General features: G+C 41.5%; 2 protein-coding genes across 2 annotated transcripts in view; one reads left to right on the forward strand and one right to left on the reverse strand.

Moving 5' to 3' along the window:
* Nucleotides 1-2120, forward strand: part of fech (ferrochelatase) — a 14585-nt gene extending 12465 nt beyond the window's left edge. Inside the window, exon 11 of the mRNA XM_079289747.1 lies at nt 1-2120. This exon is cut by the window's left edge and continues 1700 nt beyond it. The gene's annotated coding sequence lies outside the window, so the exon portion shown is untranslated.
* Nucleotides 2121-22152: 20032 nt separating this feature from the next.
* On the reverse strand, nt 22153-57229 carry onecut2 (one cut homeobox 2; the record flags this gene model as incomplete). Its single annotated transcript, XM_079288845.1, has 3 exons — nt 22153-22442; nt 27616-27690; nt 56020-57229. The coding sequence occupies 3 exons, from the start codon at nt 57227-57229 to the stop codon at nt 22153-22155; spliced, it is 1575 nt and encodes a 524-aa protein (XP_079144971.1).
* Nucleotides 57230-60948: the final 3719 nt, after the last annotated feature.

The raw sequence follows: 60948 nt of genomic DNA on the forward strand, positions 1-60948 counted from the left end.
AGAGAAGTAGCACAGATATAAGAGTTTAGTTTCAATGTAGATCGACTCTGACTTGGGTCTTCCGAGACCTTCAACACAGTCTTCTTTTCATCCACTCGCACTTCCCTGATCGAAGTGCAGCAACTTAATATGAAAAAACTAATCACATTAGTTCATAGGTTGAACTAAATACTTTAAAAAAAAATGTTGTTCTGCCATCAGGTGCTACAGCTCCGTTAAATGTCTTGAAGCTAACAAGTTTGATCCCCTTCGGGATGAGACTCATAAAGTCTACACTTTATGAGGGTCGTAACTTGACCTCTGGCCCTTTTTCCCCTTTACTGGTTTCGTCCTCCGATGCCATGACGATGTGCCTTTAACACTGGCTATTTAGGAATGCTGGACTTCATGGTTATATTTTCGTGTGCTTAACCAAAATGCTGACGGGAAGAATCCACCCCGAAATCTGAATTGACATATCCGTGCTGTGAACTTTGCCATCGGCGGCTCTCTGTCCGCTCGTCACTTGCAGTTGCATAAAAGAAGATATCCAAGATAGATTCCTGCAGGGATGATGTTCTTTTGCAGGTTAACCTGCAGTAAGCAGCGCCCCGGTTCCCCCAGTGGGATCCACGGGTTTTTGGGATTATTGCGGAAAATAAGTGGCAAACGTTTACGATACTTGCACGTTCTGTTCAGAGATATTCTTCACAAATGAACGCCACGTATCAACACGACGAGGCTGTGAAGGTGAACTAGTCGGCGTAAAAATGCAGTTCAATGTCCCAGACGAACCTCTGGAGCCACTTGATAACAACCGCCTTCTGTACGATGCGTAATGGCTTCAAGTTTGACAAGAAGTTTAAGTGCTTTTCTACAATATAAAATACGTCAGCCAACACCCTTCTTAAGCTTATGTTGACCACATGCCTCTTACTTCCGGGATCTAACAACAAACCCCATTAAAAAAAGCCAGGGACTTGGAGGCGGGACACATCTCCGGGTCTGTAGATTGATTCAAACATTTGAGAAACTGTATACCTGGTGTCACATGGGATAGAAATGCTACAAATATGTAACTTGATTTTAAAAAGTAGCTGATATAGGCTACTTATACGTCGGCATTGAGTAAAAGGCTGACAATGGGGGTGGCCATTTTGGAATAATGCACAAACACTCCCAGGTCTGAATATATTCCTGTTCCTCCAGTTCTCCTCCGAATGTGCGCAAATACATCTGCAAAAATAACGCTCGCTAGTTAGTTAGCTTGCTAACTTGTGTAGGTTGTGTTTGGCTTTTGCAGGAGCTCGTCACACTCGGATCAGCCTTTCCAGTCAGTACAGACCGCGTACATTGGTGCTTCTGGATGTGGTTGCCATTGATGTTTCAACTCATATTCTCACTCAATATAAACAGTGTTTCCTTGTGCTTTCAGTGCTCTTCCACACGTTTGAAGGGGATGGTTTTGTCTTGGAGGAATGCTTTACCCAGAGTTCTTTGTTTTATGTCTCTGCATGCGTAACTGAAGGTATTCTAATGGTGGTATTAGCAAAGCTTAGCTCAACTACTGGATAGTTAGTGTGTTCAAGTGGCAACTCTGTTTAAAGGAGCATTTGTCTCGAGCTGCCACCTGATCCCACAGGCATTAAGCTAAGCTGAGCTAACCTCGCTGTGACACGATGCAGTCAAACTGCATGTAGGTGAGGCAACGGTAAAACTCAACCGTCACTTTAATACAACTATATACCATACTATACTATATCGTCCAAGTTGTGCAGGGATGGCAAAATGTCCAGGTCAGGAACACATGCTAATGTCTGACGGGCGGGTTTTCTCTCCACCAACACGTTTTCATATTTATTTTTAATTATCTTCTGTGTGTCTGTTTTTGAAGAATCTGTGTGCTCCGTGTCTGTCGCTACAAGTGCAATTTGCAGAGTTTGCGTTGTGTATGTAATAAAGACGCTACAGGTTTGTTCCAGCTCGAGCATACTTTTTTGTTTGGAATTATTTATTTTTGTCTTTTTGATTGTGTTCCAGACCACACAAATCATCTCGTCTCCGCTGTTACAACACGTTTTTTTAATATGTATATTTGAGACACGTAGTATTAGCAGTGCGATTACACATAATGGCTAGTCTTCCTCAAAAATAAAAAAAACTGGTGTAAGTGTTTGTGTTTTTTTGTGTTAAGCCCCTACACACAAGAAATGCAATGTTTGGCTTTTCATAGGATGATGGTTGATCGTGAGAGTAATATTTGGGGGGGGGGGGATCAGAGTAGACCAGGACGGTTCGTTCTTTTTTTTTTGGGAGGGGCCCGGAGTAAACCCAATACTCTCTTGTGAGATTGGATATCTGGTTTGGGCTGGGCACGCCTCAGGGTTCCCCAGGAAGAGCTGGAACACGCTGCTGGGAGGGACATCTGGAATCCCCCGCTAAACCCCAAGCGTGAGTGGATGGATGGATTGACCACGTTTTTAACATTGACTGCCAACATAAGTGACCTTTTAGTTGAGGTCTGGCAAAGTATCCTCATACAACCTTTCGTATGATATCTCATGAAAAGTTACTTGTTTTTCGTGCTTTCTACACGTGTCAAGTTTTGCTCGTCACATGCATACAGTCTTTTCAAAATAAACTTCTGTGATCACAGGAAACAGCTAAGTTAGGTTTTGGAAAAAGATCGTGATTACTTAGGTTGAGGGAAGATTGACGTTTGGGTTGAAAAAAACTACAGAAGTGCCGTAACTGAAGTACACAAGTTCCGTGACAAACAAATGTACGTAGGTTTCTCGTTTCACATTAAGAACGAACTGCGGTCTTTTGGCTGAAAGACCACAGTCGGACCCATCAACCTCCCCTGGTTTGTTTTAATCATCGACACAAACCGTAGCACACCAGCACGTCAAATTTACTGTCATACATATCTTGTAAAATATATCCACATTTAAGGATGGGTGGATTGGTACAAAAGCTGGTATCGACCTTCATGGTTCCCAGACCACGAGGCCCTCTGACTCTGGTGATCCACAGACTTTTCCACTGGTGCCACACTGAGGTTGAGATCACTAGTGAGTTTTTACCACAACGCTCTTGTCTGTTTCTCCCCTCTATTTATGTTCTCTACACCCTCACCTGTTTCTCCCCCCTTTCATCGCATGATTTTCCCACCTCTTCTCCTCCCTCTCCCTCCTCCTGCATCTATTTTTTTCCTCCCCCCCAAACACCCTCCTTTTCTACTTCCTCCCTCTTATCCTTTCCAATCTTCAGTTGTCCCCCTTCTCTTGCTCGCTCTCCAACCTCCTCCCTGTCTTGCCGTCCTCACCCCCGTTTTCCCTATTTTCCCAATCTTTTTGTCACCCCCCCCCCCCTCCCCATTCATTCCTATCTCCTTCTCTCCACCTCAACCTCTCCTCCTCCCCTTCCCGCCATCTTTTTTTCTTCTTCAGTGCCCCTGCGGTGTTGCAATCACCTCTGCTGCTGTTGATTAAGCTGAGAGAGATTGGCTGTCCACGACCCAATAACCCCTGAGGGTGCTGGGCTGGGCACCCCCTCTCCTCCTCCCCTTTTCTTCCCCCCTGTATCTGAGCCAGCTGCAATCTCTCCTTTTCATTTTAATTTCTTCTTCTTTTTTTTCCTCCGCACCTTCCCTTTCCTCACATCCACCTCCCTGACCACCTTATTCTTTCATCTGTTCCCGTTCCTCTTGTATCCTTGTCTCCTCTCTCTCTCAACCTGGTTTCCTCTCCTCTCTTCGTCTCATGTTTTTGCCTCTTTCCTTACCTCTCATCTTTTTGTCTCCCCTCACATCTCCCATCATCTCTGCTCTCACCATTTCTTGTTTCTCATCCTCTAGTCTCCTCTTTTCATTCTCTCATTCTTTCCTCCCCCCTCTCGTTTCCTCTGACCTCTCGTCTCTTCCATTTATTTTCTCCTCTCACCTTTTGTTTTCTCTCTTCTGTACTCACATTTCCTCCCCCCTCTGGTCTCCTGTCTTAGAGCTCCTCCCCCATCACACACCTGTACATTTGTTGTGTGGCAAAATACTAAATCAACTTGCTGGCTTTTCCCCTTGTTTTCACCCACATTAAACGTGTCATTTCCCTTCACTCTTTATTTTTCCCTAAATTATGTCCAGGTTTTATGGCATTCTATTATCTGAAATGGCTTAAAAAATGCATATAGCTGCAGTAAATATGTCTAAAACATCAGCCTGAGGAAGGATGTCCTCGGACCCCCCCTTAGGTTTGGACTGAGCCCCGAATGCTTACGACTGGCTCCGCCCCTGGTCCTCATGTCAATTGTCAGGTTTTAGTGGCTCTGTTCTGCTGCGATTCAGCACTTCATTCAATACCCATCATGTTAATGTGTGTGTCCCGCTGTGTGCGCTGATCGTGGCTCACACTGCGGTTACCGCTAATTACCCAACACCCACGGCGCTCTTTAAGCACTGTTGCTGTTGTTAACTCCGTTAGCTGCAAGCCTCCGACTCAGACATCTCCACGTTCATAGCGGTGTGTGCGGCTGTGATAGTGGACCAATCACACGTTGCATTGGATTAACTGACGCTTGCGTTGATTGGCTGAGAGGAAAACCGGACAAATTATAATTTGTTTTTCTAGATCTGGGCACGAAAACAATAATTTGCAGGTATTGTTTGATTGGAAAAGTTTCAATGCTACTTGATACTAGGTTCTTTTGGTTGGTATCTAGTACCTTTAAAGGCCCTAGCCTTCACAGATGATTTTAGACGACAGAACCTATAAGAAGACTCGGGGACGTCCTCATCCACTTTTTTTCTCCTCACTCTCCTCCTCCTGCTCTTCTGTATTGCAACTCTTTTCTCTCCATTGCCCTTCGTTCTGACTTCCACCCCTCTCTTTCTCCCTCTCTTTTCAACATCCAAACTGTTCTCCTTTCATTTTGAAATCTTTACTCCATCCTCTCTGTCTGGCGGCCGGTCAGCTCAATGGGGGAAGGGCTCTTCAGGACAAAAAGGTGTATGTGTGTGTGTGTGTGTGTGTGTGTGTGTGTGTGTGTGTGTGTGTGTGTGTGTGTGTGTGTGTGTGTGTGTGTGTGTGTGTGTGTGTGTGTGTGTGTGTGTGTGTGGTTGGGTGTGTTGTGGTGACTGCAGGCTGCTAGTAATTGAAAATCCGGGACGCCAGCGACTGCAACCCCCGTGACCTCGTATTGAGAGAACAACCATTGATTTCTACACAGAAGGAGAGCGACAGAGCGAAGGCTAAAGAAAAGGAGAAATTAGAAGAAAATAAAATGGGAGAACAGAGAGGAGGAAGAATAGAAGGCAAGAGGGCAGGGAAGAAGGATGGTGAGGTACGAAACTGAAGCAAAGCATTCAAGGTAAACTAGGAAGTATGAAAGACAGGGAGAGAAAGAAGGGTGGAGACAAAGGAAGGAATCGAGGAGGCAGACCAACAGAGAGGAGACAAAGTACTGAAAATGTTCAATTTAAAAACTGCAGGAGGAGAAAAAAGGAGGAGAGATGATAGATGAGGAGGGAGAGAGAGAAGGATGAGTGGGCAGTAATTAAACAGTTGAATTTGAAAAACAATTCAGGATAGGAAAGAGAAAGGAAAGATCAGGGCATATATGCTAACTCAGCAAAAAAAAAAGAAAACGGGAGGGCGCTGGAGAGAACACTTTCACGAGGATGTGAGGGGGAAAGGTGGGAAGGAGGAATCAGGAAGTGTGGTATCAAACATGTCAACATGCATGGGACAAGAAAGCAGAAAATGAACATTTCAAACACGTTCATGCTCAAATCATCTGACAGAGTGAGACATCTCTACAGTCAGTGATTGTAGGTTGGCCTATTGGAAGCTAGTTTGACAGCTAGCTTTAGCGAGACAGGTTAAATTGGTGATCATCACCGATTTGAGCTTTGTCTCTTTGGCTGTAAGTGAGACACTTTGAAGCTTGTTGCCAGCTCAGCCAACGTGAGTTTCTCTGTGTCCCCGCTAGACTTGACTAAGAAAATGTCAGATACGCGCGGGTCTAATCATAGCGAAGCCAACCACAATCCAATCGTGAATAACTCAGGCTTGGATAACAGCAGATTAATTGCACGACTTCTACGGCAGATCTGGACAGCTCGGAAATTGCGTTCGTACCTAAGATAAAATACAAAACACAAGAAGATTGGTGAATGCAGCAAGTTCTCCAAAATCACTTGTACGGGCCACTAAAGAACCAATCTGTTCATACGGGTGATTCTTGCATGAGGCCCAATGATCTGGCGACGGAGTGTAAAGGGAACTAAAGTAGATTAACTAAACATCTCAACAACCATTGCCATAATATTTACCATGTTAGAGAAAGATTTAGTTTGTCCCAATCAGGCGACAACCTCCGGTTCTGCCGAGTGAAGCCGATGCTGAAGTGTCTAAAAACTTGCATTCTCTCTACTGACCAGCAGGTTGCAAAAAGAAGACAGATTGTACAGCAGACTATGAGGAAATGACTCTACTACTCTCTTGATTTATTACCTCAGTAAACATTGTAAACATGAGTTTATGGTCTCAATCTCTAGTTTCAAATGATGGTCCATTTTGTCAAATAGACCATAAAGCGGAGTATGCTTTAGGGCGGGGCAAGCTGTGATTGGCAGGTCGCTACCAAATATGGTAACTTCCGTTCATTGGTTGCAAAAAAGCCGACATGGCGACGGCCGTAATCCAAGATGGCAACGTCAAAACCGCAGAACTCGAGGCTTTATAACGGCACTCCACAAACCAATGGATGACGTCACCATGACTACTTCTTAAATACAGTCTATGGTCCCATTACAAGATATATCCCATTATATATATATATATCAAATAACGGTTTCATTTTTCAGTATGCAAGCCAGCCTTTGACAGCAGTGGTGGCCAGAGTCAGCATTATTGTCAAGATAAAATTTCCAATGAATGGTTCCACGTCTCCAGTGTTTGAGGTGGTGCGTGTGGACAGGACACGAAGGGTGCCAGGATATTTCAAGGCTAAAGTGACACACCCACACACACACAAACACACACACACACACACACACACACACAACAACAACAACATTGGCCAAAATGAGCACAAGATTGAATCGACTCTTATCAGATTGGGTAAAAAAAACAGAACATTGTGAGCTTCACAAAGACAGGATTTGTTGCAGGTCTGCGGTACTGGATTAGCTTGTTCATATCTCTGCAGAGTTTGTATGCGTGCACTCAGAGCAATGAGGAAGATATCTGTTTAACACAGTCACTACCCCCCCCCCCCCCCTGCAGAACTCACTTGCGTTAATGAGGACCAACATTTTACAAACGTTTAAAGTGAGTCACACTTTGGTTTCCCACCCTTTGTCCTCCTTATCAGGCATCTGACCCATGGGTAAAGGAAAGACAATGTCACCAGATTAACAGCTAGAGTGGGCCGCTGTTTCCCTGGCAACGGTGCGAGGAAGAGGAGCAGGAGGATGGGACGGAGTGATTAAAAGCGCAGAGGGGGAGGTTAAAGGAGAGAAGTGACGAGGTGGATTGATGAGAGGAGATGGACGCTGGGATGATTACACACAGAGCGAGAAGAGAAAGAATGAAGGGAGCAAGAGATGTAGAAAGAGACAGAGGGTGAGAGAGTCGTTGTAGACAGACGGGACAAACTAGATGGATTGATGGATAGATTGGTTTAAAAGAAAAGAGGGAAAATGAGCAGGTGAGAACTGAGAAGAGAGACTGACTGGACTTATAAAAGAAAATTTAACTTTAAACATCTCTGCAGCAAATGTAGAGAAGAAGCAGAGACCAAACAAGTATGTTGCCCTTGTCTATTTGTGTTGTGGATTTCATTTTATTAAATTTCAACTAAACAAGAGGGAACAAAAGATCATCTAAACTGAGCTCAAAGCACTTGCACCAACGGCGACAACCCTGGGACGACCAAGAGGTCGAAATAGATGAAGTCATAATGGTTCAGACAAACCAACATCGATTGTTGGGTTGGAGACAGGATGTGAATTGTGTTCTCTGGTGTCAAAGTCTGACACTTTTAGGAGGGTGGTCAGAGTAGATGGCAGGCACACAAAGGACAGTATCTTGACACCAGAGACAGAGGTTCTTACCCTGACTCCCCAACCCGTTCTCACTCTGGGTACCCATTGGCGTCATTTGGGCAACAAAACGACTTGGTTAGGTTTAGTAAAAGACAGAGGTTTGGGTTAAAACAAGTGAGTTTGTTACGTTACTTCGGTTAGCTGCCTAAGTTATGTAAGTTCAGTACGTTGCGTAACTTAAATAAGCCGACTTTTGGTTTCACAATGGACACGAATACCGTCCTCCTGGGTGTAAGTCCTGTTTGTTTGACCCATCCATCCAACCGGTCCACCTCTATACATGGACTTTGTTGCTCTTTATACTACGTCACCTGACCTCCGGCGCAGTTGCTCTGAGCATCTGATATTGCCGCGGATGGCTTCACACTGGAGTACCTTGAAAGCCTGATGCGTCAAATACAATCCCCGGAAGGAACCTTGTACGTTCATATCAGACACGGTGACAAAATGTCGGTATTTGACGCCCTTGGAATGAGACCGGGCTGGACTCCCCCAGGTAGGTCGAGGCAAAATGAGCGCTGTGGTTGAGGTGAGGGAAAGGTCATGGTTTTTGTTTTCAATGTTAATAAACACGTTGTGGACCACGGTCTTTCCCTTAGTTTGAATATCCTTTTAATTTTAGTTGTGAAAATTGTAATAAAAAAGCAATATGGACACCTACAAAACCTCTGGAGTTTGGGTGTAGCCAGTAGAAAAGGCCAAGACTTTTCCGTGCGCTGCTCATTGTTTACAGCTTTCGAAACTGCAGTAAAATGAGCCGCCGAGTGCAAAACCGAGGTACTGCCAGCCGCTGTCTGACTTCCGTTGCTCCTGAAGAAGTATTATTATGGTAAGGATTGCCCCTCCTTGCTCACATTACTGCAGTCTTGGAGGGGGAGTGAGCCGAGGGGTATTCAGTTGGTTTCTATCTGCAACCGCACCGCTAGAAGACACCGAATCCTACACACATTGTCTCTTTAACATCAGGTCTCCCCCTTATATTGGTGGCACTGCTGATGGCAGAATAGGAAATGACGAACAATGTCGAGACCTGCATATGAAAACATTCTACAGGGCCACAAATGTCAACATCCCAACAAGACTCCCAAAGGACTCAGACTGTGTTCAAGACGAGGCTCGGGGCAGCGATGGACGTAGCCATGCTAGCCAAATAGTTCTAGAGGGCTATTCTGCTGTGTTTACTTTAATACAGTAACTAGTACTGTGTGTACAGTTTTCAGGTACTTCTACTTTGGTTGAGTGTTTTCGTTTCATATCATTGTATATTTCTTGTCCACCACATTCCAGATGGAAATGTCCTTTTTTATTCTCTATTAAAATCCCCAAATGTGAAATCTAAGCGTGTGAACCCGCGATTGTGTTTCAGGATATTTCTAGTAGAGGAAGAAATAACAGGAGGATGAGTTGTAGATGGATAAGACCATCGTGATTTCTTTATTGATTTTTTTTCTGCTTTTATACATAGAGTGGAACAACAGTAATTCTCCCAATAGCTCCTTCATGTTTGATCATCGTTTTATTCCACACCACAACTTTTCAGTCACCTCTCTTTTTCTCTTCTAACCAAATGTCTAAAATAAAAATGCATCATTTGATTTTTGATTACTGTATGACAACCATGTAAGAAAATGGTAAAAAAAAATGAAAAGAAAAAAGCAAAGAAAAGGAGAAGAAAGGGTCAGTAAACAAAGGTCAAGCTTAGTGTTTGGGGTGGAAACTGCTTGAATAAGTAATCCGATACAGTTGAGGGGTAGCGTGTTGGATGCCTATAGAAACTTCATAAGTGCACTGATTGTAATTTTGTTCAAATACTGATGGATCTGCCACTTTGACCTTTGACACCTCACTGTTGGTGTTGCAGGAATCAAAACTTTGTTTTGTTCTAACTGTAACTGCATATCATATTTCATTGAATCTGATTTGTTCAGTAACGAAAGTCCTGGAACATTATATTGATGATAATGTACAGGAATTGCTTTACAGCAAAGAAAAAAACCTACAAAATTATGCAATTTAATAGCCCATTTCTTTCATTTTCAAAATACATTCCAATCATAAAAAACCCAACAAGGTTTCAAGTTGCTTTGAAGCTAATCAGGAATGGAAGACGAGCAGGACTGGAAGGGCTCTAAAATGTACTTTGGTTTTCCCTCAACTAACACCGCATGAACACTAAACATTTATTTTGGCCTTTCAAACTCGTGGAGTTGATATTTACCTTTGAAACTGTTGATTTCTTTGTTTTTCGCCTTTACTCTCAATTTGTTCATTGGGCCATTTGTTCTCTCACTCTCATTCAAAGTGTCCTACTACTAGCAAACAGCACCTAAGTGTCCATCGTATTAGGGGCATAGGGTAGTCGGGCAGTTGGTTTAAAATCGATTGCTAATATTTTGATAAGCCACCGGACAGATCAGATATATGAACATGAATTCATAAAATCCCTCAAAAAGTTGTGTTTGTTTGTTTGGGAGCCGGTATGGACAGGAGATAACCTGGCTAAAGCTTGGACTGGCTAAATGAAAGTACAACAGAGCAGAGCCAAGCTGCCGCCGCCTTGCGCACAAGATTGCTGTCAGTCGGCGGCTAACAACATCTTTCCTTTCTCACATTTTCAGTTAAGTCAACAGCTGGTGTCTAAATGTACCCGTAAACTGTCGGTAGCTCGCGGTGCACCTCACGGTGACGATGATTCTCTGTGTAGACGCTGACGCCTCGCCCTCTGAATCCAATTTAAACAGTTTGCAAGATTTATATCAGCAGGTCAAACGTCACACTGATGCCGGATGCAACCCGAAGTTCCATGTGCATAGCATACACTGTGGGAAATGAAATGAGAGGATGATAATAATAAGGTTAATGATAAGTATCACAATGCATTACACGGCTAGCTAATCGTAAATACACTCATGCATAAAATCTGGGCTATAGCACTGCTGTATGGGTAATGTAACGGCGATGCTAGCCTTAGAACAGGAGACAAAGGACACCAAAACTAGAGTTAAAATAACGAACAAATGATGCATGAAAATCAACTGAAACGTGGCTAGATCTTAAACAAAACCGATGGATCAAAGAAGCCTGTATTATTCTGGGCGTCATTCCAACAATGTTCCCAATCCCAAAAGATTCCATATGAGGGGACGATGGCCCCTTCAAAACAACCAAGAGACCCCCCCCCCCCCCCCCCAAAAAAAATAAGATTTGAAATTATAAATCCCTCAATCCTCGGCAGATGGGAAGGAGAGAAATAACAGTAATACATCAACAAGAAAGAGAGCATCGAAGAAGACAAGCAATTTTCATTTTTGGTTTTAGCGCACCTTTTTAACGATTACAAAAACAACTTAAAAATGTGTAAAGCTTTTTTCCCCACATTTGTTTGGTTTTTAAAGTTACAGTCACCATCAAAAAAATAAAAAGGAAGAAGAGCAAGTGAATAATTTATGACATACGCTATTATTACATCATCCTAACACTAGTGTCTATGTATATCTGCAACAGTTTGGTAAAGAGAGCGCGGTCTGCGCACAACTCGCACAAGTTTGCCTCCGTGGTTTTTTCATCATTTAAAGCTTTGCGACCGTTTGAAGAAAGAGAAGGAAGAGGGGAGGAGCTGGGTTCAAGGAGCTATTTGTTTTTAAATGCAGTTGGTTTCTGTGCGGACAAAGATGATGAGGTGAGCCTGAGACATTAGCTTATTCCAGATCTCAAGAGAACAACTTTTGTTTTGCCTATCCTGTGATCCAAAGAAAATATACTTATGTTGAAATCATAAAAAAAAGTGTTGTCATCATCAGGTATAATTATCAAGACATTACATATGCTTTTGGGATACCATCTTATATTATATTGCGTTGAAAAGTAAATATTTTGTAAAAGTCTTTTTTAGGTGTAGGTTTTATTCGTATTAATCCATTTATTTTTTGCCAAACGTCAATTTCTGCATTTTACTTTCTTTTTTTTCAGCCAATGTAGCTGCAGTTTTATCATCTCAAGTCTGTGTAAAAACACGAGGGAAATCAGATCGGACTCGGTGTCTCCTTTGGACAGCTGTGAGAAGATGACCAGCTGAAAAAAAAAGATCAAAAACCAGCTTGGAAATAAAAAGAGAGACATAAAAAGGGAAGGGATAGTGAAAGAGTCGAACAGAACGGGAAGCCTGTTGGTAATCGCTCCGGATTTCTTTGCATTGATTGCATGGCAAAGTACCAGAGAGCAGAGAACCGAGAGGTCTAGACGTCGCTTTGGTTCAAGCAAGGCACTCATACAAGGTTATCTCATACTTTGAAACAAAAGCGCTCCCTACGTCTTTGTTTTGACCCGGTTTTGGAAAAGTCTGACAACTGACTGGAGAACAGACTTTAACCCCAACAAGCCACAAATTTGCTCTTGCGCCATTTGATTTTTAAGCCAAATGCTTGTAAAGGTATTTATACAGCGGGTGCTTTTTTGTTTTGGGTATGATTGAATCTGCAATCTTTCTCTTGAATCTTTTACAGCCAGGCGTGTCTGCTAAGTATAAGGTCCATAGAGTATCTTCAGTATAATATATCTCCAGGTTTTTCTTTTTGTCATTTTTGTGGAGATGCTGATTATTTGCACTGCAACAACGGATGACAATCGTCGTGGCCCTCCCTGATCTCTACTGTGCTGGTTACCCTTTGGAATGACATATCAAAGTCATATTTGGATTTTTAGCCACGCTCCTCTTCCAATTTGATTTGACTTTACAGACAGTTATATGGAACACGAGTAGTTTATCAGGCTTGCCACCAATCAAACGGAAAAGTTCAGCCATGAACTCACAGGGTCAGAGCAGCGCTGGATCACTGTGGTTGCTACGCAGCACAGAGCTGGTACCAATCAGCTGTCTAATTGCTGTAGCGAGATGAGTACAGACAGAACAAAAAGAGAGGAGCATGTTGTTGGGAATAAAGCCCAGTGACAGCTTCTTGTTTATGAAGAAACGGGATGTGGGTGTCTGGATCAGAACACCAAGAGATTCTTCTTCTCAAACTTTTTGTTTTCTTTTTTGATTTTTGCAAATCAAAGTCTCAGGACGTCATTGCGCTTCGAACAAAGCACTTGTCAGATGGTGTAACAACATCTGGGACCCTGTCTTCGATGGCAGGATTGGGTAGTTCGATCCTCTATGACAGCAGACTTTTCTTGCCATTGTGTGACCATTAGCAACAGGTACGAACACTTTTGTTTTTTGCTACGTAGTTCGTTTGAAGCATACCGAGGCCTTAAAACTGTGGAGGAGGCAGGAGAACAATGGACAAAGCAGAACCCGCCGGGTCCATATTTGATCCATCCATCGTATTGTTGTTTCTCATATTGCTGAATTTGAAATTGAAACTCTGCTCGAAGGCTCATTAGCCAGAAACAAATGTAGATTTGAGTATTTATGCTTATGCACTCCCTGATATCCAGCATCCAGCCGGACCCCACGCTACACCTGCCTCTCACCCTTTCACAGGCATTTCTTTTTGAAGAGACGAGACGGTGCAAGGCCAAGAGAGGAGGGAGAAGAGAGAAAGAAAGAGGGCAGGGAGAGAAAAGGAGAATGTAGAAAAGAGGACGACGTGAGGCGTCACCATTAAGAGGTGAGAGCGCAAACGCACGGAGCTGAGCGCAGACCGCACTGAAGAGGACAAAAAATCTTTGGTTTCTTTGGTTTCATCAACACGATTAAAAGGACAAATGGAAAGTCAGTGAGGTAGCCTCTCTGGTTCTCACTATTGAAATAGAAAGGTATTTTTTTTTCTTTTTACACACACAAAGTCATTCTTGGAAGCAGCTATAGCTTTAAGGGACTCCTCAGTTTTTCCTTCCTCAACGAGTGAAACAAGTCGGTGTGTTTGCATTCACGCAGTCACACAAACACACACACATCGATGTTCGGGGAACAAATGGGAAACACAGCAGGTATTTTTCCTGTCGAGGTGGTGTGTGTCAACATCGCGTTCTGTTTACAGTAACCTGGATAAGCTCTTATACCGACACAGAGTAGAAAAAGTTGGGAATGAGTATTGTTTTTATGGAATGTTGGAGAGGATATTCTTACCATTACTAATCGCTTGGGGAGCTTGACATAATTATCTGGTGATCATCAAAATGTTGTCAAAAACAGCTTGTTGAGTCACAAAGTGTACACCAGACACAAACGAGCAATTAAACACCCTGTCTTAGCTTGAATACACCCCCTTCACAAAATGCTCTGGAAAAAGGAAAATACTTATTTGTTGCAATAAACGCAAAAAAAAGAAACCAGGATTGATAGAAAGTGTAATAAAGTGACAGTACTTGTAATTTAATAACTCTAACTAGTGAATTTAGTGTTAAGCTACGGTTTAAAGTTTGTGGTGCGCACCATGGACCACCGTGGCAACCTTCGCTTCTGAGAAGTGAAGCCAATACTGAAGTGCCTTAAACTTGCATTCTTTCTAATGGCCATCAGGGGGCGACTCCTCTGGTTGTAAAAAGATGTCTGATTGTATAGAAGTCTGTGAGAAAATTACCTCAGTAAACATTGTAAACATGAGTTTATGGTCTCAATCTCTAGTTTCAAGTCTTCTTCAATACAGCATGATGTTCATTTAGTAATTTATGGTCCATTTAGAGTCAAACAGACCATAAAGCAGGGGATGCTTTAGGGCGGGGCTACCTTGTGATTAACAGGTCGCTACCACGGCCCAAAATACAAGAAAATGCTGAATTCCAGACTTAAAAAACCGCAGTCCACATAAAAGTTTTTGCTACCCATGTCCTCTTTAGCCCTCCAAAGAGCATTTTTGACATTGTTAAATTTAGTTAGCAGATGTTTGAGACCTCGCATGGAACTGAAATCTGTTTGATTCTAAAATGCAGTAATCTTTCTTTTCGGGGAATAAAATGGTGCTTTTATGTGTATACTGTATACCATTTTTACGATGTCGATGTAAGAATAAGACCTTAACCAGGGTAGAGCTGCGTGGATGTAAACACACACCGTTTGTTGGCCTCTCAAGGATTCCGGTTATCTTTGGTGAGTCAGTTTATGTCAACGCGTGACCATTACTTCACCTGATCAGGTGTCACTAGAACATCAGTCTGAAATTCATTGCTTGTTCAACAATAGTCAGCAGGAGGCAAAGAAATTAAAAGCAAAACAACCAATAAATTAGCCGTACAAATCCCAAGGTGGAAAAGAAAAACAGATGCAGTGCTCATTATTCGGTAGGCTATTTGTTAGATAGAGATTGTTTTCATTTTCAAAAAAAAAAGAAAAATCACGACCAGGACAAAAAAACAAAACTAGATTGTTTAAAAAGTGAGAGCAAGTGTTGACATTCAGAAGTACGCAAGTCTAATCTGACATTCCTACATTGTTCTGTCATTAAGTCTAAACATTCATAAAACAACATTTCATTTGCTTTTTAAAGTAAAGCCAACTAAGAATAAATTAACAGGCCTGGCACAAGCACTGCATCTTTGATGCAACTAACATTCTTAAATACTCATAAATATCCATACAAAAATCAATTACATCTAATTAAATAACATTAAATTATTCAGTACAAAACTAGCGTGTTCTAAAACACCTCATAAATAAATACAGCATTGAACAGAAATAAAAGGGAACATACAATGTAAACTTTGGCAAAGCTAATCATTAAGGGAAAAAGGGTTCAGAGGGAGATTTGGCAACAAATATGTTCGCTTAAATTAATTCACAATTAAAAAGAAAACAAATTACATAAAATAAAAAATCGCATATTGCAAAAACATAGGAAGGAACATAGTCGTAATAGTAGACACATAGGTATTGGCAAATAATTGTAAGTACTTAAAAACAAACAATGAAAACCTCTTTGGGACAGTTTTTTTGGTTTCATACCCATTTTTTGTTCTTTTTTTGGTTTGGCAGGTTTTTGCCTGTGTTACATCCAGACAGAACTGCAAGTGGGAATGGAAAATGGCCGCCACCCCCCTGGGCCACAAGCCACGCCCCTCCATTGGGCGTAGTCAGCAGGATTGGAGGGTCAGGTGGGCGGAGGATTTCTTTGGACTAGAAGCTTTACATACAGAAAGAGAGAGAGAGAAAACAAAGGATAAAGCTATTTGACCGATATTTTAGCAGTTTCTCTCAGCGGGCGAAGTGTTTTTTGGTTTTGTTTCATTTATTGTCGTTGTATGGAGCAGCAGCATAGTTCCTCCCCCCTAAAGAACACGCTAACGTGGGTTTGTTAGCAATGGACAGTTAGTATGTCCAATTATCACTCTCTCTGAGGCTCCTCCTCCAGCATGGCAATGTGGGCTATAACTAACTGTGGTGTAATGATATTTCAACAATTTGCTGTCCTCTTAAGAACTTTTCCACCCAAGCTAGCAGTGCTTTTGTTTGGTAGCCAAAACTCAACTAACATCCGCTGGATTGTCCCCAGTAATTTGGGTCTGTTGCCACATCTCTTCATTTTGAAACTTAGAATTGGAATTCAGTGGGTTGTTTTCAAACTTTTCAAACTCAAAGTATCTCAAATAAGAAAAGTGAGGAAGCCTGATTTCTATTCTATACCCCTGTGAAACTCAGGGTTCAGAATGGCTGACATTTTGTTTTTCAGGTAGTTCCTTTTTTCACTTTGTATTTATAATTGCAGATTAAAAGATGAAGGTCATCATTTGTAAATGGCCCAATTTTTTCCTTTTCTGGTTCCTACTAGGCTTGGGTTGAAAAGGTAAAAAATCAGAGGCGGTGGGTTGAACAACACTGTGAGTGACATTGATTGATCGAGATTACAGATTCAGGAGCTGTCCGGGACTGTCAAAATGAGTATGGGAAAAAGAAAAAGATTGGTGTGTGCTACTGTTTTGTACAGCAGAAAATCTTTGGTATGTACTGTACGTTTCACATAGCATAACATTGTCACTCTCTCCGCAGTAGGAAGTGTGCCGGACAACAGCCAGCTCAACATGAAAAAGTGGCCTATTTGAATCCCCAGACTGGGGAAAATGGAAGCTTTTCAGTAACAGTCAACAAGCTCGTTGGTGGGATTTTATTTTCTCTCGATGCTGACGCACCAAGCTGCTTGTGTCAAACCGCATGGACGTGGAGCAGGGGGGAAAAATAAACCGTCCCTGTGCTGTTGTCTGGCAGCTTTTGTTTCTACTGCTGGAGATTGTTGGAGGTAGACTTTGTCCTGTGGAGCAGGTAATGACTTGTGGTGGAAAAAAAACAAGAACACACAAACAGCAACAGCAGCCGTCTTAGAAACTCCCGAGACGTGTTTCTCTTTTTTCGAGCATCAACAGTTTGTGGTAATGTTTGGTCGCTGCCGTGCGTGTGAAGGATTTATAACTATAATGGCTGCATGTGTTGATGCCATGCTGGAGGAATGACCAATCAAAACACCAGATGTTTTCATTTCAGCTTTGTAAGATACAATACAGACCCATATGAGTGTCTGCCGTGGGGAAAATGAAGCTCGCTATTAGCTGGCAGAATGCTAGCTATCCTGAAAGAAACTGTGATTGAGCGTCCTGGCTCCCTTTCTCAACTTGTAAGCATAGAATGATGCAAAACTGCTACAGGCCTTAAAAAGTTAAAGTACAGACAAGCTTGATTAGCCTACATGCTAACCACGACAGTTTTGCGTGCAACAGATATAGTAAAATAATAATTAGTGAGTGAAAAGTCCAGAGGGTCCTTTTTGGGGGGAGGAGGATTTGCGACTGGAGTTAACGGTGAATCTTTGGTTTGTTAGCTGATGAGGTTTCTGTTGTTCTTTTAACCATTTTTTTACTTTGAAAAACTGCATAGGCACACGTTAAAGACACTCTTCAACCGTGAGAGACACATTAATGTTCTGCCGTTTTTTGGGGGTCGGAGGGAAGAAAATGGTCGACGGCGTCCTCCGTTGGTTCCTTCCCTCCTTCCCGTGTGGTTTTACCCTTTTCAGTCCCCAACTTGCTTCCCCTTAAAGATGGCCTGATGCAACATCAGGCAGAACAAAGCTACTTCTCCGATCCCGTGATGTCATCCTTTCTCCTGTCCTTCTTCTCGTCGTTGACGATATCCTCCATTCTGGACATTGTCGCCACCACTCTTTTTTTTTTGTGTTTTTTTGTGTTTTTTTTTTTTTTTTTTTTGGTAATAATTCTCTTCCATCTTCAGTTTTTCCATTTGTTGGAACAGTTAGGTGCAGAAAAAGGTTTTCTTTGGTTTAGATTTGTCAATAAATAGAAAAAGTCTCAAGTGTCCATTTTTTTAAATTTTAAATCGTTCTTAAAGCCTTTAGCTTGTCTCTAACCAGGCCGGGACTCAGCCTGGGGTCTTCTAAGGAGCAGGGGCTGCTGACTGACGCCTTTCCTTTGGTTTTGTTTCGATTTTTGGTTCGATAGCTTGAGTGAAAGATGATTGATGAGGTGATTGCGGATGGTAAGGCTGTTGAACTGGAGTAGGAGGTGGCGGCGGTTGAGGTTTTTTGGGTGCGCTAGTATTTACATCATGTGTCAAGGCTGTACAGTGTGACGGATCAAAGTAAAATGAATGGGTGTTGTGGGATTTGGTAGCGATGGATGCTTGATGAGGTTTGTACGGACACGAAGAGAGTCAGAGAGACAGACAGACAAATGTTGTCTCTGTGTCTCAGTCCATCTGTCTTTTTTTACCAAGCATCCAACTCTACTATGCTGCAAACAAGTTCCATCTTAGATCCATCTCAGATTTTTCTTAGAGGCAACGGTTGTGTGGTAAGGGTCAGGTTTTCACCACTACCAACAAGGAAGAAATTGATTTCACAAGCGGAAAAAAAATCCATTTTCAAACATCTTCAATAATTTGAAGTTTGAAGATGTTACTTTATTAGCGTTTGCAGCGATAATACCGATCTTCCAGCCTGCTGACCTTCTGGAAGAGACGGACCTGCCAGGCATCATCTTTAGATTGTCCTCTTTAACTCTTACAAAGGCCCTGATTCGCCTGGACAGTTCGTCTTCCGTGGGTTCAGACGGTTTACTGGTTCTGCTGTTGTATCACTTGATGTGTTAAGAGTTTGCGGTTTGTTCTTCGAGCTATCTGTGATGGCAGCTGGAGGCTTCCAGAAAGCATCTTAGTTACAGCTGGATTTACACCAAAAGGTCAAATTGTAAGGCTCTGAGCAAGTTTCACCCAAGAACCCCTTCAGCAATGACAAACCAACAGTCAAAGATTTGTCAAATATGCACTCTGGACATGGACACTGGAAGATTGTGTCAAATCTACAGTGTGTTGCATAAGGTAAGAATTTCGGTCGTGATCGTGGTAAAAACTAGACGGCCTTTCTGTAAAAAGGGCCGGGCGCTTCAAAGAAACTCTCTGTCCTACATCGGAATAATCATCCCACAATTTTGTAACGCTCTGAGAAAGACAATCAATCCTGTTTTACACAGTGATTGACCAGGTGTGCTGTGGTGTGACAGTAGCCGGGGTTAGACTCAACTACTTCCATCACTTTTTGTGTGTGGTCCAACACCACGAATGCCTTCGAGGACAGATTGTCGCCATTTGTATGGCTCGTTGGACCTTGCCTGTTGTTATGATTGGGCGAATGGGGCCATTTGGAAAAGGTGGAAACAGTTTGGTCTCTAGATGTAGTCGGGCAACATGTTTGAAGCATACCTTGGCCTTAAGTGTCAAACTACCTCTTTTTTTAGTGCTGTCCGTGCTTATTTCACAAAACTTTGTCAGAAATGGCTCAAGAAACCAATATGTGTGCAACCGTGTCTTGTCGCTTCTGCTGGTTTGCTAAAAGCCCAGGAGCTCTTGCCGCTAAGCACTCTTTTGGTTAAACATGGGCTATAAACATAACTTTATGCTTTAATGCTTTGTAGGGGATTGATGACTTTCTGGTTGTTTTGTGTCCAAACACACTGCATTTATATGTGAACAGGGACTTTAGCCATTTTATCTTACACCCATCTAAACGAGGAGAAGTCACAAGTAAAGCCTTTTGTGTTTGTGTAAATCCAGGCTGGATTTGGCGATTTCTATCTCTGAAAGAGAGCTACAGCTGTAGAGAAAATGGAGTCTAGGCATTAAAAAATGTGCCTTCAAATCTACCTCCATTTTACCACATTTTGGACCAGAGATGTGGCTCAAATTGTTTAAAAATATCAGTGACAGCTCAAGCAGCACCAGTTTTAGCGTTTTCATTGGTGTCTTTGTTGTAATTGTTGCTAAGATGCTAGCCTGGAAACCGCTGCGCTGATGGATGAGTTACCATGGTAATACAAATTATGGGTGGGTGAAGCCAGGGTAAACTTTGGTTCGCTTTGGTTTAGCTGACAACGTTTCGGTCAGGGTGGGGATTCCGGGGGAACGTTTGGGAAATGACTCTTCAAAGTTGTGTGTCTTTGTGTGAAGCAGGTGTATTTGCTTGTCTGCAACAGAGTGTGTCTGCGCGCATGTTTGTACATTACAGTGTGTAACCACAGAATGCCGAATGGATTTCAGCCACTGTTTAGAAAAAATGGGATCCTGAGTTTTGTAAGATGTGAAGACCACTCGGCTTAGCAGAGAGCCCCGGTTCTATTGCAAAGAAAATGTGCTTCAAGATTGTGCTCACATACGTTGTTTATATTCATATATAATACCCCAAAACTCCACTGAATGCTAAGTATGCTGAGAGAGAAAGCTTGTGTGTCGGTGAACGGTCGTGTATCTGTGTTTGTGCTTGCATATTTTGCCATTTCCTAACTTTAACAATCCTCAATGCCCCCCCTTAAAGAGTCCAATTAATACTTCTTTTTGGGGGGTCAAATTGAAGAGTTTCGTCTCCAAAAAAGACAGAAATCTCATCATTTTGTAGAAAAAGAAAAGAAAAAGAAAAGTTGGTTATGAAGTCATAATTTAAGAAAATAAGAATCCATCTACAACCTGGATCATTTATATATATTCCAGAGATCAACTTCGGGTACGTATTTTCCTTTTAAAAATGGACATAGAACATTTTGGAAGTAAACTCTTCAGCTCTGATCTCAGAAAACAGACTTTGATTTTTCTGTTAGTGTTTGTGAGCCTGACGGTTCAAACCAGGGACTGCACAGCCAAATGAACACAGTTGTTGGACTGTTTTTTCCTCCATCGCTCAGCCATTAATTGACACATGCATAAACTGACAAGCTGAACCTACTGATTTAGATGAATAAATCATTGAATGTTTGACTAGATCATTTGAACATAACAACCACTAGCTTTTCCCAAGCATACTGAGCACACTCAGTCCAAGCCAGGAAGTGGGCCTCATGCGAAGACTATTTTTATGGTTTCTTATGACTGAGAAAATGTTCCCTATACATCTTTGGTTTAGTTAAAAATAACAACAGTAATCCACAGTCCAACTTCACCCTAAGCTGCACAAACTGACTTCCTTTTGTTGAATCACGCTTCAGCTACAGCGATCTGAATTTGACTGTGCGATCTCTGAAACCAGACTTCTGAACGTGAAAGTCTTCAACTCTGCCCAAAACAGATGCATCATTGCCATCTTTGGCACATTTGAAGGTTGAATACAATTCCATAGAGAATTTTTCATAAAGCTTCTATTGGTTTCTTGTTTGGTCGGTTGGCTCCTAGCTTATATATATTGCATAATAGAAAACATACGTTGTCTTCTAGTCTTTGGTATTTGGGCTAGTGTATCAGCTTATTGTCCTAAAGGAGACATCAGCAGTGAAAGTCTTTGATTTAAAAGTTGTTTCCCCACCCAATGAGGTTTCTATGTTTTATAGGTGAGTTTACCCTTCGGCTTTGTTATGGATTCACGATGATTTCGCAAAAAGGCGGTTAGGCTACAAACAATTCGTCGCAGTGAGCAGCCCCTCTCAGTTTGTCACCCTTTGACGAAAGCAGAACGGACAAACAAATAAAAAATATGTAAAAAGTTTGGTTTTTCCTCCTCGCTTCGACCGGACGAAACCTCGACCCGCGCCCCTCAACCCGCGCCCCTCAACCCCACCATCCCTCCCCGTTTCTCCGCCCCCGCCAGAGACCCACCCCCCCCCCCCCGCGCTCCCCTCCCCCTCCCCCTCCTCGCATTCTATTATCACGCTTTGGTACAAGTGCTGGACGCCGAGGAATGGGCGCCGGGGCTGCCGCCGTCGTCTGTCCATTTGTCCAGGCTCCGGCGGCGGGCATTCATGAAGAAGTTGCTGACGGTGGTGAGTTCGAGGCCCAGCTGCTGCGAGATGGTGAGCTGCATCTCCTTGGACGGCCGCTTGTTCTCCTTAAAGATGGCCAGCAGGGTGCGCCGCTGCAGGTCGGTGAAGACCAGCCGCGACTTCTTCGGCGTGTTGTTGCGGTCCTTCCCCGTGTCCTGCTCCTTCCGTTTGCAGGCTGCGGGGGGGGGGGGGGGGGGGGGGGGAGACGATGAGAGAGGAGAGCAGAGGAGAGGTGGTGGGGTGATGGGAGGAAGAGACAGAAGATAAAAGTATTAGTGTTGTTTGTAGTAGTTGAACAACAGTTAAATATTGGATGATATGAAACACAAACTGATGGTCTTGTTGACAGAAGTTCATGTTCCTGTACATCTGATGTCTTATTCTCCCACTGAGTCATCACTACATTTAATCAATACAGCTCAGGCGTTCAACTCATAAGAATCATATGAGAAGTAGAATGCAATGGGAAAGTTTGAGATGTAGCGGTGAAGTTTAATGATGGATGTTTAGTTATTTAGCACGTTTTCACGCTTAATCCATTTGGTTCATTTCAGACGAACTCTGGTGCGTTTTTCTTTTCTTCTTTCTTTTTTTACTGACCAGCAGGGGGTGACTCCTCAAGTTGCAAAAAGAAGTCTGATAGAAATCTATGAGAAACTGACTATTTCTCTTTTGATTTATTACCTCAGTAAACATTGTAAACATGAGTTTATGGTCTCAATCTCTAGTTTCAAATGATGCTCCATTTAGAGTCAAATAGACCATAAAGCAGGGTGTGCTTTAGGGCGGGCTTACTGTGATTGACAGGTACCTGCTGCTACCAGCAGATCGTTACATCACTCCTCTGTATTCGAAATATGGTCACCTCCATTAATCAATTACAAAAAACAACAACATGGCTACGGCGAAATCGCCCAACTCGAGGCTTTAACACGTCAGTCTACAAACCAATGGGCGACCTCACGGTGACTACGTCCACTTCTTGTATACAGTCTGTAGGCTGGGTGTGAAAGCTGTCAATCGAACTCTGACGCGGACTCTGCAAGCAGACCAAGACTGCCTACAACTGTGGGTCTACCCCCACCTCGAAGTAAACTCTGGTGCAGTTTGGGTGTGGTGTGTTTTTGTTGGATAAATACTCTAAGTCCATCAGAAAGAGGGGCGCTCTGGTCCCAGCGGTTAAGGCGCAGACCATGAACTATAGCGCATGTTGCTCCACATTTCTCTTTCCTTGTGTCCAACCGTCTCTGCTGTCGGCTGTCCAATAAAGCAGTGGTTCCCAACTTTTTTCTTCAAGCCCAAAAAAATGACAAATCCATGAACAAAATCCTGAATCCTCAATTTAAATTTAAATCTGTTAGTCTGTTTCTATTAAACCAACTTTCTTTAATGAATATAACTCGTCTATTTCCTCGACATAAACAAAGTGATGGCGTCTTGACGGATTTTACTTTTAGACTCCACAACGCTCCGGAGTTATTGAAAATGTTTGGATCTCACGAGTGGGAAACCATCCTAGTCGTAGGTTGGGAACCACCACAATAAAGGTTAAAGAAAAGAGTAAAAAACACAGGTGTGTTGTGTATTTTAGCAGTTCCTCATTAATCGTATCCCCACATCATTTTATAGATGCATCTTTTTCATCCTGTTTTCCACCAGTTTGATATAATTTATGAGGCTCAGTAGCTAACGGCGCAAACTATGGCAAAAAGTGCTGACAGAGCTAACAGTGTTTACATCATGGGGACCCGAAGGGTGGCCGCTACGCTTGGCGCTATCAGCTATAACATCGCAAATAGCTGTTTGCTGCAATATTAAATGATCAGAATGTTAAATGCAGCTCCTTTAATGCTCACTCTTAAGCGCTTGCTTTCAGTCCATGGTCGAGGACGTTAGATCAATCTGTGATTCTAAATTGCCTGTAGGTGTCGATGTGAGCGTGAATGGTTGTCCCTGAAAAGGATAAGCGATTACAGATAGTGGATGGATGGCTACTCAAATTAGCTTTATTCTATTCTATTTTCAGTTGTGAGTAACGATAATAATAACGATAATAATTATTAATAATAATTATAATAGACCGACTGACCGACGTCAGGCCATATCGCGTGCTGTCAGCAGGTGGCGTTGTGTAGCTAGCAGCAGGAGCCATGACTAAACAGCTAAACAACAACAAAAAGCACGACCGGGCCGTGTCCCAACATCGGTCGCGAGATGTTTGTTTGCTCTGCTATCGTCTTGCTAAACCCATGCTAGTCTTGCTAACATTGGAATGCACCGCCGGCGTCTATTGGGACACCACAGAGGAACCAGCCCATTTCTCCGAAATTATTACATTTATCTTTTTTTCAACAGATTTCGACTTTTGGACTGTGGAGCTATTGAAAGTGTTTGGATCACAATCCTATACAGTCACAGCTGTAATCTAATTCTACAAGTCGTATAACACTTGTTATCAAAAATAATAGACATACAGAAAAGCACTAAAATGTTGATTTAGAATTGGAATGTTTGATGCTTCGAACAATTCACTATATAGCCCGAGATATTACCTTGTTATATTCACTTTTATATCGACAGCTTTTATTCATCTGAGAGGCTCATTGACATAAGATAAGAATGTGGACACACAGGTGTTTTTCACATCATGGTGATGTCATTAGTGCTTTGTTATATTTTTTACATGTGGTCGCTTAGAATTTTTACTGCCACCATGTACTTGTAGTCAAACTAAATATTTATGAAAAATGTGTGAAATAAACGAATCCTACATAAATATTGAAATACATGTACAAAGTGGAGGGACTTTTATTTGTTAATTACGGCAGTATATGGCTGGTAATTTAAAATATGAATTTATTCATGCTCTCCTAGAGTTTTCTATAACCATGAGCTTGAAGGAAAAAAACAGAACAGACTATAATAACATAATATAATTGCAATAATCGTAATAAAACACCTTTTATAATGTGTTTGCTGTTGTATCTCAGTCAGTCACTGAGGAGGAGGTCTGGGTGCGTTTGATTTGATTACCTCTCTGAATTAAGTCAGTACGAATGAGGTTAAGTGGTCAAACACAAACACACACACACACACACACACACACACACACACACACACAGCATTGAGCGACCTGACGACAGATGCAAATGAAAGATGGCCAGCATCTTGTTTCTCTGCTGCTCTCTATCTCGTAATAACTGGTTGAGTGTCTTCATAGCCTTCGTGATCAATACACATATCTAATGTTTACACTGAGTGAAACATTCAAACCGCAGACCCCATGTTTTTTTTTTTTCATGGCTGGACATATTCTACATGTGTTTAGACACGTTTCCCCCCGAATTTCTTAAGTTTAGCATTGTGGCTAGTTGCTGGGCTGGGATGGATCAATTGAAAATGTCACTGTTGTTCATTATACAGGTGGCAACTCTCCTTCTGCTCTCCGAGTAAATAGGTGAAATGTCATAAAGACTTCATGTTTTACTCCACACTCTCAGGAGTTGTAATACAATGTGTCACTGACAGGTGGTGCTATTGATCTCTGCATATGAGGAGCCACACACACACTGGATTTAAAGCATATAGTCAGTGTCTGAGTGTGTGTTTGTGTGTGAGAATTACTCACATTGTGGGTACATACATCTGTTTACTTGCCTTCCTTTTGGCGACATGCACGTCTCCCGTTATGTACAGTTTAGGATGAGGACGTGGTTTATGTTTTGTTTTTTAGAAGTTTAGGGTTAGGATTAGACAAGTGCCGGTAGTGGTTATGGTTGTGGTTCGAGTAAGTCTCCAGGAAATGATTGTAAGTCAATGTAATATCCTCTAAAGTAATGGAAACATGACTGTGTGCGTGTGCGTGTGTGTGTGTGTGTGTGTGAGAGAGACAGACAGACATCGAAAGAGACACGTCTGCTTAGAATCAGCAGACGTGCGTATAATGACAACAAATTGTGAATGAAAGGCCAAATTGAAATAATACTGTCATAATAATAATAGCTATTATCAGAATCTGCCTGGTCCTTTAAATGAAGGCTATAAAACATGTTGACGCACATGTTTTGCCAGTGCAACCACTTTTTTTCAACCTGTTTTGATTAAACCCTGTTTCATGTCACCTTTTTTAAATCTCTCGTTATTCCTGATTTTATTTTAGAGCACTTCATTATTATTAATGTTATTATTCCTTGATTTAAAAGTGCTGTTAAACTTATTATTAATATTTATATGGATAGGACATATTCTACAGGGTATATAGAAGAATGTCACCATCAACCCAAAACTGTGTCACAGTTTTTGTTCTTGTTTGTTCAAAGCGTAAACTAGAAAGGATCTTGGACGTTGGACCTGACTATTTACTGGGTGATCTTTGTGATAAAACATCCGACTGTGAGCCAACGTGTGTTTCTAGCAGCTCAACTGATGACTGGTGACACAAATGTGTCCGTCAACCTCTTTTTCTCTCGGAACCCCAAATAGTTTGTCTTTAACTGTGTTAAAACCTTTATTTAAACAAGGACGAACATGAACAGTGTTATTTTCACTACTACTTTTTCTACTGCCAGTACCTACTACACCTGCGTGATTATCACGGCCATTGTACAACTCTTTATGCTAGCCGCTAATATGTTTTTTTTCTTATTACAAGTAGTAATAATAATTTGTGCCAGGTAGTGCCAAAACAATCCACCCACAGGGCTTATATTGTGAAATTTGAAGTGTTTTGACATTTCTGTCCGATGAACTCCTTCTGTTCGATTGATAGGAGGAAAATCCTGTCTTCACCTAATTAATATATATTAATATAAGGATAATACTATAAGAAAACAAGACTTTTCAAAAATAAATCATTTAAAAGACTCCAAAAAAAGATAATAATAAACACAAGGAGGATAAAAATAAGGTTAAAAGTAGATGAAAGCATGAAATGGAGTGGAATGGTAAAACCAGAAGAGACATATTAAATATTACCAAAAACTTTCCTTTAAAAATGTTTTAAGAAGTGATTTACTACTACTACTACAACTACTACTACTACTACTACTACTACTACTACTACTACTACTACTACTACTACTACTACTACTCCTACTGCTACTACTACTGTTACTACTACTACTACTACTAATAATAATAATAATAATAATGACTCATATGTCAAAATATGTCAAGGTATTCTAGGATCAAATAGTTTGACAAATTAATGTTTTTTGTGCATATATACATACAAACATACACTCAAAATAGTGTCTTCACTTACAATAGTTGCAGTTCTATAATTAACGCTACAGAAAAAAAATATGCATATGATTTTTTTGTGCACTTTTGTAGTGTTTGTTTTGCACCTGGCATTTCCTGACTGGACTTGTGTTGATCATCGTGAAGCTCTGGTAGCTGTGAGTAACTGGAGGTACTTCCACCTGACAGAAAAGAGTATACAGGTTTTTATTTTCAGTATTCCTTCCATGCATATTTCATGCATGCATATGAAACACAACGGTCGACAGTTCTGAGCTGACTGTGGCTGCCGTCGCGTTGTTTTCACTTTGATTCACACATTTCATTTCACATTTCCTGGTGGCCCGTCACAAAAAAAGTACGTCTGGTTCCAGATTCATGTAATTAAAATACATTTCGTTCTTTTATATGTATATTACACAACAGCTTCTTTTGGTAAATGAGGAAAAAACTATTTGGTCGAAAAATTGTACAATTAAAAAATGCATTGATTTAATACTAATAAAACCCGGGTTTTGTATCGTCACTTTAGTTTCAAAAACATTTCAAACCATATTTGGCTCTAAATGCAGACCGACCCAAAAAAGGACAAAAAAAACCACACATTTAATTTCCAACCAAATTAAGCCCAGTTTTAATGGCTGAATGCAATTTGAAATCATTCACTTAGTAATTAAGAATTTCCCTCATGTACAGAAGATGATTATGGCCACATGTGAACATATCTTTGAGTCCTGAATAGAGATGCAGGTCCAGGTACTGATATCAGATATCGGTCCTGTACTGACTTAAAATAGCTGGACCAGGTCTCGTGTCGGATACCATTATTTTAATAAATAACATTCATATCTTTGTATTTATTTGTTACATTTTGTTTGACGAAGTCAAGAGAGCAACGTTTAACTCTGTTGCAGCTAGAATTCACTTTAAACTCAAACACATGTTCCCCATGTGGCCCTAATGCTCTTCCGTACACACCTAACATTGCTGGCTTCATCTGTGTGTCTCGGTGATGTCTTTTTTGTCATTTAGTTGTATATCGCATAAATGTTCTGGAGCTACTTTATTTGGACATGGCGGCTGTTTGTTTAAGACATTCCACTGTGCACAAGTGCAGAACAACAAAACAGTGTTTGTTATTCTGTGTTGGGACGAATTCAAGTTGTTCAGACACTGTTTTTTTTGTCTGGATAGTTAAAACATGCAGTTGGCACCAATGAAGACTGAAGATATAGGATGGAAGTACTGGTCTAATCATAAAAGTGTATTTGTTTCGCTGCATTTCTAAAGGGAATCCAAAAATAGCTCACGTGCGAAGAATCTCCTCAACCAACAACAAAAATAAATAAATAAATGTTTTACAAAGGTCAAAAAATAAACAGTGAAATACAGTTTCAAATACTGCAAATAGATTTCCAGTGTACACCTTTCCCTCTCTCTGTCTCTCTCTCTTCAGCTTACTGGAGCTCGATGGAAAGCAGCTCTGCAGCAGTTCACGCCGGACTTAAAATAAATAAATAGTGCAGACGTGTTTACATTTAACAAAAAAGGAGCAATCACACCCACCCATAAACACAGTGTGCCGTCAATGTGCTCAAAGAGCACGCTCGACTGATTCGATCGGGCTGTTTGTTTTTTTTACCCCCCTCTGGTCGAGGTTACAGTGAGGATCAAATACGCAATTATATTATTCAAAAGGGGTTTACCGGTTTGAGGAGGGGCGACAGTAAGGAGGGGGGAGGGGCGGCCATTATTTTAAAGTAAAAGGTTGAGTCAATAGGATCAATAAAGCAGGGCTCCTCTGTCTTTCATCAGCTCTCTCAGTATGTCTCTCTCTCTCTCAGTCTGTCTCTCTCTCTCTCAGTCTGTCTCTCTCTCTCTCTCTCTCTCAGTCTCTCTCTCTCTCGACATAAGTGTGTTGCTGAACGCGATCAGCAGAAAACACCAGAATCTCTTCACCGTGTCTTTTTTTGAATCCTCTCTGTGTGACTCAGCTGTCACAGCCTCCCTCGTTTCTATTATACTCAGTGATTCAAACTACAATCGCAGTCGTCATAGTTATTCCCCTAATATCACATCATCATCATCATCATCATCAGTATAACCTTCTCAACCATATGCCGATTCTCAAATGCTAAGTAGGGCTGTCACAATATCAGATGTTCACAACACAATTATCGTGTTCAATAGAATTCACGATGACGATATTATCACAATAAAAAATTATATTTCATAAAATAATAACAATAACAATTATGTTATTAGCCAAATTCATCTTTAACTTTTTTTAAACTTTTTTTAGTTTGTATCCATTTAGTCTCTTCTTGGCAAATTAATTACACTCCCGATACGAGTGTAGGAAGGTGGAGAATGTCTGTAACTCTATAAAAGGATTTAAGAGACACTGGATTATTTACACAATGGTATCACGTGTGTTATGAACATGATATCCATATTTCATTTTTAAACACCACGATTATCGTCAATACTGGTATAATGCTTCGCCCCCGATTTTGATCCTAATAGCCTTTACACTGGAGGTCCAAGTTCCAAGGTATTGTGTCGACTCTTGTGTCTCAAACAATTTCAAACGATAGCCATCCTCTTTATAAGGGAAAGAAACATTCTATAACAACCTCATCACCGCCATAATCATCTCTACCACAACATGATCATCTCATGGCAGGAATATCATGTTCATCACATTATAATCATCATCTTAGAGGAATTGTACAACATTTTGGGAACTTCATTAATTTGATGATCAATATAGCTCTCATGTCCGTATGCTAAGTTAGGTGGTCAAATCAGGGTGTGGTTAGCCTAGCTTAGCATAAAGACTGGAATCAGAGGTGAAACGGCTAGCCCGGTTCTGTCCAAAATCCCAACACCTCTGAAGCTCATTTCTTTTGTGCTTTCTTAGGGAGGTACTACGTGCTGGAACTATTTCTTGGCAAACAACACCTGTCCCCAGTGACTGTGCACAGCCTTCCTGAAGGCTTCTCCTCACAATGAAGTTGCCAGGTTTGGCACCATTGCGACTGAAGAGAACAAAACCTGTGCTCACTGACTGCATCTGGCAACCTGTGCAGTAGCTGCAGATGCTGCGCAGAAAAAGCGGATGTCCACCTTAGGGCTGGACCCGAATATTTTGACTACTCAGTTATTCATTCGTTGCGTAGATATTCGTTTTTTCAATTTTGGTATTCGTGAAGAGAGAAATGTCTGAGTCCTTTCCGGGTCACGTCATGGAGATGAGCCAAGCCAGATCCCTCAGCATCATCGCTTATGTTTGAGCGTAACACATGCAGGGCTCGGGCTGAGCAGAAACCTCCAGGTGGCAAAGCTGAATTTATTTATTTATGCTAAGCTAGGCTAGGCTAACGACGTCCTGACTCCAGCTCCGTACTTAATGCACAAACAATACATTGATATCTATCTTCTCCTCTCACTCTCAGAAAGAAAGCAAAAAAAACAGTTCTTAAACGGTGAAACTATTCCTTCAACATCATCTGTTTTATTTTATTCTTCTAATCCCAATCCTTTGTAATCTAAGTCATCACTGCTGTAATTATTGTCATCGCAATAACCATTATCACCAGCTTCAAAATCATTGCGTCACTCTTAAATCGGCAGTCACTCTCATCATCATCATTATCATCATCATCCCCAAGTATCCACCAGTCAAAATCATTCTTTCCACATGACAAGAATCAGTCTCATCACAGTTGCAACACAATCATCTCCATTATCACCACTGTCGCATCGGCATCGCAAGCACCATCATTTTCAATTCAAGATGGCCGTATGCTGGCAGAGTTGGTCATGTGAAAGTGTTGTAAATGAGAGACACTGGGGATCGTCCAATCATAGTTTACACTGTTTATCTGCTCTAACATAAGCTGCAATGGTTAGCATGTCAGACACAGTGAAGGCTAACGCTACTTCCAAGGGTTATTAGGGTTATGGTTCCATAAAGCATTTTAACAGCAAACTACATTGGCCGCAAGCAATTGCCCATTCCAAAGGGCCATGCCCCAAACAGGACACTGCACAAGTACTTATAACACTAGGACCAACTAGCTCCACACTGACCAGCAGGGCTGCAATAAGAAGTCTGATTGTATCGAAGTCAATGAGAAAATGACGCTAACTCTCACTTGATGTATTACCTCAGTAAACATTGTAAACATGTTCATTTAGTAAATTATGGTCCAGTTTAGAGTCAAATAGACCAAAAACCAGGGTATGCTGTAGGGCGGGCGTACTGTGATTGACAGGTTGCTGCTGCTTCCAGAGCCGTGTGCGGTGTCTCTATGTCACAGCTCCGCATTCCAAATATGGTCACTTACGTTCGTTGGCTGCAAAAAAAACATGGCGACGGCCGTAAGGTGGTGCCGGCGAAATCGCCGAACTCAAGGCATCAAAATGGCAGTCCACACACCAATGCGATGACTACGTCCGGTTCCTATATACAGTCTGTGGCTGTAACTAACATGACATGGATGCAGCATTTGGCCATTCACAAGGGCAACACCAGACATTTTTAAATTGCTGACAAAATCTGAGATGCGAGCATCCGTTCACACATGTCGAATCAGGCTAAATAAGTGGTGAACTCATCCAATTTAAGACAGACACAGAAATTAACTGCTATTGAGACTTCCATTTTAAAAACACAATCAGCTGTGAACACCCACTGCTGACCAAAAGGTCAGGCCTTTTCCAATATGGCGGCTGAGAGGCATTATTTCACCGTAAAACCTTTTCTCTATTCACTTGAATGGGGTTGAGTCAATTGCTGAGCCACAAGAGCTGGTCAAACACTCACAGCAAGCACACAAGTGTATTATACACAGGTTTTAAGAGTCAAGGGCAGCTAAACATCAATAGAAACATCAAGGTGGTGCTTTATTGAAGCAGCCATTTCAAGTGAATACGTAAAAAAAACCCAGAGAGAACGAACGGAGCAGAGAGGTTAGGCAGTGAAAGTAGAAATGGAGAGGAAAAGATGGATAGTAGCAGAGAATCAAGATGAGAAAGCAATGATGAGGATGTAAGTTCAACTCTCGCATGGACTCCCACCCTATCACATTCCCCGGTGAATATAGTTTATTGACAGTTGATAGTGCAGGGCTCTATCTTGGGCCCAATTGTTTTCAGCAGTTTATGAGACAACACAACATCAATTTCCATAGCTACGCAGACGATACCCAGCTGTATATCTACATATGTCCAAATGATTCCTATCGATAACGTGATTGCATTAATTTGTGAGATAATGGATGAATTTCTTCCAGCTAAAAGATAAAGAATATAATGTATAAATAAATATAAAATAAATACAGGAGACACTTATTACATATTAAGTAGGGGTGTAACGATACGCGTATTCGTATTGAACCGTTCGGTACGAGGCTCACGGTTCGGTACGCATGACGAACCGAATATGTTTGAATAAATAAAATAAAAATAAACTTCTTTTTTAAAAAAAAACCTTTATTTAACCAGGTAGTCCCATTGAGATTAAAAATCTCTTTTGCAAGATGTAAGTAACAATACTACATAACATTAAGGAGCAGTTTTAGTTTTTGATGTTTATGTGTTGCTAAGAAGACACCCCAGAAGATGGGTCACTCAGGTATAGTTCCATCATTGTTCAAAGTCAAAGAATAACTTTATGATGTTAGTTGTAATGAATAAATATATTTTAAAATCAAGTACATTTCTCTGGCATTTATAGTTTTCTACTGTACCGAAACGTACCGAACCGTGGCTCCACTGTATCGTACCCAACCCAACCGTGAAGTTTGTGAACCGTTACACCCCTAATATTAAGACACACTTTTAACAATGCTTTTTCCTGTGTTTAAGATATTTAAATGAATCCTTGTTTAATTGCAAATATATTGCAAACTTAGATTGAATAGCTTATTAGAATTCTTTCACAATTTGCCTTTTGTGTTGCATTTTATAAACTCAAGTTTATTAAAAGTAAAAGTTTAACGAGAGGAAATGAGTGAGCCAGCAAGCTTTGGTTACATTCTACAGGAAGAGAAAGGAGAAAGCGGAGCTCGGCAGAGTCATTAGAGACTCTTTTCATCCTCACTGCAGAGATAGATCACAGCCTGGCAGCTTTACCATGACAGCCTCAGTCTCCACAGCGCGCGTCCTGATGCCGATGGACACTATTTCCCACAATACACGATGCAATGGAAATTGAGGAGCTCCTCACAAAAAAAAAGTGACGTGTGTTGACCTAAATATAGACAACTTGTTTTGAATCCACACGCCACACTCTGAAATTCTAGCAAGCCACCATGACACATAGAAATCCAGCTGTTATTGTTCCACCTCTTTTCCTCTCTGGCCTATTTACCTGCATTCAACCAACACTTGCTGAAACGTGATCGGCAAATACATGCAGAATCGGTTCATAAAGATTAATACGGTACCTAATAGGTATTTAATAAGTATCATGCATATTATACACCAGCTACACAGGATCCTGGAAAGACACTCACACTTGTTTGTGAGTTTATTTCCCTGAAAAATGATGTGAAGCCATCAGTGTGCGCCTCTTTTTCTTTTTTCATTCATATATGTGGCTAAGGACCATGATCACATGGTATGGAGCACAAACAATACATACAATAACAACAAATTGATGCCACACGGCTGAAGTAGAACAAATGCTACTCGATATCCAATACGTATAGCAGACAAATAGCTGTCAGCAAGTCACTCACATTCAAACCCGACCTGGTGATGAAATCATAGAGTCTGACAAACATTCCAAATGTTCATTTAGCAGCCATGAACTCACAGTAACATTGGCCGCTGTCTGACTTTAAAACAGGTGTTTCTTCCTCACCAGGCTCTGTGCAAAACTCGCCACCACTTTACTAAAGATCCAGCGCTAGGACCAGATCACCAGATGCTAACAGCTAACTAGGCACTCTGAGCTAACGGGGAGGTTTCCTTCTCGGGATGTTCGACATTTTTCCTCATTTAGCTCTTTGATGGCCAGACGCAGACGGAAGTAAAAGAGAGCGATGGAGATGAAGAGGCAGAGACTGAGAAAAAACGAGAGATTAAAAGGAGAGAGAAAGCAAGAGAGAGCAGAGAGGATCAATATAGCTGAATATAAACCGAGATGTCTGTCAGGACGCTACAGACTCAGACAGACAGGCTTCATTCTGTAGGAAAAAAAGGGTTTATCGCACAAAGGGCCGCCATCAGCTGGAGAGCTCTGTCTCTCTCTTTATCTCCCATCTCTTATGTCATTCTGTATTGTATTGCTGTCTCGGCTAGTACTATTTCTGCTGTCACAATCTTTCCCTCTCTTGCCTCCTTCGTCTCTCTCCTCAATCCTTTTTCTTGCCTGTTGTTCTTACTCTCATCTGTAATCTGTCTTTTGCATCTTCCTCACGTTCTCTTTCATCGCCCCTCTCCCGTCTCCATTATCTCTCTTTAACTCTCTTCTCCTTCATCTTTCCCGTCTTCCTCCCCATATTCTTTCTTCTGATGCTTCCCTTTTCCTCCTTGCTGTCTCCTTGCCTCTGTGTCTCCTTCCTCTCCTTCATCTTCCCGCCCCTCCTATCTTTCCGTCTCTCCCTTCCCTCCCTCGTTCCCCTTTCTCCACGTCTCTTCTCTTCCTTCTCCCTCTCTGTCTCTCTCGCTCCCTCTCTCTCTCTCTTTCTCTCTCTCTCTCTCTCTCTCTCTCTCTATCTTTTTTTTATTGCACCATTACCACTTAAGCCTTGGTATCCATTACACAGAGGGCATATAAGTGCAGGGTAAGTAGTAAAGTCACCCTTCAACGTACACTTCGCTGCTTGTGTGTGGCGCCACATTTCGACACTCCGTCATGTGCCGGCAGAGCTCAGCGATGTTTTGATGAAGTCATTAATCAGTTGTGACGTGATTACAGCTGTGCGACAGTGACTGTGTGATGCCGTTGTGATGTCACCGGTGTCCCCGGGTCAATAATCAGCAAGGCCTCAGTCTCTGAGTTAATATCAACCATTTTAAGGATGTTGTACAGGGGGAAAAAATCATGTTCTCAATATCTAAAGGATCCAAAAGACAATCTGAGGATGGGACCAGTTGGCCATCAAAAGACCAACCACGAGCACAGCAATTCACTCTGAAGACTTCCGTGTTCCAAAGCATCCAGTGGCGGCTGGTGGAAAATGTTCTAGGTAGGGCCATCCTATCAATTTCAGCAAACATCTTACAAATGTAAGTATCAAACACGCATTATTACTTGGCAGTTAAATATTTAACATGTATTCCAACACGAAAACAATCAGTAAATAACACTTATATAATATAATATAACATGTTCATTTATTGAGATGCCCCTATGGACCTTGTTATAGGAGGTAAAGATCAGGAGAAGTAAACATGAAGTGTAATTATGAATACTGATGTTAAATTAAGCTATGATGAGTTTTCACTGTTAATTTAACATCTCTATTACATGTTGATGCCTCCATGACCAAGTTAAGCAGATGAGACTGAGGACAGCTATGTAGAAGAAAAGATGTTCACTTTGCATAATATGTAGCTTGACAGAGTTCTCATGTGTGTCCTGGTGTTCTCATGTTTCCTTACCTCCTCATCCCTCACTCCCTACCCTGGTGTTCTCATGTTTCCTTACCTCCTCATCCCTCACTCCCTACCCTGGTGTTCTCATGTTTCCTTACCTCCTCATCCCTCACTCCCTACCCTGGTGTTCTCATGTTTCCTTACCTCCTCATCCCTCACTCCCTACCCTGGTGTTCTCATGTTTCCTTACCTCCTCATCCCTCACTCCCTACCCTGGTGTTCTCATGTTTCCTTACCTCCTCATCCCTCACTCCGTAACTGTCCGTGCTGGATCCGTCCCCGTTGTTTTAAAAAGCTAAATAAATGATTAGCATGACGTCATCCAGCTAGCCAAACCTGTCTGGTGTACAGCTAGTACAGAAGCTTCATGTACTGCTTCCCTTTCCCGCGAGTCTGCTGTCTGATTGTGAGGTCAGGCTGATCTGATATCAGCTGTTTGGCTGCAGAATCTCCGACAAAGTTCTCCTCTCAAACGGGTCTTGGAGGAGGAGTGCTCGCGCTGGCGCGGGCGCCTGTAGAGACTTCTCCTGACGAGAACGCGCAGCGAGGGGGGCCTGATCGTTCTGGCCCACGCTGAATCTATTTGAGGGCGCTGATTGGCTAAATTGCATGTCACTCATTTATATCTTGAATCAGCAATTGGCTAAACTGCTTCATAGACCCGTCTCTTTTGGGCCAAAACGATCAGGCCCCCCAAGCTGCGCGTTCTCAGAGTGTCGTGCACACAGACAGAGAGCAGGAGCAGAGAGCACACAGGGGGAGAGCACACAGACAGAGAGGACGAGCAGGAAAAGCATATATTTTGCGCAGATATCATATTTTACACACATTACTGGGTACATTCCATCGTTCAAAAACACAAATATTGACAATTTGTATAATTTATGATTATTATAATTTTTTTATTTCTTTTTTTCCTTTTTTGTGTGGCTCATGGTGGGGCCATGCCCCATGGCCCTCTATTGACCAGCCGCCACTGAAAGCAACCGTGTGTGATACGTAATTATGTCCCTTCTACAACTAGGTTTAGTTTTAAGGTCCTTTCATGACAAGTTTCAAAATGTTTAGGAGTCCTCATTCCTCAACGATGGTGAAAGTTATTGTGATGATTCCAAGCTTTACATGATTCCACTATCACTGCCTAAAAACGATCACAGCCCACACCACCATGTAATATCAGGCCAGTTAGTCGAAACAACCACTTTATTGCACCAACACACGCACTTTGTATCACTAGATCTTTTGGTTACCATAACTGAGATGAATGATGGCCAGAACTATGAGAACGTGGACGTAAAAAGCAATATCCTTCCCAGTAGTAGGAATATTGCAGTACATTACAGTGTGCAGACTTGAGATGCTTACCCTCGACATGGCAGCCTGGCAAACACATTTGAGGCTTCATATCTCAGCACTTAAACTTGCACACACAGATGTGTACAGAGAGTAGAGACACAGCATCGTAGCAATCAGCCCTCCACTATAAGCTAGTGTGTGTGTGTGTGTGTGTGTGGTTGCGCTTAATGCACCACCCCGATGCTTCCGCGTTTAGACGATAACCGGAAATGGAACAACAGACTAAAGACACTCTCTCTGTCTCTGGTTCCACACACACACACACACACACACACACACACACACACACACACACACACACACACACACACACACACACACACACACACACACACACACACTGAACAGAATTACTGAGAGCATGAATGAATCTGATAGAATCCTTTAAGAAGACGGTATTGTGGTGTATGTCTATACTGATGTCTATCTTCCTATTGATTCGTTTTTGTTTTTCTAATTAACCAATGATATGTTACAAAACAGTGGCAAATTCCTGTCGCCTCCATTTCAAGAGGCATAACATTTATTCATGTTCCCCTAAGGACAAATTGTTTTGACAAAATAATGGCATTTCCATCACCTTGAGACAAACTTTGTGTTTAGCGTTAATTAGCAGAGCTTAAGGAGACCTTCGGTATTTTTCAAAGTGGATATATTCCCATGGTGTTGTGTCTAAGTGACGAACAGGGTTAACATTTCTGAAATTGGTCGAGTATTGATGGAGAACGCTCAAGACGACAGTCACTTAACGGGCTGCAATTGAATCGCTCAAGGAGAAGTCTCGTTCGGAAATCTAGTGACGCATCCACGTTGTGGAAATCAGCTAAATATTAAGCTGTGACATTGAATATATTTGGGATAAAACTACGCTACGCCAACGCAACAAACTCACCGAGACTCCAACTCTCCAACTCGCACTCACGTTTCCTACGTTGTGTTCTGGCAACAATTCACCGTTTGCAGTTTTCCGAACGAGAAGTCTCCTCGTTAGAGTCTCCTCGTTAGAGTCTCCTCTACTTGGTTAGACACAATAGCAAACAGACCAGATCAAGGTGAAGAAACAGGTTCTGTTTATCTGTAGGGTTCTTTCCATAATGTTGTCAGACACTTATTATAACAATCTGAGCCGGTGGCGCAAAGCTACATTGACGAAGCGGAATTGCCACGAGCGATTGCATTGCAACACGTTTGCAACACAGCGCTTAATACTGGTATGTAGTAAAAAAATAACGAAATTACCTTTGAACATACTAAACTAAGATGGTAAAAATAGCAAACATTGTACTTGCTAAACATCAGCGTGATGTTAGCATTGCCATTGTGAGCATATTAGCATGTAAAAGTTACGTGTCTTTATTCAACAATGAGCCACACTGGTTCACTGCGTGACATGTTCCTTCATCACCATGAACACACACACTGTCGTTTATTTTGACTCAGTCCCAAGTAAGTCGTCCTGCTGACACAAATCCTCCCCAGTGCGCCAAATGTGTATGAATCCGCTGCTGAAAATAGTCCCCGACAAACACGTTTGACCTCCGATCAAAAACTACGGTGACGAGCTGTTTTAGGAAATTACTGAGCCTTTTTCAAAAATGGAACTATGCATCTGTGAGCTGTTTAAAAAATATATCTTTACAGCTTCTGCAGGAGCCAATGGAAGTCAGAAAGTATTGAGAGACGGACTTGTTGGTTTTGGATGTGTTCGCAATAAAAAAGGAACATTACATCAGTCTTATCTGTTAAACCCAGGGGTTAAACCATTCAATGATTAATGTAACAAAAGATAGTGGATCGTAAGTTAATTATTCCATTTTAATGCAAACTTGGTTCAAAGAAGAGTTTAAAGTACAACATAGCGGGTTTTTGCTTTACCAACTTGTGTACATCCTGCACTACATCACAAATACATAGATCTAATTCTACGACTGATTGTACTGAGGAACAAAGGGGGAGAAAGCGAGTGAGTATTCAGTGTGTGTGTGTGTGTGTCCAGAGAGATCAGTGTATAATCTGTATATCCACACAGTCTGTGATGACATCACCGGCCAAAGGTCTCGCTGACCGCTTACACCCACACACACGCATACCCACTCACACACTGTAATGTATCTCCAGTTGTTTACCAGGAGAAACGGGTCGACCAATCACAGCCCCCGGTGGCTCAGTGATGTCATTGAGCTGATGAGGAAATGGCCTCAGCGGAGTTTGATGTCATCCACCTCTCTCTCTCTCGCTCTCTCTCTCTCTCTCTCTCTCTCTCTCTCTCTCTCTCTCTCTCTCTCTCTCTTTCTTCTTCTCTCTTTAGTTTTGCATCTGCTATTCAGCAATTTGTAAGGTGGCTAAACAAACAGACGCCTCTACAATAATGAAAGAAACAACAGCAATGCTAATTACATCAAACGTGGGAGTTTCGAAGATGCGTTCTTGCTTTTAGTTGCGTTGTTAATCGATACAAATTATTTGATCTGTCTCCCCATTTTGATCATGTCGATGGAATTAAATGGCCTATGAAATGGCCTGGAAGAAGGCCTTCATCAAGCCCACAGAGCTGCGGCGTCTGACCTTTTTAGCTCGTCACCTCTAAACTTCAATTTCCTGTTGGCTTTCCTTTCACCTCGAGGGTTTTCAGGGCCCAAAGAGGCAATGGTATCCAACATTCAAAAAGAAAACTCCACGTGAAACCTCAGATGTATCCCCTTACGAAGAAAAGCACATTTAAAACTCCACACATAATCACAGACGCAACACATTGCATCGTGGGGTTTCTAGCTGAAAGTAGTGTTCATGACATTTTTCGTGATCGTGGAAAACCTTGAGTGCACCATGCAGTGCCTTGGTTTTACCCATTGGACACTTAAAGCTGCTACAATCATTGTTTTTAGATTAACATGGATCATATGACTACTTATTGCTCATACTGACAAACCCAGTGAAAATGTAGCACCCAACTCTGCCCTCCCTCATCTCCATAAAGCGTTTACTTCCAGCTCACTGTTTTTGGTTCTCTGGCTTAACTGTTCCGGTTCACTCTCACTGCTCTCATCAGCATCGTTTCCAGCAAACAATCCCGAAATAAAACTACTGCACACAATCTGCTCAGCACCAAAAGGCCGACAGACACAGCTGGAGACCTGTGGGTGAACACAGCGGGGCATTTAGCAGCTGAAGAGTTATATCTATTTCACTGAGGAGTTGGTGGAGACCAAAAACAGAGCTAAAAGAGAGCCAATGCTGGACTTTCTTCCATCAGTTGGACAAAAACATGACGGCAACTTCGTTGCTCTATCTCTGCGGAAATGCGGCTTTATTAACATGTTCAACATATCAACTGATAAAGTAATTATAGGTCAGTATCCTTTCCATTCTATTGACAAGCAAATATTAAGCCAACTTTTAAAATGTCGCAAAAAAGATATGTGACAAACTACTGCGTCGTCTTGTCAGAAGCTTTTCCGCTGTCCGCAAGCAGACAACATGTTATTAGAGGTTTGTTTTTAAATGGCGGAGGGTTAATATAGAGCACAGTGTAGCAAATAAGCTATAATTACAAAACCAGCCACTGACTTCATGGCAAAATGATGCTCACTAATTAACCGAAACAAAGCACAATGGGAAATATGGTGCAACATGCCAAATGCTTAAAATAGAAGAATCCCAGCAAAAAAAAAAAACAATTCAAATTAGTTAAAATAAATGAAAGTATTAAAAAAGTGTGATGTCTGGAGTGAAAAGTCACTGCAGAGAAAGTTCATGCACTAACCTTTAACCTGCTTTATGTTGACAGTGAGGATAAGTCAGAGGGAAGCTCTTTTTGGACATCAAACAAACACACACACACACACACACACACACTCACACACACACACACAGGCTAATAGATGATGAGTTAACTGGCTTCTCGGTACCTTTTCTTATCAGCAATCTTTTTTTGGCAGCCTGAAGCCATCGCCGCTCAGTCTCACAGCACAGAGAACCAGAGAACAAACACAGGTAGAAAGATAATATTCTCTGATCAATAGATTGTATTGTAATCGGTGATTGATCAAAAGCAGGTTGGGCAAGCTATAAACGGACACCCTGGCAATCCGCTCACCGCTGTGTTTGTCTCCGAACGATCGGCGGCCAACGATACGAGTTGACCCGTTTCTTCTGCTCTGAGAGACAAAAAGCTGCTCAGATGACCATATAGTGTGTATTCTCTTTCTTACCTTTTTTTATACCCAGTTTTATTGTTTAGTTTTTTTTATTGTTTTATTTCCTTTATGTTTATAGTTTATTACTTGGTTTTACTTTTCCTGCTCCATTGGCTGATTATTTGTTCCTATTTTCAGCTTTTTCTCTGACATGTTTCTGCCCTCTCCGTCCATCCAAACCTGTCCCAATTAAAGGCCGCAATATCTACAATTGGATGCCATCAATCCAATATGAAACATAATCCAATAACTGACGGATTCCGCTTAATGAATCCAGTTAGGTGGCACAATCGAATAGAGGAGGATTCCCTGCACACCCATCCATCTGACACTCATCACACCGGCTGCTTGTAATGCTTTTACCAGCAGATCTGCAGCAGGTATAAGGAGGGGCAAAAATAATGACCATCAGAACGTGCTGCATGTTTTGGTTTAGACACATGACAAGACAATAGGTCAACACAATAAAGAAACGAAGCGTGTAGGTGAGGTGAAGAAACCCGTATATCATCCGAAGAAGAAAACGTGTCCGAATAAGAACATGAAGCAAAGTGTACAGAAGCAAATGAGGGTCATCAGCATTTGAATTTTAACAGCCACCGAAATACTAAATATTGAAATTTTATAAATATATTTGAAAACCATGTATCTGAATGTATTTGTTCTTGATGAATATGTGAAATTTCTCGAGTTGCAATTTCAAAATCTGATGATTTTACGTTCTTTTTTCAACTTCTCGAAAATTCGGATCCACAAATTCAAAATTGAGAATTTCAAAATAACTCGATTTAAATTGCTGAAATTCGATACAGTTTGCCTCTCTCATTGTTGTCTAATGTCAGCTCTCTCTCTGGCCTACTTCTTCATAGCCCCCCCCCCCCCCATCTCTTCCAGGAACTGGTCTGGATCAGGTTCCTGCAGATCAATGGAGATCTGGGTCCGCACCGTTTACGTTATCGTTGCCAGTATTAATGCTCTTTTAATCTGCTCGGGATTACAGCCATCGATCCACATCATCCATCCGCACGCACAGCGGAGCCCAAAACTGCTGTTTTCACACACACACACACACACACACACACACACACACACACACACACACACACACACACACACACACACACACACACACACACACACACACACACACACACACATTTCATAAAAAAACACACTGAGAGAGAAACTGAAATAACAGAAAACAACAACACAAGCAGAGACGGGGAGCAGCTGGGACAACAAACAGAATGTGCGTCCACTTCCTTGTTTGTGTTCGGTCTCCGTGTCTGACCATCAGTGTATTGATCGGCTATAGATACACATCAGCACATTTACATCCAGAGCACTGTCAGTCAGAGCAGCATGCACACAAATCAGAGATACAAGTGAGAAACATTTTTCTTTTAACAACAATGACAGCAACAACAGCAGTAACAACATTCATTTTAAATATACTTGTAAGAGGATATCATGCTTTAAATTAAATCAAGTCTTAATTGGTTTCTTGTCATATTATAATACATATTTTGTGAAGTTATAATTATTCGTATTGATTTATTGTTATTATTGATAATAACAACTGTTATCATTGTTGATAAATAGAAGATTAATAATACTGAATTAATATGTATTTACTTTCCATTTCTGCAGGGCATTATTCTTTTTCATTGTTATGAATACTAATTGACTTTTCATCTATTTTATTATTTGATTTGTATAGAGATTTAAATTTAAACATGATTTTTAGAGTAAATTTGTTTTATTATTACAGATTTCACATATAAATACAAATAGTAATCCTTGATAATAGCAGCAATCATTAAAGTAATAATAACAATATCATTTAAATACAGTTATTTGTTAATGCGTTTCTTTGTTATCCTCAGAGGGAATTGCATGATTTTGGTGAAGCACAAGGTCAAAGCGGAGCGTGTGTTTATTGTCCTTTTCTTTTAAAAACACTGTTTGTCTTTGGCAGTAAACCCTGCCATGCTGCCTGTCCTCATTCATTATGCCTCCGGACAGACTTATTTCAGCAGCGCTGCGACACCAATACCAATGAATCCGACGTAATGTTTGAGACATACTGTAGGAACAGTGATCGGACTCCGCTCTACACGTCGCTGCAGAACGACCCAAACAAGTCCGATCCAGACTTTCTTGCTTCCCTCCATTCTAGGTCACGTCTGACCTAAATTGCCACGAGTCTCCAATATTGATTGGACCCGAGACTCTGACAGCGCGAGTAAATATACAGCGGATCGTTGAACATGTTGTATTGTTTACAGGATGCCTTGAAACGCATCATTGTCAAATCAAGTATGGCCCTGTAAACAGTATCCTACACATACATATATTACTGGACATATAGATGTGTGTGTGTAGCATATACATATATATATATATATATATATATATATATATATATACATATATGTATATATATATATATATATATATATGTGTGTGTGTAGCATATACATATATATATATATATATATATATATATATATATACATATATATATATATGTATATATGTATATATATATATATATATGTATATATATATATATATATATGTGTGTGTGTGTGTGTGTGTGTGAATTCATCGCAGGTGAACATAAGACGCTATAGCAACCTGGTTTAAGATATGACAAAGGGTTACTTTTGATTTATATATGTATTTGATTTTACGGTGCTTTGTTCAACTGTTGTTGTTGTTTAATGATAATGATCAATTTGGATTGATTATTATCAGCGCCTCCCGTGACTGTACCACAGGCCTTCTTATACAACTTACATTGAGGCAACCACACACTGACGTTTAGAACGGACCGTTTAAATTCAGTAATTATCGCAGTGAATCAGTATGTCACTTTCATAAGGTGGAGAGAGTCAGATATCCTGACTCGCATGAGTCGAGCTCCAGAAACACTGGATCCTACATTTCCCGTAATGTCGCAATAGCACATTTCAGTAAATGTAAAACACTCGCATCTCTCAAACTCCACAGCTCAAGGTTCAATTCAGACTTTTCTGTTTCAATGTTTCAGCACAAAATGCCATTATCTTATCCCAATTCATTTTCTGCAACAGCTGGGCACTGTAGCTTTCAGCAAAAATAAAAAAAAGAAAAAAGAAATGCAAAACAACAGTGATGGGAAATGTAGTCTTTAATTTGAGAAAGACAGGTATTTAACATTACCACTGTGGAGAGATATTACCACTAATGCACTGCTTTCAAAGTGCATTGCTAAATGATGTGAAAAAACTGATGTGGTCCTTAAAGCATGAATCAAAGTTGTGATCCTGTCCTCCCTGCTGCCTATACCTGCACTTGTGTGTGTGTGTGTGTGTGTGTGTGTGTGTGTGTGTGTGTGTGTGTGTGTGTGTGTAGTTCTGACCAATTGTGCGGTGTGTATTCTTGGTGAGCTCCGCCTCGTCGAGCTCAGAGTCCAGGTGTCACGTTTGATTTGACCACCGTAATAAAGCGGTCGACAGGACCATTTTCTCCCCCGGACCCCGAGTCGCTTAGTTCGCGCCGGCAACACTTCTACCGCTCCAACACCGCCGGGGCACCGTGTGGACAGACTTAACTAAATAAATCACGAGGCTATTCCACTTATTTTCTTATTGGGAGCTGCAGCGTAGGTTTGTAAAGGGTCTGAGCGCACAACGCTGAAGTTTGGAGTGCAGACTCCAGCTCGGTGCTGAATGAAAAACGTGCAATGTGTTTCCGGGGTCGCGAGGTCAAAACCTTGTAACTCTCGTCTGCTCCTGGTATTCACCTGCAATCTCTATCTGCATACGTTATCCAGACAATGACTTCTGATCTCAGGTCTGAGCAATTACAACTGGTATTGATAAGTGCTCTTGATTCTGCCTGCATGGGGATCAGATCTCAATATGCAAATGTTAGGGACAACAGACAGCCTGCTCTCGAGGGACGACTACACGTTGCAAGGCGAGGGTCATGTGACTGACAGGCTTCCATAGGCTACTTTCACTGAGACTTGCTAACTCTTGCTAACGTTACATATACTGTAAAAAAAAAAAAGGCAATCAGAGCCAGAAGCTCGCAAGCATTAGTGCTAGCTCAGCTTCTTTTATCTTGCATGGTGGAATTCCCTTGAGAGTCTCCCAGAGCGATGCTGCTGTGTGGGCTCTACTCTACTTCTTTTTCTTTTTTACATTGCTCAAGAAGGGCTTGTGTCTTTTTGGCAGAAAGCTTAAGATAGCTGGAAGAGGTGATGTAATGTAATGATGTCATTTCTCACCAGGGGTTCTCATCCTTGTAACGTAAGACCCACTTGTGATTGTTCAAAAAAAGATTTCAGAGTACCATTTTCCCAAATAAATGAAACAAAATACACAACCTGGCAACACAAAAAACAAATGCGAAAAGACTAGACTGAAGACCGGGCTGTAAATATGTGTAATGCCACGTTCAGCTGTATAAAAGCTAAATATGTTTCTGCTCATCCTCACCCATCTCTGCCGGCCATTATGAGTTCAGATGTAATGTATTCGGGGTGATATTTCCTCACCACACGCTTTGGGGCTTCTACTGTTGCACGGTTTGTCTCCCACATCACATTTCTGTTCAACAGATCCATTTCCTGTCACTGCATCCAAGGGAACGCCAGCTAGCAAACAGTCTTCTTGATGATGTCATATTCAAACGTAACTGGTCAGTAATCTGATGTTTATTTATGTGACTTCTTGAGCATATTTAGAAATACAAATCACTTTGTATCGTACCAAGCTGAGGCAGCTGATTTACACCTGGCTGATTGCATTCTGATCGCAAATACAAATATAAATAAATATTCAATTATGAGTCTATCTACTATGCTCGTGTTTTTCCTGATCCAGATAAAATATCAAGAGAGAGATCAGATGTTAACATGGTGGAGATTTAGTCTTTTGTAACATTGACAAAAGTATCAACATTTCCAAACACCTAAACGATATAACAGGATATTTGTTTCTTTGTCCGATAAAATTCCTTCTTTCCAACTCCACAACCCCAAATTTCTTTTCTTTTCAAACTTCTTCAGCCCCAACCCAACTGTGACTCGAGTGGCATCCCTTGAGACAAAAGTTTTCATACAACTTTTCTACATCTGCAGTAGTACTCCCCAACACCTGTAAACACACTTTATCATGCCGCGGTTTCCAGCCTCCAACACCGCTATCGACAGGAGAGGACAGAAATAACCGGGTCTGTCAAATCTTCTCACGCTGACACACAAACAAACATCAAAAGTCTCCTCTCAGCAGCCTGAAATCCATTAATACGGATCAATAGCAGCCTGTAAATATGCAGGAGGTCAGAACAAAACCCCTGAAAACGGACACAAACTGTATTCCCACAGTCTGAAAGCGTAAAGCCAAACCCACACAGACACACGAGCAGTTACTGCTGGTAATCTGTGTCATAAAGCAGAGCCGGCTCATAAATAATGCACCGTGTCTGCCTGCAGCAGGATGCGTAAAATGGAAAATATTTAGGTTAAGTCATTCAGGGTTTCAGCACGATTTGACTCTAAGTGGCCTCTTCTCTTTCTGTTCGCTAACAGAAAAGACATTATCGGATGCGTCTGACCATGTTTTTCCGGCAATGAAGTGAGCATTCATTTAGCATTGTGTGTGTGTATCCAAAGCCTGATGTATCTTATTTCCCTGTGCCATAGAACTCCACTGTTGTCCAAAAGCTATTAAAACATGTTGCTTCATTACCACGAAAGGCCTTCCAGCAACTCAAAGTGCATAATCTCTCTCTGGTCGGCTTTTTGTAGCAAGTGTTGATTTCCATTGACAGCAACTTAACAGTGATCGAGAAACGGTATTAGTGCTAAAAAGAGACGCTGAGATCAGTGGTGTGGTGAGCATGACAAACCCCGTCGCCGACAAAATTTGGTCATGTTATAGTGACAACACGATACAGCAAAACATAAACCCGATAAAAAAGGTTTCCCTCAAATTTGGGGAAGGTAATGTTTAGGAGACAGGGCTGGTATGATATGATTCTGTTGACGTACTGATGGAATTAAGTGCTCTGGGAATGTACATTATACTGAATTACCATATAAACTATTAGAGCACTTCCCCCTATGTTTACTCGTTTGTGCTGATGGATCCTATTTGTACAGCTTTTATATGAGCTATTCTATTCTAACACTGATTTGAGCATCCATAATTCACTTGGAGTCACAGGCAAGCAGCATCCTCCGACCAAACAATGGACTCCTCCTCCTCCTCTCTCTCTCCTCTTCCCTCCCTCCATTTTGCCTGGTTAACCCGGCTGCGAGGTGAAGAAGAAGTGAAGTGAGCAGACCGAGGCGGGTCACGCCGAGATTCCAATCAATAATTCATCGGGCCGCTGCTGCCTCTGCTCTTGTGTTCAATTCCCCTGACGATCACATAATACCTTCCCCCAAAAGAGGGAGAGAGAGAGAGACAGGTCCAAGGGAGGGGAGAGATGGCGAGAGAAAGAAAAAGATTCAAAATGAAGAGGGAGAGGAGAAGGAGGCAAGGGGAGAAGCTCCAGAAAGACATTTAGACGGACAGATTTGTTTTTTTTTTATCATAGAATACTGTTTGGTAATGTTCATATCATTTTTCTTTAAAATTCTGAATTCTTACACTCGTAATGTAAACCTTGTATGTCCAAGAACCTGCTTTAACAATACTGTGCTTGGACGACACGGCTAAAAGTATGCGGAAACCAAAATACCTGTATACCTGACACATGTTAAAATGTTGTTCTTTTCAAAGGTAAAAATATAGGAAATGTTGAAAGGAAGCGCTCAACAGTGTATGGGGCTGAAATGACCTGAACCGTACACCAATATGTGATGGAGCTGAAGGCACCATTCATCAGTGTGGAACCTCGCTGCAGGGATTGTTTTGCTTTGCTCACCAATCAGCAGTGGCTGACGGATTTGTCCCACCATTGATAATTTAAGTGGACGCAGAAGCTGTGATCGTGGTTTATAGAAGCAGTTCATTTGATGGGTTTTTTTCTACGATGATTGAAAACATTAACATTATTTCTGTATGTCGACTTACAACAACCTGTACTTTCATACAAGGTAGTTAACGTTTTTTGTCAATAGCCAACATTTGTAGGAAGATGACCATTCATAAACCCGCTCATAAATCTCTGATTGGTTTATTGTTTTTCCAGTTGGGGAAACGGCCTTTGAAAAGCACAATAACAGACCTTTTTTAAATCACGAAAGAAATGAGTCACGCAGAAGCCGGTTCAGAGGTCTGGAACCAAGCTAAAGACAATGAAAATAATCCCCAGACTAGGTACACAAAAATATATAGACATGTTTCCACATACATTTGGCCACATCGTTTATTTGTGGTCAGACAAATTAAGCAAATTTCAGTTTTAAATTTGACAGGAAAATAAATCACTTTATCAAACTATCAACAGATACAACAATTCAGCACATAACCCGAACCCTATTTCTATAAAAAGAAGGAAAACAAAAAGAAACACTCAAACATGCCGCAGTCCCATAAACAACAGAATATGTCTTCATATAGTTCATTGTTTGACAACCGTTGACTAGATGTGTGCTGCCAGCAATCCAGTGTTGCCAGGTCAGCGTTTTTCACAGAATTGGGCTACTTTTAAAGTGATGCCGCAGGTTACATTTTTTTGTCCTGTGTGGTTTGGCAGACCTATTTTGCATACAAATCACATGAATAATACCCCCCCGCCAACCAAAAAAAAAAGAAATCCTAGCTGACTCCAGATCCATATAATTAGTACCAACTTGCTTTTTTCTTTCTATGAAACTTCTTTGGGAAATGATGCAGAGAAAAGCATAGAATCCAACATGTTATATCGTTTAAAGAAGAGAAATGAATCAGTTCCTATTTTGTTGTCTTAATGCCAATATTACTGCAGTTCATTACACTCCTGTCTTCAGTGGGTGAACATGCTGCAGCCTTCTAACTAAAAGAACACGTTAGTTATCCAGCTCCTCCTCTTTTGTGCTAAATTTTCCTTTTGAAAAGTGCTATATAAATAAATCCTATTTACATCATCACTCTAGAACACTGCAGAAATATGAGCGAGAGAGTGAGAGAGTGAGGAATGGGGGAAGGGTTATGCAACTACTGGATATTTTCCTGATCGATGAATGGTTTGGTCAATAGAATGATCAACATGGTTAAAGCGGCACTCACACTTTCCTAAAGCTCAAACTGTCGTCTTCAAATGTTTTGTCTGAGCAATGTCTAAAACATCCAATTTACTATTGTACAATACAAAGACAATTAGTAAATTCTTCTTAAGTTCAAGATGCTGGAACAAGATAATCTTTGTTATTTTTTGCTTTAAAAATGACTTTCAACTTTCTGGGAATAGCCTAATCAATAAATACATTTTTTCGGCTCTAAACAGGACGATATCAAGTGACTGATTCAGCGAGGGAGAAAAAGATATTGAAGGGTACGAGTGGAGAGGGAGTGAACTGAAAGAGGAAGGCTAATCGTTCATATTTTCATTGTTGTGAATGTACAGAACATGAAGTCAGAGAAAAGACTAAAATAACCCTGCCTCACAGCTCTCTCATTTCTTTCTCAGCCCTGCATGCTGCTCCTCCCTCAGCCCTCTGCCCGTCTCAGGGTCAGGGGAATATTTGCTCCATCTATTGTCTGAGTGTTGCCGCTCTGACCTTTGACCTCAGCTCTATTGGTTGCTTGTAGCGTTGTTGATGTAGGATTTGAGGCTCACGCTGTTCATACAGTCATTGCAAAGAGAGAAGAGAGAGTGATGAAATGAGCAAAAGCCCGGCAAAAAAAAAGTATAAAACTAAGCTGGAGTATCTTCACAACAACCAGGAGTGTTGATGGCTTTCTGCCGTAACAACTGGGACAATATAGCCTCCATTCTCTGTGAAACCACTGGACGCAAAATACAGCTTCAATGTCAAGCTGGAAGAGGAAACCCATTCATACTCACTTTCAGAGGCCCAGTACATGTTTAGCCTAGCTTAGCACAAAGGCTGGAAGTATTGGAAACGGCTTGCCTTGCTCCATCGAAAGAGAAAAAACGAATGTCTGATTGACATGTTGTTTGAAAGCTAACATGCTCGTCGTCACCAATCTTTCTTGTCATCAACCGGGTTTGGCTGCCAGCAGCGCTTCCAGTCTTTTCTTTAAGTAGCTTACATGTTTTGTTCTGTTGTTGCTGAAATCAGAAAAGAAAATCTGTGGCATATAAATGATAAATTCATAAAAATTGGATCCAAAATTCAGAAGTGAATTGATTAAAATGAATTTAAAAGCTTTACAGCGGCCAGCCGCTGACTTCACCCTGTTATCAGACGAGGACAAAAGTTTGCTACCCGGTCGCCTGAAAAAATGCAGACGTTCTACGTTCCTGCAAACCACAGATACACTGAATGTCAATGTTTCTGAAGCCCATATCCGTTTCATATCAGCCTCGTGTCACGCTGGCAGAAACGCTCAAATTGACATAGTTAACATTTGTGACACAATTGGTTAGGTTCGGTACAAAACTTGGTTATGGTCAGAAAAAAGATGTTTGTTTGTGTTCCAACAATAATGTAACAATGGTACGTAACAGCCGCAACAAACTAACTAGCGTAAATAAACCATAACTTCCCACAGCTGACTTTCTTACGTAATATTAGGTCAGGAACAGCTTCTTCCCCTCAGCTGTCACCTTACTAAACTCTGCACCACGGTGGTAGCCCCATCCCCCAGTTGTCCTAGTACTTGTGCTCTGTGCAAGGACAATAAAGTTGAATCTTAATCTGATCTGAACAAGCACAACAACCGTGCATAACAAGCGTAAAGTCAACGTTGGCTTTTGGTTTCACGCGGTGCAGGAACAGCGGTCACCTGGGTGAAAGTCCTTTTTGCCTCGTCCACCAAGATTCCGACCCGCTCTAAGTGGACTTTCTCGCCTGTTACACCACATTTCTTCCAACAACGGTCACGCTATAAACTACTTCACTTGCTCTGACCCAATGTAAAAAGACGTTGACATTCAACATATCTTTGGTTTGCCGAAATGTACTATGACAACATTACTTCCTGGCAACGGGGCTGTTGATTGGATGTTTCTGTATCTTACCAGCAAACAAGCTTCTTACCAAACTGCAATGTCTTATTTTTACATTTCTATGGAAACTTTTCTTGAAAAGTTGTTGGAATTGTAGGAGTTTCAATTTTTGTCGGTCATACCCAGACGTTGTGCTAAGCTAGGCTAATGTTAAGCACAGTTAGCTTCGAGGTTGTAGCATCTTTCCTCAACAACACTGACTCTTGAACTGGTGACCAGCTTTCTGAAGATACAGCATGTCAATCAGGAAGCTTTCTAGTTATCTAGTTTCCTATTGAAAAAGAAAAAAGGGGTTTGTAGTAAAACAAATATTTATTCCTCAATGCAAGGAATTGACACAGTGTCAATTTGGTATCGACCAACCAAAACCGGGATAGCCCACTGCAACTATTGACTCTACGATTGAAAAAGCATTCAGTCAATCCCTAACCCTAACAATGATTTCAGGTTTGATTCGTGGATAGGGGGCCTTTTAAAAGAAGAAACCAGCATCACACACACACACACACACACACACACACACACACACACACACACAGCAGCCAGCGAGTGTTTAGCAGAGAGGGAAAGCAGCTCCGTCAGACAGCAGTTTGAGCACGAGGCTGTTCACGGTGTATATTTTACACGAGGCAACACGGATACTCTCCTCCAGCTCCACCCTCCATCCACCATCACTCAAGTCATTTTCACATCAACACATATCGTCAAACTCCAGCCCCGAAAATGAAAGAGCCCCTATCGAAGTAACACACAGATCCTGCAGAGATTATCTCATCCACATGTGTACACATTTGAAACGTAGGGGCACAAATGTAAATGTGAGGGTAAAACCTGGACCAATTCCACTGACCGAATCTAGCCTCAATAAATGCAAAATTCCAAATCAATTTTTGGAGAATCAGCTGCCCGATCTGAGATGTTTGGATCGCCATTAGCAGTGATTATTCTTTATAAGAGTCTATTCAGCAAAGACTGCTCAGACACTTAAAAGCATGTTACATTCACACCACAAATAAAGCCACGATTAGTTTAAAAGGAGAATGAACAGATGTTACTTGTAAACATTGGAATACGAGGCAGCCATCAAATATGAGGAACGACATCAGGATGTCGGGTGAAACCATCGCAGATATGTGACTTTAGAACACGATCAGATCTAAAGGTCACAACACAAACAACAATCAACACAAGGTGTAAGAATAGAGATATGATAGGAAATAAAACGAGTTCATAAAGTTATTAATGAGCTCCTGTCAGAATTTATTTTTTTAATGTTGTTTTAGGAATAATTTAGCAATAAAATAGCTTCATTCATTGAAGTTGACATTCACTATGGGAGATAAAGGAGACACGTATTGGATAACGTTCATTACTGATGGTTACACTGAATATAAACAGATCAGTTCATTAAGCCTACGATACATATCATTTGGGTGATATTTGAAACGTCCCCGTACAAAAATATTAAAGGAATAAATGTAGTATTCGATGCTCAGTAGAATACTTAATATATCTACGCTATTAACCGAACTTCATACAATTATAAACATTTCAAACATACTGCATACTCTCTGTTATTTAAGTGTAATGTGTTTCTTCTTATTTCTGACCTGTGTGCTTTTGTAGTGCTAAATGTTTTATCTTGTTACAGCAGAATGGCTGATACTACACGAGTAATGAGGTTTTTCTCAGATTATTATGGAATTATTTCAGCTATTTGAGGCACATTAATGGTACTCTCTATTTAGTGATATTTTAGAAAACTCTACGTAGGTTGTGTTTGTTCAGTGAACAGTACCGTTTATTATATTTTACATATTATGTCGATTTGTCATTTCTATTCGTTGTCATTTTCACATGTATGTTTTTTTTCTATTCCAAAGAGGACAGGTATCGATAATAAATAAATAAATAACACATCTTGTTGAGGAATCTATTTGAATTGACTTGCTTTCACCAGAGAGACTCTCTGGACTGATACTCAGGGAACAAAAACAACTGAAGAAGATCAAATGTTGATGCTGAAGGTTTATTGTTGGAGTCATACGAGTGATAGCAGCAGCAACACGCTTCAGATACTATAACCTGATTGAAAATAAAGTCAAACTCCACACTGCATCATCTATATTATGAAAAACACGTCTGTAAAATGTAAATTAGAAAACAGCTTTGCTTTTCAGCACCATGACAAGAAAGATTCATTTAATTTCTTTCATAAGTAATTGGGTTTAGGTTTTTAGGAATGTTTAAGTCTTTGAGTTTAGCTGAAAACTGTTTTGAAAGCTGTTTTTTTTACTGGACAGCAGTGAACATAATAAAGTTCTCTTGTTCTGCATTGTTTCAAATAGTATTTCATCGTTTTATGTTTGTTTAGCTTCGTTGACTTTGTTTGGTTATGTGTCAATATTTGTTTTATGCAGATTACTTCATCTTGGTTGCCACATGTCAAATAATGTAGGAGCATGGAGAGTGAAAAGCAGTTGTTAAAGACTTCTTCTTAACTCTTTAAAAAGTGTTTTTGGTCTTTTTCTTAAGCGCACAAACCAGCAACATGTATTGAAGTGAAGTAGTGAAGCAAACTTATTGTACTGCCTGTAAAGATATTTCATGAGTCTCCTGATGCAGCTCTTCAAGAAGCATCTTTCCAGCATCTATTTGTTACAAATCTTACCTTTTAGTATTACAATGAGTTGTTTTGGGACCTTGGTGAGAAGGAGCAAATAACATGTTGATTTTAGGTGAACACAATGTGCGTGTCTCTTTTATTCTTAGATTAACTAAAGGGAGATAGCTGTTTCTTTTTGGGTTGAGAAACGTATCCTGCTTCTAAAAAACGAACTTTTTATTTTGTAAATGTCACAAACCTAATTTTATCATCTTGGCTCATGAAAAGTTCACATTTTTAAGATTTTCACAATAAAAGCAACGACATCCAGGTGGATTTATGAAAAGTTTGAGTCCTGTGCGAAAAACCGACCTATTGCGCAACTGAGCTGAACTTGCGTATTCTTCATACTGTTTCACTAACTACCGGCTGCAATGAGATAAGAAAACCCCGTATAAATGAATAAGTGAATGTAAACACTATATATCTCACTTGTGTCTTGAAGCTAAACTCAAACATCCGGCTTACAAAATGTCCAAATTGCCATAAAAACACCTCTATGAAATACCATTAAATGTGATCTCACTGGCAAACTAAAAACCTCACATAAAACTGTTCATGTTACACAATATAACATGAAACAACAGAAGAAAAACACTCATCCTGATCCTGCAAAGCCACCTGATTATATATATATATGTTTTGCTGCTGCTGCCGTCCCCTGCAGACAATAGGCTGGATGGGAGGGGGGCAGACAGAGGACGCAGTTCCTCACTAGAGGGGGCACCAGACCCACTGATGCTGCAGACCGTCGTGTTTATGTCACACAGCCCGTCTGATCGCTTGAAGCGCCTCTCGCGATCAAACACAAAGCCCTCTCCCCCTCTCCCCCTCTCTCCCTGCCCGCTGTGAGTGCTCTCGCGCCTCTCTCCCTGCAAAATACTGCAAGAGAATAAAAGCAGCCTTCAGCGGGCTCGTGACAGCGGCGGAATAATATAATCCCTCGTACCCCTAAATTATAGAACAACTCTGAGCCCGAAGTTTGACTTCAATGGAAGAATTATTTCCTACATTTTGTGCAAATTTTCCGAAATTATTTTGAAGTGAAAGCACTTCGTCTTTTTTTCTCCCATCTTTCTCTTTGCTTTTCTTACTGTTATTTTATTTTGAAGCCATCATTTGGGTGAAATTTACAGCATATAATAATTAAATTGATATTTAGTATAAGTGCAGTTGTTCCCCTCTTATATGCAGGGATAGGAACATAGAATCTGGGTCGCTGCAGAGAGAGAGGGGGGGGGGGGACTGTTGGAGGGAAATCCCGTGACCTTGTCATTTCCCATCGATCCCTTTTTGTTGTTGATCAACAATGTTAATCATAACACCGGTGATTCTAAATACATTTCCTTCATCTGAATTGGAGTGCTGAAAAGGAGCCGCGAGGAAACACCAAAACAAAGCCAGCAAAAAGGTTTGGGGGGAAAAAAGTGACAGTTGGAAATCATTTTAGATTTCTTTCTTTTTTTTAATTTATGGGGGAGATTTAAATTCCTCTTCTTGTCCTGACGCACGAAGCAAACCAAAAGCTACCAGCATGGCAGCGCAGTTTGTTGTGTTCTTACCTGCCAGTCTGAGGGCCGACATCCTCTGAAACTCGGGCTCCTGCAGCCACTTCCACATCCTCCTGAAGGTCTCCCGGCCTGACTTTAGTTTACTCCAGGGTTTGGGGTTCCTCAGGAGGTCCGACAGGGTCCCTTGTGAGCGGCACAGCACCCTCTGGGCGAAGATGGCCTGGGGGATGCTGTACCTCTTCAGCTCCGCCGTGATCCTCTGCGCAACCTCCTTGGTGTTGATTTCCTCCAGCTGCCCCGAGCTGTTCACCCCTTGCGTCCCCGAGGAGGAGGGCGGTCTTTCCCTGGTGGAAGCCAACACGGGCCCGTGGGATGGAGACTGGAGGTGGGCGTGGGGGTGGTGGCTCGCCGAGGACATGGCCGGGTGCCCCGGGTGGTGCATGCCGTTCAGGTGCGGCATCATCCCGGCCGTCGGGCCACCGAGGCCTCGGTGCTGGTGGTGGTCCCCTCTGGCCAGCATGGAGGCGGTGTGGTGCGCGTCGAAGTTTAGCATCTTGTCGTGGCCCCCATGCGTCGCGGTGCCGTAATTGTGGAGACCCTGCTGGGTGTTGTGTATGGAGCCCAGGCCGTTGCCCAGCACCGGGGAAAGGCTCTGACCCATCCCGGACATGTGGTCCTTGTGGTAGGGGCTGTACAGGTTGTTCATGCCCGGCAGCCCCCGCTCGTCCCGCATCAGGGTGAAGCTCCCGCTCACGTTCCCGGAGAGCCGCTGGTGGTGGTGGTGATGGTGGTGGTGGTGGAACTTGTCCGACACGGTGGAGATGGGCGGCAGCGGCTGCAGCGGGGTCAGGGTGGTGTAGGTGCCGCTCATCCCCATCCCGGGAGACGACGTGTCGCAGGGCACGCTCATGGCGTGGTGCAGCGGCAGGGACAGCTCCGGCCGGTACTCCCCGCTGCCGTCCAGTATCGTGGCCATGCCGGACACCATGGCGGAGCGGGACGACGCGGCGGCTGCGGCCAGGTCCTGGTGTATCCGCAGGGTGGCCGCCGCTGCCGCCGCCGCCCCGTGGCCCCCCGAGGAGCTCCCGCGGCCGTGGTGCGGGCTGTGGCCGCTCATCAGCTCCACGTCAGGGACCATGGAGCTCACGGCCACCCCGCCATGCAGGCTGCCAAGCCCGTCCATTGTCATGTCCGTGTTCATGGCATAGACATCCAGGTCCTTGGCCAGACATCTATAGGCGTTAGTGTAGGCAGTCTTCATTCATCTGTCCTCTCAGTCCATCGGGTCGAGCGGAATGATGTCTCCTTCTTCTGCTCCTTTCTCTCGCTGCTTCACCCCTGATGCGCCGGGATGGGTCAGATCCCCCCTTTTTCCTTCACTTCCTCGGTTGTTTCCCCGTCCTCCTAAGGCCTCTCCAGCTCCGTGTCTTTGTGTGTTTTCCCCGGTAGGTGCACATCAACAAAAAAAAAGTGTTTTTATATTTTTATTTATTTTTTTTATCTCGATCGTACGGGCCTGTGCGGTGGCTCCCCCATATCCAGCCCTCTCCTCCTCCTGCGTTACTCTGCTCCTCAGCCGGGAGCTGTCCACGGTCCCCTAGCCGACCGCTCAACCCAACCTGCTGCGGGAGGCGGAGGGGAGGAGGCGGGCTCGGATGGAGGGGCGTCATCCACGGTGATTGACGGTGGAACTGACCAATCAGAGGGGTCGGTAGCCCTAACGGGGATGAAGAGGGAGTGGTGCAAGGGGCCAGCTGGCCAATCTGCGTCTTCGGTGTGTGCGGTGAAGTGGATGGTCGAGCTGCTCCGGGTTGGATTCGAACGAAAATATTATTATTGTACAGTCTGAACAATGCTAATAGGTTATTAATACGACTTTTATAAATGTGCGTGCAAGGCATCATGTCTTGCTAAGTTCTCTGGCCTTTAATTTCTCCCTATTCAATCATCTGATAGTATTAGAAATTAAATTATTGTGTGGATGTGGAACCACATTTTCAGCTCAACGTGTCTTGATCCAACTTTATCTTATTTCAAGCAAAGAAAGGACACATTCACTTGATATTTGATAAGCTGCTATGACTGTGACTTTTCTTGCAGCAGCAGTCGAGAAATCCAATTCCACCCCCCAGTGTCCATTTAATAACTGTTCTGGAGCTTTCGATCATATCACATGATCTTTTTCACAAGATGGAGTTTCTCTAGTTGTTTTAAAATAAACAAAACATGGACAACAAGTATTTAAAGTGCTCATAAAAAATGGAATTTTCTTATGATTGAAAGATCCAGAACAGTCACTCAATGGAGCATTTGATGAGGTTGCTCTCTTTCTTTAACATTTCATATACAGACATTTACTGACGTGTTCGAGGTGTCCTCATCAGTTATCCCATTGTATTTTAAGCTCCTTATTTATAAATATAATATGAATAATTTATATTTACTGATGAATAAGTAAAAGAAAGTAAAGACGGATAGAAAAGCAAAAACAGCAAACAGTGACTGTGTGGAGAGTCACTGTACTATACATGTGAAGCACGACTCAAATGGAGGATGCATTTTATTTTCTCTTCTGCTGCTGCAAAGAAGCAAATTGCCCACAGGGATCATTAACATTTGATCGCATCTCTCATCTCATCACCTGCTGTCTCTGATTGTTGAGATAGAGTAAGGTGACCAGAAATAACACATCATACACACATGATCAAACCAGAACTGACAACAAAGCCTCCCTCAACATTGAGGAAAAAATGTGTCTTTTATCTTACCTTGCAAAGCTCCGACCTCCCAAAAGATTTACGGTATGTCCGTCCATCATTTGTCTTTAAAGTTAGATTTTACCCCCCAAATATCGACAACAACAAAAAAAAACACATGATTGCAACACTGGTTTATCTTGAAAGTCTTGATTATGGGACTTTCCCCCCACAACTTCACATACCAGCAAAACAAGAGAACCCGACATGATGCAATATGACAGGAAGTAAATGATGTAAGATGACACGACAGCATCATATATATGTATAAACGACTTTGCTGCTGGAAATATGATTTGATTCATTTTTTTTTATTACATTCATGGATTTCTTTCTCCGTTTATGGAGAATGCATTGATGAGGACAGAGAGAGATCGTGAATCAATCTGCTGCTGCATGAGATGGTCACAGTGTGACTATAACATGACCAACACAACAGGATGTTAAATGACAAGACACAGCACGTCACCCCACCATACAACACATCATGTCGTGACACGATATGATGTGACATAACCTGATGTGATGTGACATCTTATGACATCATCACCGAATGGTATCTGAAGTGCCATGACATAATACGACAAGAGACTGATGTGAAACGACATGACACATGAGATATAATGGAACATAAACTGATATCTTATGATGAAACAAAATGTCATAATCTGATGTGACTTGATATAAATGACATGTAAAAGTGTGACGTATATGACATGAACCATCTCATACCATGTGAAGATACAGCACCCATCACATGGCTTGATTCAAGGCATGATATCCCATAGTACTGTCTGACATGGTGTGATATTACATGACAAAACAGACATGATATGATATCACACGACAATAACATAAAGAATATCACATCACAATAAAATAACAAACTTCACATGATATCATCACATGGCATGACATGACATGTGACAAAACAGACATGACATGATGACATCACGTGACAATAACAAAACATACATGACATGATGACGTCACGTGACAATAACAAAACACAGATGACATGATGACATCACGTGACAATAACATAACAAACATGACATGATGACATCACGTGACAATAACATAACAAACATGACATGATGACATCACGTGACAATAACATAACAAACATGACATGATGACATCACGTGACAATAACATAACAAACATGACATGATGACATCACGTGACAATAACATAACAAACATGACATGATGACATCACGTGACAATAACATAACAAACATGACATGATGACATCACGTGACAATAACATAACAAACATGACATGATGACATCACGTGACAATAACATAACAAACATGACATGATGACATCACGTGACAATAACATAACAAACATGACATGATGACATCACGTGACAATAACATAACAAACATGACATGATGACATCACGTGACAATAACATAACAAACATGACATGATGACATCACGTGACAATAACATAACAAACATGACATGATGACATCACGTGACAACAACAAAACATACATGACATGATGACATCACGTGACAACAACAAAACATACATGACATGATGACATCACGTGACAATAACATAACAAACATGACATGATGACATCACGTGACAATAACAAAACATACATGACATGATGACATCACGTGACAACAACAAAACATACATGACATGATGACGTCACGTGACAATAACAAAACATACATGACATGATGACATCACGTGACAACAACAAAACATACATGACATGATGACATCACGTGACAATAACAAAACACACATGACATGATGACATCACGTGACAATAACATAACAAACATGACATGATGACATCACGTGACAATAACATAACAAACATGACATGATGACATCACGTGACAATAACATAACAAACATGAAATGATGACATCACGTGACAATAACAAAACATACATGACATGATGACGTCACGTGACAATAACAAAACATACATGACATGATGACATCACGTGACAATAACAAAACACACATGACATGATGACATCACGTGACAATAACAAAACATACATGACATGATGACATCACGTGACAATAACAAAACATACATGACATGATGACATCACGTGACAATAACATAACAAACATGACATGATGACATCACGTGACAATAACAAAACATACATGACATGATGACATCACGTGACAATAACAAAACATACATGACATGATGACATCACGTGACAATAACATAA

Source organism: Melanostigma gelatinosum (genome assembly GCF_949748355.1).
Source record: "Melanostigma gelatinosum genome assembly, chromosome: 18".
Lineage (NCBI taxonomy): Eukaryota > Metazoa > Chordata > Actinopteri > Perciformes > Zoarcidae > Melanostigma > Melanostigma gelatinosum.